Source organism: Mercenaria mercenaria, unplaced genomic scaffold, assembly GCF_021730395.1.
Source record: "Mercenaria mercenaria strain notata unplaced genomic scaffold, MADL_Memer_1 contig_3247, whole genome shotgun sequence".
NCBI lineage: Eukaryota > Metazoa > Mollusca > Bivalvia > Venerida > Veneridae > Mercenaria > Mercenaria mercenaria.
Window position 1 is genome coordinate 1 of NW_026461369.1, and position 72,089 is coordinate 72,089.

Sequence of the window (72,089 nt, forward strand, 5' to 3'; positions counted from 1 at the left end):
CACATTCCTTTAATGCTTCATGACTATAGGTTAGGTATGTATGCAACACAATCTTTAAGACTCTTTATGTACAATGTATTAGTCAAGGGGCATAACACTGGTTTGGCTGAGCGAAACCCTCGCGCATCACTGCTTATGCTATATAACAATCCTTAAATATTTGATGAATCTAGGTCAAATACGATTGGACATACTTACTACAAAACCGTACTTACCGTTTATGCATATTTTGACCAACGAGGGCCGGTACTCTGAGTAAAACACAGGGTGCATAATTTTAGATACTGAAAAATACTTCTGTTAGATTTCATGATTCAGTGTCGAATAGTTTTAAGATATATGCAACAAAAATGTATATTTTTGACAAAGTGCCATAACTTTTGTCTTCCTGAGTAAAACCTCAGATCAAAGCTCAGCCGATGAAAACAAATCCTGTAATGTAAACTTTTAAACGCTTCATATAAATTATTGATTTCAACGGTCATATCTCTGCTTTTACTGAGTGAAATCTCAAACAAACTCTACAAGCACAACTTTATATGCTGAATACCATTTCTATGATGTCTGATAGCTCCATGTCAAATACCGTTTGAGATATGCATGATACAAAATTGGGCGAACAGATATAGACGTACACACAACAGTACCACCCGTCAAAAATATCTGTAAGTACTTAAAGCTCCCGCAAAAGATAAAGAATTTGCTCTTTAAACGGATATTCTGGTTGAAATCAGCGTGAAATATCAAAATTGAGTATACCTGAAAATATATTTATCAATTTATAAAATAAAATTAAAAAATTTCTAAAACAATACTCACAAAATTGTAAAATTTCACTATAAAAATTTCAATCAAACAGTTTGACCACCTTTAGTGAAACGACTACTGCACTTGTAGTGACATATACATGCATTCACAAATAATTGTACACTTGATTTGAACAACAGTTTACACAGATGAATATTTTTCCATTTCCAGTTGTAAATAATATAAAAAATATAAACAAGAGGGCCAAAATGGCCCTAGGTCGATCACCTCAGAAATACACCATAACAGTGTAAACATGTTTGACCTACTGATTTCATGGAAATAAATATTCTGGCTAATTTTCATTAAGACAGAAACAAAAATGTTATCTCTTGAGTTTAAACAAGTATTTTCTTAGATATGACCTAGTGACCTAGATGGCCCATATTCAATCTTGACCTAGATATTATCAAGGCAATCATTCTGTTCTGACCAAATTTCATGAGAATGAGAATATAAGAAATGAGAAAATGATACCACAAATTCAAAGACTAATTGTTATCACCTAGTTTCTTGTCTAAATATGCAGACAACTGCGTGAATAAAGTGGTTTTAAAATTGTCCAGATTCCTTTGAATATTAACGTGAACATCTTTTAGTCTGTTGTCTATGTTATCGAGCTTTTGCTCGATTTTCTCCTTTTCGAAGCTTTTTAAACTATGCACCCCAATCTTCTGTAGGATAGGTTTTATTGGTGTTACTACTGTTGCGTCATACGATGTTCCACCTTCCACTATTCCTACGCTCACAAACTCACCACGTGAGTCTTTAATAAATACAAGAGAGCCTGAATCCCCTTCAGCAGCAAAAGACTTGGGCTGTCCATTTGAGTCAGCTGATTTGACACATAACTGATTGTTTAGTGTTATTCTAAAATTGCCATGATCCCAATGTTCACTAATAGTTTTGACACAAGTTGTATTTGTTTGTAGTTCAAACTTGCCAGTGGTTTTATCAGTCACTGGACCGAATTTAATTGCTTCATTATCTCCTATGTGAGAGAAGCCACATGATTTTCCCGAGTCAAAAACTATCTCTTCACCTCCTGGAAAGAAACACAATGCGCATGCAAGTTAAATGTTACGCTATAAAATCAAATATATACCCTTACAGCACAGAAAAATGAAATGGAAAATGATAGAACAAGTCCCTTTCCTCCTTTCTTACGACTTATTCCAGTTGATAAGCATAATGCTACCTATTATTATACTAAATCAAGTTGCTACAACTAACATAGTTGGCAAACTGACATAAGTATATCACATGACCAAAATTCAAACTTTGCCTAAAGATCATCAAGATAAACATTCTGACCAAGTTACATGAAGATAAGGTCATAAATGTGGTTTCTGGAATGTAAACAAACATTTCCTTTGATTTGATCAGGTGACTTGATATCTGACCCCAAATAACTCAGATTTAACTTTGAACTAGATGCCATCAATACATAAATTCTGACAAATTTTCATGAGTTTCAAACTTAAACTCTAATGTGATATCAAGATTTTCCTTTGACCTAGCCTACTGACCTTGTTTGTGACCCCACATGACTCAGTTTCAAACCTGACCTAGAAATAATCAAGGCAAATATCCTGACAAAGTTTCTTAAAGAACAGGTCACAACTGTGGTCTCTAAAGTATTAACAATGTAGGAATAGGCCCCTCGGACAAAACTTATCTATCAAAATAGAACAGTTTTGAAATGGCAGAAATTCGTTGCAAGTTATGGTATCTCTTGTCGATTTACAGTTGCAAAGCTTACAAAGCTTTGCATTAAATGTACCAGACTCAGACTCCGTGGGCCTATAATAGAAGAACTAAACTACTTTAGAATTTTGAGAAATTAAACGAATATGGGAAGAAGTCTCTGTTAGTCAATAAGAATGACATCTATGATTTTGCATGTTCTTTAAACAAGTATTTCGACCTACCTGCAAGTCTCATTGTTGGAAAGCGGCCTGAAATTGGGTGCCGTTGATCTATTTGAAATAGAGCAACTTCCATACCGCAAGTTGTGTTTCCACCTTCCTGGTAAATTACCTGTACAATTTGTCCGATAGCTTCATTTGATTCCGCCGGCTGATAAACTTTATCATGGGGCCTGAAAGACGGCCATCGCAATGTTCCATTATCGTCTCTTTTAACTTCTTCCAGTGCCCATGGAAACAGCAGGACATGCGCGCATGTAAGTCCGCACAAATTGTATTCGGGGTGATCTATAAAACACCCTAGACTTCCGAAAAGTCTATTGCGCTCATTTGGAGAACGATCTGGTGAACTTCCGATCTGACAGCTATATTTTAGTGTGTCATGGCGGTCTGTAGCAAACACGTACGGAAAAAACTCACCCTCTCTAACATCAACTGGAACACCATCATAAAATTCCTTGAAAGGTTCTTCGTCAATTGGAATAAAGTGTTTTGTATGAACATACAATACAATACAAGGTTGTGCAACTAAATCGACAGCCTTGGCTCGATCATTTCCATAGTTTCGTGACCTAACAGAACTCCCAGAAATAATCGACAGGTACTTGTGTCTTCTCATTAGTTCGGTTGCATGATTGTTTATGCTTATTTCCAGTCTTTGCAAATCCTGTTGATCTATGGATACCTTTTCTTTGCTGCACATTACCTGATCTGCCTCTAAGCTGTATTCATTTACCACACGTTTTAAGAAAGAATACGTTATTTTTTTTTCAAGTCGGACGTTTTCTTTGACAACTACCACAAACGTAATTTTATTCCTGTCTTTCATTGTGTATGCAGCCCAAACATGCAATATGTTTTCATCCAGTGCCTTGATATGTTCACTTATGTTGTGACATAAGTGTACTAGGAATTTCGATTTTCTGCCGAATTCTAAGCATTCTCACTAAAAATAAACAATGACATTATTGTCTATCTTTACTAACACTTCAATATGAGCATTACAGTACAGTACAAGTCAGTATCAGTAAGTCTTATGGTACTCTGTCAAAGTATATATTTGCACCGTTGAATATTATATAGTAAAGTCTTGGAATCTTTGTTCTTGCTTTAGACTTGTTCTGTCTCGTACTTTCGTACATTTCGTGTTTAGTAGTCTTAATATAAGATATACAACGGCTGTAAATTATACCAATTTAAAAACTGAGTCAGTCATGTAATTGTCGGCGTTACTTGTGTTTTCCTTAGTAACAATTTGTTAATCTAAAACTGTCCGCTAAGATGTTCATTTATATTTTACAGTAACTGTTGTATATTAAGTATGATAAATATGAGTTTTGTATATGTTGTCTAAATGCCTCCAGAATATTTTCTAACGATTATGTTATGAATATCGTTTAATATCTAATATCATTATATCCTTCAAAAGTCGTTTTCATATATCTTATAGTTGATCAATTTAGTATTACGTGGAATAATTATGCAAAACATATGGATTTAGAATCTTATATTCTTTCACTGGTTGTAGGTGCAGATGGGAATATCCGGCTCGAGGGTATCTGTATCCGAGAGCCGGATATTTCTGTCTGCACCTACAGCCAATGCTATATTCACGAAACATTAGTAAAAATAAAATCATACGGATGACATTCTTTAAAGCATTTATTTTTCGTAGAGTAGCGTATTTCAACAAAGCGCGGGAAATCAACGTCCCTCAACTGAAAGACGTAATGTCGTTTAAAAAAACAAGTAACGATGTTTACGTCCGGTTTTGCTTGAACGTTTGCGGCGAAACGTTATGTATCTATTTTTTTATACAATAACGGGATTTTAATCGAGAAATATACTTTAAGGAAAAAAGAAACACTATCAAGGTATTTGATTTTTATCTCGTTTTATGTAAAAATATAAATTACTGCATAAATTGTTTACATAGATGTAGTACTTTATACTTCATTTAAATCACGAGAGTCATCTAACACCCCGGGGTGTAAGATGGAATTTTCAGCACTGGAGAAATCACCGGAAATCCCACTCTGGTATGCAAGAAGTTCAGTTCTATACCCCGGAGAATATCGTAGAGTAAAAGGTTCTTGCTATAGACCATTTCGCTCTCTTTATTCTCTGACTTTAAAAATGACCATATTAATGTTGAGTAGTAAAATGTTTGTTACAATCGATATACTAATCTTTTTCAGGTAAGACAATAATCATACCATATTCTGTCCGACCTTCAGTCTGGTCGACATAACTTTTTTCATCAGAAGGCGTGTCCTGCGAATTCTGTTCATCTACTACATCTGAAATGACCCAAATAATCTTTCATAATTGATAGAATTAAACAAATCTGATATATTTCCCTGCGATTACAAGATGCTTAAGCTTTAAAACAATATAAAGACAAAGGAAATAAGAAAGAGAGACTTTACAGTAATAAAACTAAGATAGATCGAGTCCATAAAACACTGGTGTCCCCACTTACTTTCACTATACCGTATATTGTCATATCACAATACAAATCTAAGTTATTATCATATTACCTTTGGGAGGGGACGGTTGCATAGGGATTCCGGAACACAACTCCACATGTTTAACATCATTTCTATAAAGTTTGATGTCTCTATGTGAAATACTTCATACACCTTTATTTTACATATGATTTGTGAAATTGTAGATGTTTGTATACATGTATACTATTGTTGTTGTTAGCTGAAGGCCATGTACGTTTTGTTTTTATGTTTTGTACACTTTGCATGCTATCTATATTAAATAACGATGAAAGTTGAAAGTTACTGTGTAACAGTTCCTTTAAGTCGTTGCCAGGGTAAGGGGATGGGAAGGGGTGTTACACATTCCATTAACTTTCATGAACGGACTCAGTCAACCGGGTATAAGTTTGTAATGTTTGCTGCGTGGGGTTGGAGTTGAGTAATAAACAATACTCAGAAACATAAAGAGTGGAAAATATGCTAAATTATAAAAATAAAAGCTGGAAGATGGATGCATGTTTACTATATCAAAAAACTTAAGTAACAGAAACTTAAAAATAAAAATATATATAAAAAAAAACAGAAAGTGTAACGTGTATGTACGTATGGGTGTGTATAGAGGTTGTAATATGAAACACAAAACTATATCAGGAAAATAAATCGGATTGGGGAGGGTGGAGGCGGGGTAATGTGTGAGTGTGAGAGGGGAATTAGGGAGGGACTGAATTGAAACAACGAGTAATATTTACAGTATAAAGATGTTACCAAGCAAAATTCGTAGTAAGAATAAATGTAAACAAGTTTAGAATATAGGTAGAAAGGAACCAAAGTAATAAAATGATAAATAGTCCAGCATTCAATTTAAGGGAGTAATAAATATAAGATATAAATCAAAGATCGACTATAATGAAAACATGGTCCGTTCATTATTTCATAATGGATTTCTAAGTAATACAGCAGAGGTTTACATGTAGAAATCTATTTGCACTGTACCTAAAATTCCTCAAACATGATCATTCAACTAAAAGTTGGAAAAGTTGGTCACAAGTAATAGTTAAAAATATTGTAAATAAATATTTTGTATTGCTGAGCATTTGAAAATTCAAACATTTTAAAGAGATTTTATCAAAGAAATTTGGACTTTTAGATGAGTACTTCAGGTAATATTTTTTCTATAAATTATTTGCGACAAACTGAAGATTGAATTCTGGAAGAAAATGAAATTCAGTCTAATATGAAAATATTACTGTATATTTAAGAAATTGTAAGAATAAAATTGGAAAAGAAACTTTCAATTTATTTGAACAATGTATTGCAACATTTTGACGCAGTACGCCTGACGCTAGACGCCATACCATCCACTTATACTAATAGCTCACCATAGCTCACCATGAACAAAGCTCATGTCAGTTAAAAAGAGACATAAACTTCCCTTACAAGTTTTAGTTTTCACACGAGACCATATTAATTAGAAATATTAATTGAACACGCTTCATTTTTGTCGCTCTCACTTACAAATCTTAAAATAACTTTTTTTCTATAAATGTATGCAACTCAATCATTTCTGGCTAAAGAAAACTATTTAAGAAAACATTCTGACAATTAAATTGCGATTCGTCAGAGATGTCCGTCAATAGGCACGTTTGAGGGTTTGCAGAGAAAAAAAGGATCCAGAAATATCAAACATATCAAATATATATTGAAGCGGACATATGCTAAATTTGATATTTGGATAAATTTTATAGCTTCAAATTAGGCGCATCCCCAGCTTAATCCAATATTAATTAAAAATACAGGTCTACATACTGTATACTTTTAGGTGGAAAAGATCTTGACACAATGTCTTTATCAAATCGTGACATGAAAGTATTTTCGTTTGCTTTTGTGCAATAAACGAAGTTTTACCCTTAGGTTTTAATGTTATTTATGTCTAACTATTACAGTATAGTATTAGTACAAATAAATCTTGACCGCCTCGGTAGCCTAGTGGTAGAGCGCCTGCTTCGAGTGCGGGAGGTCGTGAGTTCGATCCCAGGCCGCGTCATACCAAAGACGTAAAACTGGTACTAGTAGCTTCCTCGCTTGGCGCTCAGCATTAAGAGGATAGTGCTAGGACTGGTCAGCCCGGTGTCAGTATAATGTGACTGGGTGGGATATCATGCCACGTGTCTACGGCGTGATATTCCAGTGAGGCAGCCCTATAAAATTGGGCATTGTGCTCACTGCTACAAGTAGACACCGTCGTTTATATGACTGAAAAATGTTGAAAAAGACGTTATACCCGAACACATACATATACATACAAATAAGTCTTATAATAGTCATACCGTTTCTATCCATCTCTCCAGTCTGATCGGTGTAACTTGCTTTTACTTTGGGTACATTCTGAAAGTTTATGTCGTCTACCACATCTATAAATAGATAATACAGTTTCACTTACATTGAACCGTACTGTACAAGCAAATACTTTTTTGCATTACATAAATTGTTCAAACACTTTACTGTACAAGCAAAAGCTTTTGTATCACAATGCTATTTCAAAACACCAAAAGCAGACGTTTCGTGTGCAGAAATCTTTGCAAATACTTTTATAAATGGGATAAATGTATTGAATAAATAGGTAGTATTTTGGTTTTTGAGTTATCTAGTGATAACCCGTTTATTTTCCATTTTCTTAGCATATACTGCTTATGGAAGGTTTTGTTAAAGATATTGATATCTAAAAGAGTTACATAGTGAATGAAGTGAATGAGGGTTATGTTTAAAAGGTTTCTTCAATCAATTTGCAATCAAACCGACATGTACTCTCACAGCTCTATATGAGCACATTTCATGTTACGTGAAGAAAGTTTTCCTTTTAGTGTTGCAATGTGTTTTTGTAACTCTTTTCTTTCTTGAAGGAATATCAAAAAGTTCTCAAATCTAAGGACAGTATACATTAATTTATTTTTCAAATTAAAGTATTTTGCTAAAATTATCATGGTGTAAATGTTATTAATCCCTATTCATTATTACAGTATAGTTTCAGTCAGAATAAGTCTTATAATATTCATACCTTTTCTATCCATCTCTCCAATCTGGTCGGTGTAACTTGCCTTTGCTCTGGGTACATTCTGAATGTTTTCTCCGTCTACCACATCTGTAAATAGATATTACAGTTTCACTTACATTGAACCGTACTGTACAAGCATATATGTTTTGCATCACATAATTATTTCATACACGAAAAGCAGACGTTTTTTATAATGCAGAAATGTTTGCAAATATTTATATAAATGGGATAAATGGTAAAAATAAAATAAAACAGTATTACTTTATTTTGCTGTATATTATCATTACCATTTCTTACTGATGAAGCAATTAATGTGTGTAGAACATATTGCAATGTGAATGACCGCAAAAGTAGTTTTTGGTGCAAGCACAAATAATATTTCCAGTTTGTAATAATCGCGTGTCTACGTCTTAAAATTAGCAACCTAGACAGTACATGTATATCAGGTTGAATATGAGAATATGTATTTGTCTTTTCATTTACTGGCATTTAAGCTAATGGAAAAAGTATGCCAATCGTTTGATAAGGCCAAAACAAACTGAGCTCCGGTTCATCGGATTATCGGACTATAAAAATATGCATGTGTTTCTTATGGCTGGCACGGATCAATTTCGTATGGTCTAAATCAGTTCAGTTCTATAAACAGAAGATTATTATCCAGTAAAAAACTTTTGATATTACTTTGTTTCTTTATTCTGAGACTTTAACAGTTAACGTATTAATGTTTGAGTTGTAACATATTTTGAAAACTAATGAAACAAAATATATCTCTTATTACCATTTCCGACCCCATCTCTAATCTGGTAAGCGTGACTTGTTTCATCAGAAGAAGCATTTTGTAAATTCTGTTCATCTTCTTTATTTGAAATTACCCGTATAATCTTTCATTTATGTTTGACGATGTTTAAGATTTACGAAATGTAGTAGTTTGCTGCTATTACACAATTATTAAGCAAAGTAAAAAAGCAAGCAAAACACGACAGACTTTCAGTATTATGTTTACTAAAGTTAAAAACGAAAAATTCTATTCAAATACTAGAACGCTAGTCTCCTATCCCTCAATTTTTTTATGTTTATTTTATCTTTTTCATGTGATGTTGTATTAATTATACATTAAAACATAAAGACCTTATAGAAGCACAGAACCTAACCAAAAAAAAAAAAAACAAAAACAAAAAAAAAAACTGACTCGGTTTCAAAATGCTTTGCATACTTCGTAAGAAGTGACAGTAAAACAAGCAAGAGAGTCATGGTGGTCCTATATCTCTCTTCTGAAACGAATGGGTACATGTTGCTTTTATCCAATAGTTGGATTTAACACAATGATATATAAATGTCAGACAGTCGTAATTTTACGCATTCTAGGGTATAACAGTATGCAACATATGATCATATATATCTGCATTATCAATGCAGGCTGCACATTTTACAATACGGTTGAAAATGAGAAAAACAAAAATTTTACAGCCGAAACGTAACGACCAGAAACTGTTTCTCTATTTTAGCTATAATGATTTTATTATTGTAATACTGACATTGAGACTAAAATGCATGATTATACTTTTACATTAGGCATTTGGTGTCGATCTTTTCACATGTCTAACAAATGGTCACAGGATGTGGCCAATATTGTAAACGTCCTTGTAAAATAATTCATCCCAGGACAGGGGCGATTTTGACTCCAGGGGCATGTTTTCAACAAATAAGGTACGGGGACCACTACACAATGCTGCATGGCAAATATTTAAGATCTTTGCTTTGAGGTTTAGACAAGAAGATGTTTAAATTTTTTTTATATAAGTCTATGTAAAACAAGTGACTGCATGAATGGGGCAACTTTTGATCGGTAAAAGACCATTACAGAAAGCTACATGCCAAATGTCTAAGCTCAGAGCATTACGTTTTTATGCAAAAAGAATTTTAAAGTTTTTCTTATATAAGTCTATGGAAACCAGCGACCCAAGGGCGGAGCCAATTTCGACCCCAGGGTCAAGATTTGAACATACCATCACACTATGCTACACACAAAATATCTAAGCTCAGGGAATTACGCTTTTAGACAAGACGAGTTTTGATATTTCGTATATAAACAAGTCAACCCCTGCCGCGGCCATTTTGACCCAGAGGCATGATTGATTTAACTTGGTTTAGTACCACTACAGAAAGCCGAGTGTCAAATATCTAAAGACAACGCATTGGGGATAAAGCCGGAAGTTTTTCCTATATAAGTCTACGTAAAACAAGTGAACCTCGGAACACAGGTGTATGATTTGAATTAATTTGATGGAGGCCTATCTGGCAATACTAAATGCCCAAATATCAGAGCTCAGGGCATTACGCCTTTAGACAAGAAGATTTAGAAAAATCCATATAAAATTCTGGCGAAATCCTGGATAAGTTTAAAATTAATAATTACAAGGTATCTTATGTCAGTACATCCGATTTTTCTACTTTGTATACCACTTTCACGGTGTATGATCAATCCTATATTGTTGGTACAAAACTTGCGGTGCCTCCACTTTTTGGTATAAGCACCGAACTTTTAAGTACAAAAAATGTAAACACGCTATGGAGCAGGAGGCGAGTACGTGGAAAAATACGACTTTAGAGACGTAAGTTGATTTTACTGATGTTATCACGGAACATAAGTAACTTCTAAGCTTCCACCTGCATGAAAACAAAATGAGAAGCTTCAGCAGTTTTCGCCAAATAATCGTTACAGTTTGAGTACTGCTGTACAAATGCAGCAAATGTAAATCGTTTATTGCAATTTTTTAAAGATTTGTGATGTTTCGAGCATAGGTTTTACAAATATATTAAATTTTTATCCGTAGAAACTGTAGAAGAAAAAAACAATAATCTTTAAAAATCAATTTCTACTCTTAAAAACACGATTTCATAAAAATATAAAGCACCTATATTTTACGTATAACACTGAACTGAGGCACCTCCGTTATTTTCCAAACCTTTAATGTAATATTTAGCAACTATATTATGTTTTTCAGCGCCAATGCTCGGAAGTGACGTTCATCGCTACTTTAGCTCCATAAGCCAAAACGAAAAAGATCAATGACAGACCGTGTAGATGTGGTAACCTCAAAGAAACGCAGCTACACACTCTCTTGCACCGCTGCTCACAACACTATTTACAGAGTTACTATGTGAAACAAAAATGTAGTCCGTACATTTAGAATATTAGTAAATGATTTCTTTTATGGATACTTTGTGTTGAAGTAACTGATTGTGCAGTATTGTTAAACCTTGTGAAAAATGACGTTTTAAAGTTACGTCAAAAATCTTGACGAGGAGAATGTGATTGTAAGGAAGGACATATCTGCGTGGCGATTGCGCGATATACGCTGTGGAAGGCAAAAGACGACAATATAATTTAAATGTCACGCAACAGGATTACGTAAATAATTCTGTAAATTAGATGTTTCAGTCGAGGCAGTCATTGCTTTACTGTAATATGTACCACATACGCTTGTGTTCAAGCGAGAGATTCGGCCGGAAAATGTATCTTGTATTATGTTAAGCATCCATACACTATATGAACCCAGTATACATACAAGGAAATTCATTGATGAAAGCATCAAAGACGCCGCCAAGTGTTGTGTCTGAAGTACGTTTATTGCAATATGAGAAATCACCTAATCATTACTTTATTAGTTTGACCGGCTACAAATTATCAACATTAGCACATGAAACAATATATGTTATAAACTGTTTAAAACATGAAGAATAAACATGATAGAAAAGTATTACCATGCAATACAAATCCTCTGCTTGCAATGACATTGACATTTCGAGTAGGTGGTCCCTTACAAAATTAAAGTTATTATTTCACTAAGGCCAGCACCTATGAAATCTTATATGCAGGAGCGTGTGTATGAAGTTTCACAGAAATGCAGTTTGTTGGAAAATGAGGTTATGTTAAAAGATAATTATTTCAAAGTTGTGGTTCACAGAAACCATTATTTTTATTATCATGTAATGTAATGAGTGTTTTCTATTCATTGATGAAGTTTCATAGACCTTAGTCACCTACATTATAGATTTCAGAATGCAGATTATACACAGCATTTTACTGTTTCCGTTGCCAAAACAACCAAAAATTTTGTCCATGTAACATGAGTAATCTCTATATTGCCCCTATTCACAAAGCATGAATCTTTCTTGTATACTTTTGGAATATTATAGAATTCATTTTTTTTTTCGGACGAACGATTAACTTGAAGTCCTCGTTGAACCGTAAATAAGACAAAAGGTTAAAAATAAGTTAACAGCGGCACTTCCTTCGTTCATTTCAACATATATATGCTTATTGATTCCTTTATTTAATTTGTTAATACGTTTTACAATTAATTTTATGCAGGCAAAATTTTTTTCCGTATTTTTATTTTTTAATATTCTCTTCGAAGTTACTGAAATGGTATTGTAAAATACATGAATGCTCACTTGTCCGCAATTCACACGTTGCGGTATATCTGCGGTGTGTTCTATTAATAGAAAATGAGATAGGTAAGTAGGTCATGCTAAGATCAGAAATAGGAAAACTTGACTTACAGAGTAACCTCCCATATCAATAAATCGGATCAACATTTTGACGAAATTGTAAATAAAAAAAATCTTTTCTGCTCTACAAATAAGGAGATGAAAGACAGATAACATTGTTTTATAATACATAATAAGTTGCATTACATACATTTTTTATGTTTTCTTTTTGCCATTTTTTGTTTATTCACTAAAATCTATTGTGCATTATCGTTGGTCATTTTAAAAACTATTCACTGTGTTCAGTTTATCACTCCGAAACTATTCATTACCATCTTTACAGGGTCCGAAATAAAAGTGTATCCCATATACTCGACGCCGCCTCCTGGGCGGCGTCGAATAACAAACAGGCTGCGTCACCAAAGGGCGAGTTTGAAAAATAGCCTATTTTGCAATATGAGAAGTTTACATTTATTTTAAGGCAGTGGCTAGGATTACGGTACCGATTCTAGGATTACCGAAGTTCCGTATCTCTAGATAACCATATTGGGACAGGCTACGATTACGGAAGTATTTATGAGACATGAAATGTATACGTAAATATATACATTTATGTTGTTGTAATCTTACTTATTTTACCTAAAATAGCGGGTTACAGGTCTGTAGGACCACATTCGTAACAGATCGCATTTGTAACAGATGTTACAAATGCGATCGCATATGTAACAGGTGTTACGAATGAGATCGCATATGTAACAGAAATCAAGCACATTTGTAACAATTTTTGAGACAAATGTGATCGATGCCGATTTTTGATGTGACATCTGATCACATTTGTCACATGTCATTTTCAATCGGAAAAATGAACAAAAAAGTGCATTTTTACATCTGAAACACATTTGTAACATGTTTAGCTCACTTGTACGAAGTGACAAAGTAAGCTGTTGTGATCATCTTTTGTACGTCGTCCGTCGTCGACCGTCCGTCCGTTCACATTTTTCTTGTGAATACGATAGAGACAACATTTATTATTTGATTTTGACAAAACTTGCACAAACTTATATATACCTATGATATCTCGGTTCCTTTCAAAAACAAACCATATCACCTTATTCGTCTTAGAGTTATAGTCCCAGAGATGGCAATAATTACTGATTTTAGCCTTGTGAACGCGATAGAGACCATATTTTTTGTTTATTTTGACTAAACTTGCACACAACTTATATATCTATAAGATCTCGGTTCCTTTCAAAAACAACCGCATTGCATCATTTGACTTGGAAATACGGCCCCTGAATTGGCAAAACAATACTGTTTTTATCCTTGTCAACACAAAGGAGACTACATTTGTTATTTAATTTTTATTAAACTTATGAACGATCTCACTTCCTTTAATAACGGCTATATCGCGCCATTCGTCTCGGAGTTATGGCTGAAATGGCAAAATTTGCTTATTTTAGTCTTGAGAAGACAATAGAGATAGACCATATTTATTATTTCATTTTGACCAAACTTGTATAGAAGATATATCTATAACATCTCGGTTCCTTGCGAAAACCAGCTATATAGCACCATTTGTCCTGGAGTTATGGCCCTTAAAATGACAAAATTTGCTGACTTTAGCATTGATAACATGACAGAGATCACATTTGTTATTTGATTTTGACCAAACTTGCATTGAAATATTATATCATTAAAATCTTGCTTTTTTCCCTCGAAGAGTAGCCACATCACACCATTTGTCTTAGAGTTAGGGCCCCTGAAATGGCAAATATCGCAGGTTTAATAACATGTATAATGTAGTATTACTCATGTGAGCGATAGTGGGTCATGACGACCCTCTTGTTGATTAGAGGGATATTTCCGGTCAGGTTAATATCTTGGTACAGGTTTGTTATCTGGCAATTAAACTTGGCAAGAATACAGTTATCATGACTGGTCTGTTCATAGTACCATGGTACTACATGTACATATCACTTATAAATTTCCCATATCGGTTTTGGTTTGTAAGATTTCAGTTTTACTAAATGCATATGAATATGTATGATTAAAGGGGAAGATGCACACCACATGCAACCCCTGTTCAACTTTTATAATCGGTAAATCGCTGGTTGTATCGCTTCAACAACAAATAAAATGCACTAAAATCAAGATCAAGGCATTCTCAGCTAACATAGAAGTCTTGTAAAAGCTTGTTTCCGTAGAACACCGGGTATATATACATTTATGTATACTTTAAAATAGTGACTAGCTTGACTATTCTTAGACTGCTCAAGCTATTGTTCTGATCCTGATGTCGTCGGCGTCCGCGGGTTCGCTGCAAGATAGGTTTTTCGTTTTCGTTTTGTTTTGTTTATCTTTGTCAATTCACATTGCTTTAAACATAAAAAAAACAAAAAAACTTAAACTGACGACAATTGATACATCAAATGAAATATATCCCATTTAAAACCCTGACGTGAACTCTATTGGATTATATTTAATAAGAGAGTTTTCTTGCCAGGCCTGGTGTCTGCATTCGGGCCGGAATTTCCAGAGATATTGTGTTTCTCATCCACCCAGTTAAGACTTTACGTGTATCGGTGCGTTTTACCAGACCCGTAAACGAATGTAGAGTGTAAACTCGTATATGAGCCAGGGTATAATTTCAATTGAAATTAATGGGAAGAACTAACCATCGGCTAGAGTGTCAAGGGACGAACGTTCGAGAGCGGGTGAATGCTACTCGTATCTGTTGCGATTTTCGCCTGTCGGTGCTGTTTCAAGCTGGGAAGTTGTCTGTTACTAACAAAGATACTGTTGTACTGATTTAATATTATTGACATTTTTATTATCATTATCATTATCATTATCATTATCATTATCATCATCATCATCTTCATAATCATCATCATCATCTTGGACTGGTCCGTTGTAGGATCAATGGTAAGATTATAACTGCCCTAAACTGTATTACCTAAATACTGTTGAAAACAGGCGCTCTGAATCCAACAAACAAACATAATATTCATCAAAACCATTCTACAGGGTGCCAAACTTTGAGACGTTTGCAGTAATAAGTTTAATATGATCACTACAGATTGTCACTAAATGGTGGTTATTTGTACCAAAGTATTTGGAAATCTGACTAAAGCGAGTTATGATCTGGGCACAACGTATATATTACAACAAAATAACAAAACAAATCTTAGTTCAAAGCTGTGACCTTGATCTTGGATATAGCAACATGGATCATGATCGCAACAAACCTTCTATCCATGCTGATCATTTGTACCAAATAATTTGAAATCTAATTATGCATGGGCAAGTTATACCAAGGACAAGAACCTATATATAACTGTACGAACGCACAAACTCCGCTATTACACGGCGGGATTATAATAAAAGAAGGCCTATTACCTCTGAGGCGGGCTCAGTGGGGTGAGGGTAATAAAAAATAAAGTGTAATTTCTTAAAATCTCATAGACATTAGTCCGCAGCACAAGATCGGCCCCTAGACTTAAGGCTAACGACTCCGTCCATGACAAGTTATATATAATTTGTCCCACGACATAGCAACTTCCTGTTTGTCGGGTTCGAACCAGTGACCTGAGCCTGTAGGTCTACATTTCAGCTAGTCGAGGTAACCGTAGAAGTAGCTGAAGTTGTAATCATATTATAGTGGTAGTGGCAGTGGATGCAGAAATGATAATAAGAATTGAGCCACGTCACGGGAAAAATTGGCATTCGGACATTTTCGTGAATTTCCGGAAAGTCTATATTCAGGCTGACCTGAATATTTGTGACATAATATAGGTGCCTTTATACAAAAAATATAGTTGACTAAATAAAAACTAAATATTGCAAGATGTTTGCATTTGCGAGAAGTTATTTTCGCTATTTTTAAGTGTAAACAGTATTCTAATATTAAACTCCATATAATTAAACATCCGAACAATACCAAAATACCAGGATTCGTATATTAAATGCATTTTCAACACGCATGTCACCTTCCTCTGCTATGACATAAAACTGAAAACACATTTTATTTAATACATCGGATACAACATTTGGCAAAATACTGTGTCGATTACATTTTTACATCTTCGATTTGTTCCGTAAAATCATCCAAGTTATGAAATTAAGACGCATATAAGAATAAAGGGATGATAAATAAGGTCACTACACTTCCAACTTACCTTGTTTATCCAAGACTAATAGGAAAAGTTAGGTGCCTGTACGCACCAGTGAGTTGAAGACGCGACTTTTGTACCAACAATATAGGATTGATCATACACCGTGACTTTACCACATAACTTAATAAATGACAAACTAACTGCCCTAATTGAAAATACTTTTGCCAGGGAGAATGCAACATTTCTCGCTTGCAATTACGATAAAGCTTTTCTTACTAGCTACATTATTAAACATAAAACAATGTGGATCTGTGACGAAGTTTGTAAAGCCGTTTCCTTTTGATTGAACAGCATTTACGTCAGATTTGAGAATGCAGTTTTCAGACAAGTAATTGGTATTCCCATGGGAACAAATTGTGCATCCCTTATTGCAGATTTGTTTTTATATTGTTATGAAAGGGTTTTTATGTTGAGCCCTTCTCCAGATACGCAGGCAGACGTTATTACTGCATTTAATGATACTTCACGCTATCTGGATGATAGTCTTCATATGGATAATCCGTTTTTTGGTCAATTGGTTGATACTTTTTGTCCCCGGGAGCTTCAGTTAAATAAAACTAATAATTCGGATACTGTTGCTTCATTTTTAGATTTACATCTTTCTATTTATGACAATATTATACATACCAAACGTTATGAGAAGAGAGACGATTTTAATTTTAGTATTGTAAATTTCCCACATTTGGATGGGGATGTACCTCAGGTTACATCTTATGGGATATATATTTCTCAGTTAATTCGGTTTGCCAGAGCGTGTAGTCATGCTGAAGATTTCAATGAACGTAATCAATATATTGTAAAGAAACCTCTTCAGCAGGGCTACCGTTATTACAATTTGCTAAATTTCACTATCGTTATTCTGATTTGGTTTTAAAATTCAGTAGTAATTTAAAGACACTTCTGCGAGAAGGGATTTCAAATCCCGATTTTTATGAGAATGTGGTTTACAAACTTCGTAAGATTTTGGGTCATGGTTATTTTCCAACTGTATAATCATAAAACGTTTTATGAAAAGAAGTTACGACCCAGCTGTTTTGAGACATACCGCATGTTTAGTGTTCAACCCGTTTACAGTTTCTACGCTTCCCTCTTTGATTGTGTCTGACGGAAGAGGGGAAAGACTGTGTGATAAGCAGTTTTTAAATCCCACCAGGACTGAACTGTTTTGATTTCTGTCTTCTGACCCGTTTCGTTTGGCCGTTAAGGGTGTTTCTGTTGATGCTCTGTCTTCTGCAAAGACAATGAGTACATACGTTTTTGCTTCTTAAGGTTTCCTTTTTTTATATAATTATACAGGAACATTTTTGTGTTTTACATGCCTGACCTTTTATTTCCATTTCGTTTGATAGAGATTCACTTGGCAGGGGTTGCTTTTATTTACACTGTCCCGTGACTTTGGAACATGGTGGGGTTAAGAGTGAGGTTGGGTGCGCATCAAAATTTGGTTTAAGCTCCCAAGTGGTGTTTTTGCCACTGACCGTTCCAAGGCGGTGCGCCAGTGTTCCTTTGTCTTCGTGTGTTTGCTTTGTATGTATGGGTGTGTGTTAGTAGTGTGCATTTCTGCGTACTGTGAGTTTTCTTTTGGGGAGGCTGTGTTTTTGGAACGTGTCATTCCCTGTTTGATATTTATCCTTGTTTATTAGAAAGAACAGGTTTAATTTATTCCCTAAATATTTCTTTGTAAAACAAGTGAACCCCAGGGCTTTGCCAATTCTGATCCCAGGGGCATGATTTGAAGACATGTGGTAGAAGACCAATACAAGAGCAGTACGGTTTTAGACAGCGAGTCTTCTAAGGTCTGTCCTTTATAAGTCTATGTTAAACAAGTGAACCCACGGGCGGGATTAGTTTTGATCAAAGAGCCTTTGATGCGTGGCTCTGAGGGTGTGTTTTTGGTGTTCTGTGTTTCCGAGAAATCTACCCTTTCCTATTCTTTTTGTTTAAACAGATTTTGTAGAGGACCTTTTAATAACAGATGAAATATCTTAGCTCTGGGCTTTGTGGCTTTAGGGAAGAAGATTCGTTTACTATTTTCAGCTCTGGTGGCCTTGTTTAGTCGACCGAATTAATTTGAATTAGATGGAATTGTGTCAAGCGGTTCATGAAAAGAAGTTATTTGAAACAAATAGTGGACGGTGGACGGACGGCGTTTCAATATAGGAAAACCTCCTGTCTTTGTTTCGAATGTGCTGTGCATGTATATTGCTGATCTTCATTTAAAAGAAAAAAGGTAGATTTTCCTGAAGCACAAAGCAATCCAAATACAGCCATAGAGCCATGCATCGCAAGGTAGGTCCGCAACAAAAAGAATCTGTAACGGAAAATAAAGTAGACAGGTTGCTTAATAAATAACAACAAGAAGTACATCTTAAGTTTATGCAAGACACAAAAAGGGGGGTTAATGTATAAAACCTGATTAGAAGAAACGTCTGCTTCCATATTTGATACTTAATTACGAATTAAAATGCCATTCTGTTTTGTTTTGATAAATCTATCTTAGAAACCCTGCAATAGTAGCTTTACAAAAGGGGTCCAGTGTTATCAAATCGTACAGTTTTCCATTGTTACGTTCATTATTATACACTTTAAATTGTCATCTATTCAAATCATTGAATAAAACGTTTCTACTTTTATATTTGTTCCATCTCGTACGTCTGTGAAGTGTGTGTGTTCTATTCATAGTAAGAAATATTTATATTAGTATTCTATTGATCGTACCATTTCCTCTGTTTCGCAGCCGATGTTGGTCTTAGAAAGTTTACAAACTATGTTCATCTAAAATTGCCGGCATACATGTTCATTCATGTTTTACAATATATGACATTTACAAACATTAGTTAAGTTTCTGTTATTCAAATACCCTTTGAAATTTTTTAAACACTTCGAAAGACATTCAAATGAAAGAGTACAAATCTGATGTTATCAATATTGTTGGACATCTAATATTCCCTCAGGAACCATTTCATTAATTTTGGAGTCGATCAATTTTCCGTATATGGAATAATTATGCAAAACATGTGGATTAAAAAGTTCAATTATGACACCAATGACTTCCCGTCAAAGCGTTGAGTATTTTTTGTTCACACACACGCACACACGCACACACACAAACACACACACACACACACACACTTTAATACTTATCATCACAATCTTAATATCAGACCCAGTTTTATTGTCTGTTCATGAGAGGTAGTGAAATGTGCAACACCTCTCACGCCCCCTAGCAACGGCTTAAGCAGAATTCTGTTACATATAAATTGAATGGACTCCATGTTCCCAAAGGACCAGAAAATATAACAAGAGGGTCATAATGATCCTGGATCGCTCACCTGAGTAATATGAGCTACATGTATCAAATGTCACACTGATGCTAAAATATTAACAAAGTAGGTCAGTAGGTCACATTCATGGTCACTAAAAGTCAGTTTTAAGATCAGTGTGCAAAACTGTACATGTCATCTAAATTTCAAGGCTATATCTTAAAATAAGCAAGGGAGTAGGCCAGTAGGTCGCACTCATGGTCACTGAAAGTCAGTTTTAAGATTGGCGTGCAAAACTGTATATGTCATCCAAATTTCAAAGCTGTATCTTTAAAAACAAGAAAGTATGTCAGTAGGTCACATTCATGGTCACTGAAAGACAGTTTTAAGATCAGTGTGCAAAACTGTACATGTCATCTAAATTTCAAGGCTATATCTTAAAATAAGCAAGGGAGTAGGCCAGTAGGTCACACTCATGGTCACTGAAAGTCAGTTTTAAGATTGGCGTGCAAAACTGTATATGTCATCCAAATTTCAAGGCTGTATCTTAAAAAACAAGAAAGTAGGTCAGTAGTCACAATCAAGTGACCCATAATTACTTGGGATCATCAGGTAATTATAATTAAACAGTCTAGGAAATATGATCTGATAATTTTTGAAGTATTGTTTCCTATATAACTCATATAACAAGTGAACCCCGGGGCGGGGCCTCTTTTCACCCCAGGGGCATAATTCGAACTATCTCGTTAGAAATCAACTAGGCAATGATACATACCTAATATCAAAGGCCTAGGCCTTGAACTTCCAGACAAGAAGATTTTTTAATTTTTTTCCTATATAAGTCTATGTAAAACTTGCTGGGGCCTCTTTTCAACTAAGGGGAATAATTTGAATAATCTTGGTAGAGGGCCACTAGGCAATGCAACATACCAAATATCAAAAGCCTATGCTTTTCAGTTTCAGACAAGAAGATTTTTAAAGTTTTTCCTATATAAGTATTTGTAAAACTATGAAACCCTAGAGCAGGGCCTCTTTTCACCCAGGGTAATAATTTAAACAATCCTGTAGAGGACCATAAGGCAATGCTTCATACAAAATATCAAAGGCCTAGGTCTTGAGTTTTCAGACAAGAAGATTTTTAAAGTTTTTTTCTTATACAAGTCTATATAAACCATGTGACCTGGGCCTGGGCGGGGCCATATTTAACCCTAGGATGATAATTTGAACAATCGTAGTAGAGGACCACTAGATGATGTTACATACAAAATATCAAAGCCCTAAGCCCTATGGTTTTGGACAAGAAGATTTTCAAAGTCTTCCTCTATAAGTCTATGGAAACCATATGACCACCAGGGCGGGGCCATATTTGACCCTAGGGGAATAATTTGAACTAACTTGGTAGAACACTATTAGATGATGCTACATATCAAATATCAAAGCCCTAGCTACTGTGGGTTTGGACAAGAAGATTTTTAAAGTTTTTCATTTCGGTTCTGCATGGATTTTAATTCTTTGGGCTTTTTTGATAGGAAGCCACCCAAAGATAATTTATGTGAAGTTTATTGAAATCTGCCCAGTGGTTTTGAAGAAGAAGATTTTGAAAATTTACAATATAATTTAAGTCTTTGGGCAATTTTGAAAGGGGACCACCCAAGGACGTTTTGGTGCAAATCTGCCCAGTGGTTTTGAAAAAGAAGATTTTTTTTAGAAATTGTTGACACACGACGTACAACGTACGACGGACGACGGACATCGAGTGGTTACAAAAGCTCACCTTAAACCTTTGGCTCAGGTGACCTAACGACACTGAATCTAAGTATGGGGAGACGTTTTACAGCCGCCAGAATTATCAGCAAATAACGAAGCTTTCCGCTAAATATAATAGTTTAACAAGATCACATTCTGAAAGGGGTGGAGGGACGGTATTAATCTTGAGTTTGTAATATTCGCTAGTCGGGGTTGAGGTTGAGTAAGAAACAAAACTGAGAAACATAAAAGGTTAAAAACAATATACCAAATAATAAAAACAAGAGGGTCATGATGACCCTGGATCGCTCCCCTGAGTAATATGAGCTACATGTTTCAAATGTCAAACTGATGCTAAAATATTAAGAAAGTAGGTCAGTAGGTCACATTCATGGTCACTGAAAGTCAGTGTTTGAGTATTGTATAATCACCCCTTGGATATGGTGCCTGCTTTTTAACTTTGTCTTTTGTCTTGTGATATGCAGGCTCCATAACCTCAGATCCCCTTTCTAAATTCCAGTTTGTTTAGTTCTGTCCATTGTTTTCTCGTTTAGGGCAAACCCATTATTTTAACTGGGAACATTACGCCGATTTTCATGGAATTACACACTAGTGTAGCATTGAAGGTTCCATGTGCACCGCCATATGAATACATCTGCGGATGTCTCTAAATTATTATTTTTTGTACTTTTAGCATGTGCAAATGTTGAGTTCAGTCAACCCGGGGCTAGAGGGCGTGGACTGTAGCAGGCATTTCCACTACCGTCCATGAACAGGCTCAATCAAACCGAGCCTGCAACATTTTCGTTTTTGTTGTGTTGAGCGACCTGTGTAGTTTCCACTTTTTCTATTTTAAGATCGGCGTGCAAAACTGTATATGTCATCCAAATTTCAAGGCTGTATCTTAAAAAACAAGAAGGTAGGTCAGTAGGTCAAGGTCACAGTCAAGTGACCCCTAATTACTTGAGGTCATCAGGTAATTATAATTAAACAGTCTAGGAAATATGATCAGATAATTTTTGAAGTATTTTTTCCTAAATAACTCATATTATTCTGACCAAATTTCAGGGACCCCATTGGAAATAAGCTTTCTAGCTTTCATGGGCCATCCTAGGTTACTACACACTGCTATAATATGTACATGTTGCTTCCAATTAGAACTATCTTAGTCTAATTAACATTTGTTTCTATAATATAAAGGTACACATAGTATTAATAAGCCTAGCTGTGATACAAATTACATTGTTATCTTAGTTTACTAGTTAATATGTGTTTTACTTATGTAAAACTATAACTTTTTAGTTACCCAACTACTGGATATTTTAGTTTAAATTTGTGTAAATTGTTTAATGTGTGATAAATGTCATTTGTAACTTGTATATGTATATGTGTGTTTTAACCTGAATAAACATCTGTCTATCTATCTATCTATCTAAAGATCACTTTAAAAATACAGCTTCTATCGAATACACAAGCTAAATGTTGACAGACGACAGACGACGGACGCCGGACATCGAGCGTACACAATAACTCACCTGAGCATTGCTCAGGTTAGCTAAAATGGAAATAATGCCGCTAAAACTTTATTGTAGGAGTTGGTGAACTATGTAGCTAGTATCTCCTACAAACGATGCACTTTGACCTCTAAGCATGAAAAAGTATGCATAATTACCACAATTGTCAGTAATATGAAAAAAGACACATGTGTTAAGATCAAATCAAGAAATGCCCTTGGGAAAGTGTGACATCTTTTATAGTGATATTTGTCAGTAAACAGACGATTCCATTTTTCAATTTAAAACCCAAAGAATATCACAAGGTAAAATATCTTTAGAAAGCAAATGCTAGAAAGTGAACAATTTTTGCTATCTACATATGTACGTCAAAGTACGGGAAAATATCTGAAAATAAGAGAAAATTAAAGAAAACAAGTTCAGGACTGTTAAGTGTTAAGTCAGTCTTTCTGTTATATGTAAAGAGCGGTCTCTAAAGTATTGGTTAAATATAATGAAAACTCCCCAGTCACTTGTACACAAATTTTTTATAGAACAGTGTGATTTGTTAAATAACAATATTGAATCTACTTGGGCTTCAGCTGTTAAAAGACAACTGGATATCTTAGGATACAGTTATTTGTGGAATAATCAGAACTATGATATTAAGTATATGCCAATGTTAAAACAAAGATTACGTGATCAGTATGTACAAGACTGGAATGATGTGATAAGTAACCAGTCCAAATTGTTTTATTATAGAAAGTTTAAAACGGTGTACAAATTTGAAAAATATTTAGATGTAGTAGATAATGATTTACATAGAAAAGAAATGTCTCGTTTTAGGCTTTGTTCTCATTATCTTGAAATTGAAAGTGGAAGATTTTCTGGAGTTGAAAGAAACTTACGTGTTTGTAAACTTTGTACACAAAATGTAGAATCAGAATATCATTTTCTGTTATGCTGTCCAATTTATAGAAATCTTCGTCAAAAGTATGGTATTGATCAGTCATTTGCATGTATAAATAAATTTACAAGGACATTATCTTCAAGTAATAATAAAAATATTAGAAATACAGCCAAATATGTATATTATGCTATGCAATTAAGAAAGGAAAAACTTACAGATATTGCTGCTTCTTAATGATTAATATATATATATTTAGAACCTATAGTTATTTTTACTGTATATTTTGTGATATCTTGGCCATCCATTTTATTTCTGTAAATGGTCAAAGGTATATTGTATATGCCGATATGCCAATAAATCTGAAACTGAAAACTGAAACTGTTTTCCTGTATAGCAGGCAACACCGATAAACTGCTTTTCCATTGCATTGATATAACATGGACAGATTAGGACTGACAAATGGTGATCAACAATTATACTCTATAAACAAAGTTTCCCTTGTGAAAAGAGAGTTTGGGGAAAGTCTGTGATACTACATATGTAAATCATTTAATATACTATTAAGGATCAGATAAGATATACTACATTATTCTTTTCGCCTAAAGCTCGAAATATCATTTTAACATTTGTAGCTGCCAGAAATAGGTTTTTAACTCGCTTTAGTTTTGAGGTAAAACGAATATAATTATTTTACAGTGGCTTCTTTGGGAGAAATATGAAGTGAAATTTAAAATTTTAACTCAATTTTAGAATCTGTGTTTCTACAGATTGGGATTGGTCATTCCTTTGTTATCTTACAGTATCTGATGTATATTGCTATTAATTAATATCTTGCGAATATTATGTTATTACATACACTGTGAAATATGAGAATTGGTAGAATAAATTATAAAAAAAATATTATTTTACAGTACTTGATGTCACTTTAAAAGAACATTTGATTACAATTACTTAAATATACTTATACGAAAACGGATGTTTGGCTATTCACAATTTTAAGGAGACTTCTTTAACCGAGGGTTAAAGCCGCTCACTGCAAATCATGTGCCTCTCACCTCTTTGGTGTCGAAACGTCTCTCGAGTTTTGAATATTTTTTTGTGAAAGACATTCATCTAGCTTGCGGAAGATAATGAACTCTGATAGAAAACCTTACATCTTTTTAGATACAAAACGTATTACGTAAAATTGCTGTTCACTTTTAATCATAGCTTTTAAAGAATACGATAGCGAAAAATACGCCAGACAATCAGAAAACATTACAGAGCAAAGTTACCTTTATCAGCTGATTTGCTCTGATAAATTTTAGGAGGACCAGTGTCGTCTTCAACCGCTACATGTGACTTTTCTGCTGATTTTTTACCTAAATTTGAGAAGAGAAAACGTAAGAAAAAGAGCCAGAATTACTAACTGTAACAAGTTTAAACTCCTTAGTAAATATCACATTTTGCCACAACCTAAAGAATATTTGGAGCGAATTAGTCATTATTTTCCGTATCCGTTCTCTGGATCAAGGCAATATTTCCTTTTATATAACCTGTTGAAATAGATTAATAACTTATCAAGCGAGAAGCTTATCCAGCAAATAAAGTTGTTGGAAAGTAATACTGAAATCTAATGAAAACAGTATTCAAACCCCAGGTATTTGTTTTAAAAACAAACTCAATTAGTCAAAACTCACCTACAGTAACATTTAAAGACCTTGCTTAAAAAGACAGTCAGAAATACTAAAGTTCAACGTTATACATTACCTTGATCTGCTAATTTGCTCTGTTGTCTTCCAGGAGGATAAACATCGCCTTCAACCGCTTCCTGTGACCCTTCCGTTGATTTTTCAGCTAAAAGAGATAGAATTATAAATGTAAGACAATTTTCAAATTGTGCTTTTATAGTTCAATAATATTATCCGGTCCACAAATAAGCAAGTTCTATATAACAGTGCTATAACTATATATGAAACATTGGTGACTGGTAAGCTCATATAATTTTGGTATCATTTGAAAGTGCATTATATACTGAAAAAGAAAATACACATTACATGACAAAACTATGTTATAGAATTTCTGTTTTTAACTTCAAAGTTTTCAATGATATTTCAAAAGAAATCCAGTTATTACAGTGCAAGATTTATCATTTTGCAGTCAAAAAAAAATGACTGTAGTGATTCGTGCATATTATTATGGTCATCCTACCGTATTTACTAATTCTTGTTCAGCAGACACCACTCTTTCAAATGATACCAAAAAAACATGGGGTAACCAGCCATCGAAATGTTACCAATTTGTGGATCGGATACCTTAAGCAAAACATTAAAGTAGCATGAAGATAAAACCATTGCTTTTCGTGTGCGTTCTTTCTATATTGTATTAAAATCAGGACACTCACTATCGACCATTTTTTCTTCACTACATAAATTATGATCTTTATCAACTAGCAGCAGTTAAGGTTATTGGCAAATAGTGTTGATGTCGATTGAGTATCATATATTAAAAGTTAAAGTATTGATCAATATCACCGCCTAACTTCAGTAACATTTAAAAATATAAAAGATATTGCTGAAATAAAATCATAGCTTAGAATACGTTCCGCGGTCAGAAAAAAAGCAAAGTTACCTTTATCAACTGATCTGCTCCAATGTCTATGAGGAGAACTAATATTGTCTTCAACAGCTGCCTGTGGCATTTCTACTGATTTTTCATCTATTAATGAAAAAGATAGTATATATGACACTTTCAAACTGTATTTTAAAATTCATCAGCTCAAATTATATCTGTTTTCCCGTAAACTCGACATATGTTTGAAATCATGACAATTTCTGTAATATATCTTCTGATATCCACCTTTAGAGTATAGTCACCTCCGTCGTCAATCAAACTATCAAAACCTTTAGCTTGGTTGCCAGGGAGTAAATCACCTCCGCCGTCAATCGAACACTCACAGCCTATAGATTGGTTGTCAGGGATTATAGGCAACTCTCTTGTTAATCAAACACTCACAAAATTAAGACTTTTTGCCAGGAAGTATAGTCACCTCCCATGTCAATCAAACACTCACAACTTATTGATTAGTTGTCATTGAGTATCTAGTCATTTCCCCTATTTCATCAATAGGACACTCACAAGCTTCAGATTGACAATGATTATTGTCACCTCCCTTGTCATTAAAAACCGTTAGAATGGCAGTCTTAGACTCTACAGTTAGCAAACGGGATTGTCATAAAACTTCATATACATGCACGCTATTTATAATTTATGGTAACGATTTATATACCTGCTTCCTTAATTGCTGCCTGTACCTGCTCTAAATTCACAGAAGGTGTAACTGTTATTTTTGTTCCCAACTCATAGAATACAGCTTCCGATAATTCTTCCAATCTTTTTGTAGCTCCGCCAGTTTCAAATAGCGACCATATGTGTATTATACCTTGTACTGATATAACCTTCATCGGTACTCGTATGGTTCGTAAATACCTCGTAGTTTCCTTTACTTTCGCTCCTGCAAAATATATATGTTGTAAACACAGTATGAGTCTAAATTCCATTATAAATCAACGGGTTTTGATTTCAATTTTATTATTACGTAAAACGAGCTGATTTAAAACCCATCTCCACGCCTAATTATGTGTGATTGAAAATATGTGCTTCTTCTTTAAAATTGCACATTATGAGAAAAGAAACTGCCGAGGGCGATCTCTTAATAACTGAGTGGTCGCAAGCACGTTCATGACAGAAAAAAAGATAAATTATAACAACACACTTAGTTCATCTAGCAGGTCCTTCATACATTGTGGTGTAATTGTCACATCAAGTCTAAATTGACCGCTCACATTAGGAGTGGAACTCAGTGCAAGGGCAAGATCATTTAGAGAATCCTGGATGTTTCTGCTCTCCAAATACATCAGCAGGTTGAATACACCTATATAAGTTGTACATCTAAATTTAAGAAGGATGCACTTGTGTTCTGCTGATAGTATTTCCACATCAGGCATGTTTTCAATGTCTTTTATAATCTTGTCAACAGCGCTGCGAATTCTCGGAAAGTCATATTCGTTTCCGACTTTCTTTATTGCTTTATTAACAACCTTTGTGATGATTCCTTCAATAAAGTCTATGTCCCTGCTTTCATTTACAGCTGTACCCAACGTTAGCTCAGTATCTATCACTGAAAGAAAAATTCTGATATTCCATCAACCTTAAAAAGTGTACTAAACATTGCTTTGTTATCTGTTGTCAATGTGTTTGTTTTAACTAAAACACTGTTGTAAAAAGAATATCATTTCGCGTTATCCAGATAATTATTGCAGAAATGTTGTGGTAACAATATATCAATCACGTTAAATAAGTGAAATCAGAAATATGCACCCGTAGATATTAAATGTATTAACATATTTTCATTTTCTTAAGTTTTTTACATTTTTCTACGAATACCTTTTATAATCTTTTCACTTCGGTCTTCAGTCACACTCATTTTGTTTAGTTTGTCCATTATTTCTGTGGAAAAAAATGTGCTGTGAAATATTAGCTTATTTAAGATTAAATAAATATACTGAATATTTACTGAAGTTTATAACAGCATACATACATCAATAGTCAAGGCAAAACGTAGTTAAGACGGTTCTTGGGTCAGTGATGACTTTTTTGTTAAAACACAAATATCAAACAAAGATGCCTACTTTTCCGCTACGAAATATTCTTAATTCAAAATATACTGACAAGGGTAATAAAAACACAGATACCTTTTTTCATTCCGCAAAGAAATTCGTTTGGTCTGAGTTTGTCCATTATAGCCTGAAACAAATCCTCTGTATCTTCCAGCTGTTTCGTAAGTTCCGCTTTTAATGATGGACTGATAGCTTCTTTTGTGCATTTATGAATAATAGCGGTGCAGTCGTCTTTCAGATTGTCACTTAACCCATTCGACAGTGAATTAAGTGCATTTTCTATCTTTTCCCGGATTTCGTCATATTCATCGACACGTAGGGACGAAGAACGAGTATGGGCATAAACCTCATCTCTCATATACTTTAAAGATTTCAAGGCATTTGTTTCATCGTCCGTAAGCGATTGCTTAAACACTGTCAGTGTCACTGTTAAAAGCATAGCTAAATCCCATGTTTCTACGTTCGTTCCTCCAGCGACTGGAAACAACTTCTGATTTTGTTTTTTTACAAATTTGTGCCTGAGTTTTCTTTCGTGATTTTTAAGAATTGTATCAAGATTTTCCCCGGCATTTTGCAAGTCTCTGTTCAAAATTTCTTTTGACATTAATCGTCCTCCCTTAAGCAGCAATATGGAGGCTCTTAGAAAATGTTCGTCTTCTTTGGTCATATCCATGCCTGTTTTATCACCCTGAAACGAAACATGGAAGTCATGGCGACTCTGCGGCATTGACTGGACCACCTTATATTCCATGAGAATATATAGTTGCATATGTAACTGTTGCATATGTTGTCCATGCATGTGGTCAAAATTTGAAAGCTGTAGCTTAAAAAATGTGAAAGAAGGTCACTAGATCAATTTCAAGGTCAAAGTTCATTTTGGCACATACTACTATGCATGTGTTTCAAATCTGAAGGCTGTAGCTTGAGAAATGTGAAAGTAGGTACTAGGTAAAAATCAAGGTCAAATTTCAATTCAGAACACAAAACTATCCAAGTGGTCCAAATTTGAAGCATGCAGCTTCAGAAATGAGAAAGAAGGTCACTAGGTCAATCTCAAGATCAAAGTCCATTTCAGTACACAAAACTATGCATGTGGTCAAGATTTGAAGGCTGTAGCTTGAGAAATGTAAAAGTAGGTCACTAGGTCAAAATCAATGTCAAATTTCATTTCGGAACACAAAAATATGCATGTGGTCCAAATTTGAAGCCTGTACCTTCAAAAATGTGAAAGTAGGTCACTAGGTCAATGTCAAGGTCAAAGTTTGTTTCGGTACACAAACCTATTCAGGTGGTCAAACTTTGAAGGCTGTAGCTACAGAAATGTGAAAGTAGGTGACTAGGTCAAGATCAAGGTAAACTCATGTCAAGGTTCATCTTGCCACTCAAAACTATACATGTGGTCCAAATTTGAATGTTGTAGGTTATGGACAAGAAGATTTTAGAAGTTTTTATCCCTATATAAGTCTATATGAACCATGTGACACCCCGGGCGGGGCCATATTTGATCCTAGGGGAATAAGGACCTCGGACATTTTCCTATTCAGATTGCCTATCCAGTTATGTAAAAACTGACCAAGGGCTAGACGTCTGAAATAGCATAATACAGATAGTTAAAGACCATTTCTTGATATATTCGACTAAATTTTACAAGTTTGTTAACAAAAAAGATGACTTTGTGGACATTTCTCATTCTCATTTCTGTTGAAATATGAACATTAATCATTTTTACGTTTTAAACATCTTTCCCCCCAGTGACGCAACAAAATATTTCACATGCCTTAATAAATAGTTATTATATATGTATGCTGCAAAAATGGTACTTGGTCACAGGGGGGAAAGTGATAAAAATGGAAAAAAACTACATACAGGGTGTCAGCAAATTAATTTTGCATAAAATATTTTGACACTTATTGCTTGTGTCTCGTAAACCTTGCATATCTACATATTTATTCGTTTTTGTAAATATTTCAAACATAGAAAACACTATAATAAATAAATAATGGACATAGAAAGTCATGCTTGAGAGCAGACTGATCCTGATAAGTATATCTTATGAATTTTTCAATCTGGTCTGCTGCCTTTTGACAATCTAAGTCCGTCAATTGAGTGCCAACAGGATTGAGACAACTGTGTCTGTCGCAAGTCATGGACCAAGCAAGGTGCTTAGATATATGCAACTAGATGTATGTGTCTGCAACCTAAACATGACAATGAGATATAGACGAACTTCTATGGGAATAGTGCCACTGTGGTGCAAATGCCTTTTTACCCTTTGTAAGACACAATACTGGCACACCTTTAATGCATTTTAAGAACAACCTTTGCTTTAGTTCGAACCAAAGAACCACTGGATCCAACATCCTCACCTTTAACAGAACTACACTAGACACCAACACATGAACTGACCCTGGTGCCTTCAGAACTAACACTGATACTCCAGAACTAACACTGACGCCTTAAGAACTAACACTGACACGACCAGAATTAACACCAATTCACTTACACATCTGAAACTGCTTCCGAAGCCGCCCAAAATACTAGTAACGACCTTCAAGGAACTAACACTGACACCCCAAGAATATCTAAATAGATGTTGATACTATCTAGTTAAGTTCTGTTCCATTTGACCAGTCGGAATTTTATCACTACATTGTATCATTATGTTGTTTTATTCTTTTTTTGCATTGTGTAACAGAAAGTACATATAAATGTTTGCTAGACATTAAAAAGTATAGGCTAAATGTGAATGACTCTGTGGTGTAGCCGTTATTATTAAGCAGAGCAGGACTGTGCCGACACATGATTTCGAAAACTGAACAACCAAACGCACCAAAAATAATATGTAGGGACCTTGAAAAGAGCAAACGATACATAAAGAATGTGCCCAAATGTGTCATAAAATGCTAAAACGCAGGCACCCCTGAACCTACAGTCGCCTAGGTAGTCCCCTATACCCCTCCGGTACAACTGAAAAAGGCCAGGTACTCAAATGTATGTAACACATTTTAAGGCCAGCTTCACCATTGCATGTATTCAATATATAACCCTCCCTATAATGCCCGGTCACTTTTGTACATGTGTATTGCATGCGTCAATACAGTATAGTAATAGATGTATAGAAAACTAACAATAGGCTATGATCAATGCATCAGTTATCATGGGCGCTCAGGTGGAAAGAACTAAAAGTACAGTTGTGTCACCAAATGTTTGGTCCCACTTTAAGTTTCCGCTTTTAAGTTATTTTTTAAAATGTTAATAAAACATATAATCTGCATGATAAGAGTTTATTTATTGTTTTAAACACTTTATAATAGGCAAACCTTAAATGCATATGCTTATTTCACTAAAAATATACATTTTACATTTTTCATAAAATATTACCCTCAGTCACAATCTGTTCGAATTTCAAGACAATAAATATGAAATAAACTTATTTTTTGTGACAGTTTGATAGGTACATAAATTATCTATGAGTATTTGAAGCCATTATATAAAATTGTCAGATACTATAGTCATGAAATGGCATTAAAATTTGGGAAAAATCCATAGCATAATGTCCGATGTCCTTTGAACAAACTTGGTAGAGAACCACTAGATGATGCTACATTACAAATATCAAAGCTCTAAGCTTTGTGGTTTGGACAAGAAGATTTGCAAAGTTTTTCCCTATATAAGTCTAGGTAAACCATGTGACCCCCAGGGCGGGGTCATATTTGACCCTAGGGGAATAATTTAAACAATCATATAGAGGTCCACTAGATGATGTCACAGACAAAATATCAAAGGTCTAGGCTCTGTGGTTTTGGACAATTAGTGTTTCAAAGTTGTTCCCTATATAAATCTAAATAAATTATAAAATAAACGAAGGGCCATAACTCACTCAAAAATAGTTGAATCAGTCTGATTTTCAGAGGAACACAACTAGGGTACCAATACATCATTCTGACAAAGTTTGGTCAAAATCCCCTCAGTAGTTTCTGAGGAGATGCGATAACGAGAAATTGTTAACGGATAGACGGACCACGCTCGCAGAGTGATTTGAATAGCCACCATGATGGTGGGCTAACAACTCAAGCAAAAATTTCAGGTAAATAGCAGAACAATTCCATCAGGTCGAGTGAATATATCTAAAGATGGATGGATGGATGGATGGATGAAAAAACTCACACGGTTCTTGCATGTAAGGAGTAAGAACACAGATCATTGGATTTAGATTTAACGTTCACTTCATATAAACAACAGTAGAGCAATTACTATAAAGGCGATTCTTTCAGCATGCTGATTTTATTCACACACAAAAATCACTGACAAAACGTTTGAAACAGGTTATGTATATAGCAAAATAAACCTAATGCCATTTTGCCTCTTAAATATCACTGTCTTCATGACGAACCATTTTTCCATTACAAGTATTTCTTTCTACAGTATAACAGATTTATAAGTTAAAACATTGGTAACTTCGACATTTCCTTTAATGAAAACTCGTCTATGATACATTAGCCAGACATTCTATGTATCAGTAAGGTATCATCACATTTATCACATTTTCTTTCAGTTTCAGTTAAAGTTGGTGATATTTCTTACCAGCTGTTATGTTACTAAATCCTATTAAAATCTTTTATCATTGGTACATTCTCAATCGCTTGGATGTATAACTGAATAATACAATGATTAATGTCAACCTTTCTCTTCAAGCAAGCACTTTATATCTGGGCGTTCAAGGTTGTCAGGTTATGTTTCTTGATGCTTGTTTACAGGTTTGAAACAAGAAACAGAATCTGTCAACTGTCCAGAGGCAAACCGTTTGCGAGGAGAGAGATGGATATGAAAACTGTCATCATACCCAATCCTGATAAAAACGCAGAAGCATGCAGAATCTAGTAGACAATTTCATATGATAAGGAGAGGAAGAACTGAATGTGCATATTTCTAAGTAAGTTTTTTTTTGTTTTGCACGGGAATATAATTATTATAAATAGATGTTTAAGCACTTTAAGCGGCAATTATAGATTGAAACTGTTATTTCTAGAAATGATGGGTTGTTTTGGCGAAATAGCTCAGATATCTGTATGCAGTTTGTTATTCATTTACCCATCATTTAATGCACTTTTACTTCATGTTATGAATGCATATTAAAGCACACCAAGCTTTATTCAGCTAATAACCAGATTACTTTTTGTATATTTTAAATAAAAATTGAACTATGGTTGTACGTTTATCAGGTGGCGCGTTCATAATTGAGTATACGGTTGTACATGTATATGCCGACAACGTGCTTATGTTAGCTTTTATATATATCTTACAATATGCCCTTAAATAGCTAAAACATTTATATGTGTTAGAAACAGGACGGGGTACGCCTAATGAGTCAGTGTTTATGTCAGGGTTACGGTAGTACATTATTATTTGTATTATTATTATTATTATTAACCAGATTTTTATTATAGCGCTATTTCAATCTATAAAATAAACGTTCAAAAGCGCTGTACAAACTTCATATCACAGAATGATATGGACACACAATACAACACAAAAATATATAAACATTGAAAGGTAGTTTAGCCTGAATCAGGTTTGACTACATATTAATTGTACTAGATATTTTAAAGACCAATAAACAACGTTAAATAACTTCTATTGCAAAGTCTTACAACAACTTGTGTTCCAGTGCAAAATTAGTTTCAATAGACCTTGACGAAAAAGTGTGTTTTAATGATCTTTTGAAAGCATCCACACCTTTAGCGTCTCTAATGATAGCCGGAAGAGTATTAGTAGTTATATATATATATAGCGTTTTTAAGCCACACTGACCCCATTTGACCTGTAGCCTTTGGTTCAAAGCGACTACTGCTGACCAATTTAAAAAACACAGGTTTTGAACCCAACGAAAACCTCTGGTTTAATAAAGTACTGAAAAAATATATTTAACTTTCAAAATATCTTAAAACTCTTAACAAAAACTTTTCACCTGGACTGAAAAACAATTTACAGAATAGTTTTAGCCTTAGCGTGTACACAATATTGGTTTTCCATTAGAGTATTTCGCTGCCAGGGGGTTATTGGATTCTAGAACATTCGCGACGTGTAAGTTGACAAGATTTAGTGTTTTATACAAGGAAATGACATTATTATGACTAACTTATTTCACATAAAGAAGCAGAATTAAAATGGATAACATTACAGCAAAAGATAAATATTGGAACTTTAATTAAAAAAGGAAACTGATTGAGGAAATATGTATAGAATTGAATTGGTAACTTCCGTGTACAATGTTCACGTTTCTGAATACACAGCAGTCTAACAATAGACTGGATTATGTAACAACAATACACAGCACTGTAACAATAGACGGAACATTGTTTGCATTAATAAGCAAGCTACGACTTCTTTGTACAACGGAAAAGGGAGAATTTAAACATATGAAATGTAAGTTTTATTTATTTTGTTTTTTTCACTAACTTCAGAAATGTTATTTTGTGTTTTTAGAGATAAATTTTACTTTTACCTGCTTATGCTAATGCGATGGGTTTTTTTTATTTCAGGGATAACATTACAACAACAGAACTTTTAGGAGATTTGATAGAGTTGACCTCCCATCTCGGGGATAATTACCAACAAGATCAAATATGTGCAAAATGAACTGAAACATTTTATACAAAACATTACTCCAAACTAGCAGATGCAATTAAACCTAAGCCTAAGCGACATACAAGAAGTGATTTGGCGAAAAAAATAAAAGAAGAAATTACGAAATCATTTGGACAAGGAGAAGTTCCAGAAAATTTTGATGTGGACACTTCAAATATTGATAAATGTGTCGAAACTATTCAAAATTTAGATCAACAAATATCCAGGAACAAACGACATATAGTTTTTTGTACACATCAGATTGGATTTATTATTAAAAAATTAAAATCAACTTGACCAAAGGATTGTGCCATAGGACTTTATCTTCATAGCAAAGGTGTACCTTACACAGATTCCTACTATCGAATCCTGGTTTTAGTTTATGAATTAATTGAGAAACATAAAAATTTATTGAAATGTGCTTTAAATTTTAAATTCCGCATACTATGTACATGTTTATTTTTAGTAACGTTTACAGTGTAAACGCTTATTTTTAGATTGTGTACTATGTACATGTTTGGAGCCTCCGCGGCCGAGTGGTTAAGGTTGTTGACTGTCGGTGCGATGTTAAACTCAACAAATCAAATGTACATGTTTATTTTTAGTAACGTTTACAGTGTAAATGCTTATTTTTAGATTACTTGTTGTATTGAGATGTGAAATATGAAATAATTATTTGTTCATTTGCTCTTTGATTGTTAACTTTTAGTATTTTATACAATAAATCATAAATGTTTATACCATCTTGTAACATTTTAATGAAAAATAAACAATAACAACCGCACAATACACTTGTTTTGTCTCGATATTGTAGGTTGTTATACTTTACTCCAGGTATATATTTAACTATTTCCTTTGGTGGAGGAAGTCCGAATGGGTCAAAGTATATTTTATTTACATAACATATCCAGTGTGTTCCAGATCCGTTTTTAAATTCTAAGTTAAAATGAACAAATCCGAACAAACTTTGAAAATTTGATCTATTTAAGAGACTTCCAGTAGTTTTATTAATTTGTTTATAAGAATAATTAAGAACATCATCCTAAATTCTTGATATACTCCGTTTCGGGATAAAAAAAACAACACCATTACCAACTTCAAGACGACAAGATTCCAGCCTACAATCATTATCTGCTGCATTAAGTCTAAATGTATCTAATAAATGTGGATTATGCACTTGTGAATTACTTTTATCAGGTCGTTGTAAATAAACAAACACATGTTCAGGTTTTGTTACACCAGCTGTTATTCTAAAAGACATATTAATCTGCTGGGTGTGGGTGTCTGCAGAAAGTGCCATCATTTCACGCAAATATTTCCACCTTGCTTTTGTACATCTTTCAGAAATTTAATTAATTCCATAATCATTAAAAATTAAACGAGGAACCCACAAAATTAATTTAGTTACAATTACTCTACCTGGATCAGCAGTATTAGCTCTAAAAATTAATTCATCGTCATTTGTTAATTGAAGCGTTATTTGTATTTGACTTGGAGGCAACATATTCTTTTCCAAACCCTGAAAAAATGAATAATTATTTAACGGAATTTTAACATTAACATTATTACCACCCTGGATTAATAACTTCCTAGCAGCAAAACATGGACAATAGTTATCTTGGCCAACCCTACTTTCAGCACCAAGAGAAGTATCTAAATAAATAAATTCATTTGTTCCAGTTGATTCTGCATAATCCTTAGATAGTTCAACTAAATTTTTTACATTTATTACCTTATATTAATTATAACAATCATACGCAATTTTTCCATTTTGTTAACTATTAATTGATCAATTATTGAAGCTGAATTATTAATTAAAGCAATTTGATCATCATTACCATAATTATTACCATTAGCAAGTTTATTAATTTTAAAACTTACTTCAAAATAACCATTAAACTAATCAAAATATGAACTTCTATCATTAATTGTAAAATGATACCCACTTTTTTCTTGTTTAACATTATTTTCCAAGATAGAAATTAAAGGTGTATCTAATTGAATAGGAGTTAGTTCACATCTTTCAAAATACTGTTTTGTTCTAAACATGTATATTATAATTATATTATTTTATTTTTTATAAATTAATCTGTTAATACGTTAACGTTGAGGTGAAGTCCCAGATCCTGACAATATTTTATTTATTCTTATATTAATATCCTCTTCATTATTATTTTTACTATTATTTGTTTTTTTTTTCTGTAATTCCTTAGCAATTAAATTACCAACAGCAGGTGTTACAGGTTTTTTAAAACTTTTGATTTTCTCTGTAATTTTATTAGTAGCTAAATTTCCAACTTCTGTTCCAATCCTTTTTGTTCCACTTTCAAATGCAGCTTTTTCTGCAGTTTCCAGAGCTTTTTTTTCCAGCAGTGCTAATTGAGGATGCAACAGAAGATTGAATTAATTTTGTTAAAGTGTCAAAGATACCTGAACCTTGTATAATTTCTTCTCCTGATCAAGGATTAACATAAATAAATATTCCTTTATTTTTGTCATAAACTTGTTTGTACATTATATAAAACTAAATTTTATAATTTCCTAATTTATATTTCTTTTAAAATTAATGTAAAATTTGTTTCAACTCCGTTAAAATTAATTATTCTACCAAATACATCTGTAATATATATTCTTATTGAATCTATAACATTTTTATATTGAATCTATAACATTTTTATTAATTTCAGAATATCCGACTCTGTTTGGTCCTTTTGTAAATGGATAAGCTCTTGTTAAATCTGCAGTACTTAAAGCATAGATAATATCACTAAAATTACCGTCAACAAGTGAATTATCAATAAGATCACAATGAATGTAAATTGTATCCAGAGAGTTAGTTATATTTGGTGTTGTAGTTCCCCATTCAATATTTCTCAAAGCTTTTTTCTCAAATCCAATCAATGTATGATTTGACATTCTTAAATCCAATATAAAATTATCATGAATTGAAATTAATATCTTAAAACTACTTAAATCAAATTCCAAACTTAAAGGGGTAATGTTTGATTTATCAAATTCAAAATCACCATTGCTAATTAATGTTTCCCTGATATAATTATTAATGTCTGTATAACTGTAAGAACCATTTTGAAATATAATATCTTTCCAATCCCTACCATTATTATAACGAATTCTTTTATTATCATATTCATCACTAATATTATGCCAAGAGTAAGTCATAGTGTTAATACTATCCAAACCAACAACATAAATTTTATTTTTATCTAAAATTAAAGAACGACTAAATCTAAATCAAATCAATTAAATCATTATCTACCTTAACGTTAATTACTTCTTTTCCGGTGTTTTTATTTTTAGCAATCAATTTGTTTTGACCATAAAGTTTATTAAGATCAATCAATAAATTACCATATTGTCCATTTGGTAAAACTTTATATGGATTGTGATATCTTATTCCTTTTCCAAATATATCTGATTCTTTAATCATATTTGATAAGCGTTTACCGTACTTTCTAAGATTTTTTCTGTCTAATTCTAACTCCGAAACATACTCGTCTGCAACCGTAGGTTCTGCATCTGAAAATTCTTTTTTTTTTCATCTGGTTCTTCTTTACTATATTTATTTATATTACGAGTACACTTCTTTTAATGCTTGGTAACCTCTTTTCTTGTTTTTATCCAATAGTCTTTATCTTTGCTTATTGCTAACTCTGATAATGTGGGTAATTTATATTCTGATAATACATCTTTATCGATATTTATATCTAAATTTGCCTCCAATTCTTTTTCTGATTCATCAGTTGTTTCGTCTGAGTATGACGGGTCAGATTCTTTTATTATATCAATTGTTGGAACCGGTTTTTCGGTTATTTCCATCTTTTCTCTTCCATAATCTTATAATTCTTTTAACTTCTCTGTATGTGTTAGTTATAGCAGTTAGATACAGACAAGTACATAGACATCATAGTGTTATGTATCATACAACATAGTTGTCCATTTAACTGAATTCTCATATAAAGAAGAGAGCTGAATTTAAAGTACTTTTCTTTATGTTGACTCTATTTAAAGAGGCCAATATTCAATTTTCAAAACGTTAATGAATTAATTTTCTATATTTTAAATCAGTTGCTACAAATGTTTGGACAATTATATCTAATAAATGAAAAGTAACATTGACATATTCGTATAATTTTACATTTATTTTTATTTCAAACTTGCCACTTTATATGAGAATGAGTGTTAAACAAACACAATGTCAGGAAGTATACAAAAAGGTTATGGCTTGAGTATATACACGAGATATGCTGGACGTTCATGCTGGCTGCGGTTAGGCCCAGAGTTTCCTGCCATCTAGGCCTGTGACCTAGCTGAGGTAGTTACCTTTTTCTCAGTGTCACGCTCCATAATCTCTTTGAATTTTAGGTTATCTTCATAATCCTCGCATTGTTTCTTGTATTGTAAAACCTGAAAAATTAATCACGCTGTAAATGATGAAACAGGAGGTAAAACACTAGGAATGGGAAACACATATATTACGGAGTCAAAGAAATTTTAAATGTATGAAAATATACAAGTAAAATTATAGTTCTGGCCATTTCACAGAGGGTAAGTTACTTCCCCTTGACCGATACAAACACGTGGTTGATGATTAAGTGTAAAATTCTCTTCACAAGTTAACAAACATTAATGTTTACCCATTTTACAAATGACTGTAAATATACTAAGGGAAGTAACTATTGTAAACTCTGGATTGGTATATTCCTTATGAAATTACTTATACAGTCTGAATTTTTTTTATTGTTAACTCAGCCATTTTCTATCAATTTCAACTATGACTGCACTTACAACTTAAAATCGTCTAAACTAATAACTTGCGAAATAATAATCCAAGAAAATTATAAAATGGTGCATACATTGTGTAGGTTTAAACTACAATAACCATGGCACAGTAAAAACCATTCGGCGTAAAGTAAAAGGTTATGATTGAGCATTATTTTTTTCAAATTTTGTTGAAAAAGGGGGGAAAAATTAAACGATGCTCAGTGACAATCAAGAGCATGCAAAACCAAAAGTCAGATTTATGATTTTCTTGATGCCATTCCATTGCTAGGCAGAACAGAAAGTTCATATTAGAGCCCTGTGGAAATCATTACCATGCTCATTCTTTGTGGTATATGAAGTAATGGTTGCTGAAAAACTTATTTCTGAGACATGATGCATGATTTTGTGACTATGAGAGACTGTGTACAATTAATAATGATCGATGATGTAAATTTTGTTGTGTGACGTCAAATAAATTCTTTACCTGTCACATAGCAAGGCGAGCAAAAAACTAAACACCATTAATATAATTTTTATAGTTTCTGAAAATAAAGTTCAGCAAAATTTTGAAACAAGAACCTTATTGCTACCTTTCAGCTAAGGTTTGAAAATCACAATTGGAAGTTCAACAAATTGAAATTTTTTGTGAACTATTCTACTCATGTACTCATGCTTAATTCTGAAAATTATTATTATCAGTTCTATTACATTAAATAAGGTTTAGCAGTAAAATTCTTAAAGAGTTTGTCTCTATGGCATGGCAAGATTCTGAAGGCCTCAAATAAACATCAGCCAAGTTGTGAGTGGGGGAGGGTGGGGGTGAGCGAATACATAGAAACATAAATTTCAGGTTGTCACTTAGATGTTCCACCACCTTAAAAGATGTATTATAATAAAATAAATAACTTTTATCAAATATATACTAGAAATAATATCATCTAAAACAGGGATTTGTCATTGAATAAAATCATTGTTTGGAGTTAAGATGCGAAGGAATTATATCACGAGGGTGCAGCCGGAGTGATAAAATTTCACGCATCTAAACAACACACAATGATTTTATTCACGCACAAATCACTGTTTGTGAAATATTTTTTGATTCTAACACGTTATTAACAGGATTATTATGTACGTTCTTGCCGATATCCATCAAATGTTTGCCTGATTTCTGTTGATTTCTTTTCCAGCGCGCCGCTATGCCATCTAAAGCCATGACGTAATAAGTGCGATGTCAGAAAGATGAATTGTTGAATAATAATACACAGTTTTCAGCCTTCTTTGTTTAATAGGGAAACAAATCGGGTCGTGTTAGAATTCACAATAACTTTAAAAAAAATGCATACATGATGTAACATAATATTCTATTGGCATTCTATACAAACTTTATAAACTTTTATGGAATCGAAAGTTGTTTTGGATCCGATGTCGATATATACATAACTTAAACCTAAGCTCATTTCATTTTTATGCATGATTTCTTTACAAGACTAGACATTTAATTCATTGTTTTGTTCTAAAAATTGAATTTCGATTATATTACAGAAAGAGTTAAACAATAGTGCACAATTACAATGTACATGAATATTTCATGTTTAAAAGAAGATTCTTAAATATTACAATAGTTTTATTGCTTGAAAGTAAGAATTAAACTAATAGACTTATAACCCCGTGACTAATATATGAAACTTGATATTGTATAACAATATCATTATAACCAAATCAATTTTTATGAGTAAAGGGACATAACTCTCAGCATTAAAAAAGCTGTAAACAAGAGCAAAATCCTACATTACCTTTTACCACGGTATGCAGATTTGTTCTGCTTCTTAAAGGGACTGACCTCCAGATTTGGGCTATGTGTTTCCGTAACATATATATAGTCTGCCAGTAATTAAGTTTCAAAGCATTCATAAGAAATACAGCATTAATTTCCAGATATCTAAAAAAATCTTCTTTTTTTTTGTTTTGGAACGATCTGGAGGGCAGTGCCTTTAAACTTTAAAATCTATTTTAATACTTTAAAAATAGCTATGAAACAAGCAGTAGATAATTTATGTAATTTAAAAGGGCAATATGGCTGTGTTCTAAATTCAGACAATAAAGTTTTTCCAATGTCATATTCTATTTTTTAAGCATTATTTAAAATAATTCTACTTATAGACTATAATGCAGTTTCTTACCTTTGCCTGTAATTTCTGGACTAGTTGTGCCTGACGAGCCTGCCCGTCCTGGTATGCCTGCAATTTGCGCTTGTTACTGGCGTGTTCTTCTTCAAGTTTCCGACGTAGGTCTATATTCTGCTGAAGGAGGGGTTTAGACGTCGAGTCGCCTGCCTCAAGACTATCGCCTTTCAAAGATTGCTCGAGCTGAAATTGATAAGGGAGGTTTTATTCATTTGTTCATAGCAACAACTTTGTCCATCAACAAGGGACTTAAAAGTCAGTTTTACTTACTATGTAACAGCCTTTTGCATGCAATAACTTTCTTATTAACTCTAACAGTGTTTATAGTATGCTAAAGCTAGTCTATGAGTGTTAAAACAATTGCTCAGAGTTTTCTACAAAGCAAATTTAATCCATTAGAAGGTAAAAGCATACACACACATAAATAAAATTATTACATGAACGAAAAAAATAATATAACAATTTCTCAGTAACTGGAAATCATTAAACAATTATAATGTAAGACTGCATTGTGATGAATTATGTACAAAAGATGGTAACATAATGAATTAAATGATTCTTATTCATTATGACAATATTATAATATTATTTCCTTTGGAAATTTCGAAAAATTGTAACTTCTTATACAAATTGAAGAATAAGCTATAATACAAGATAAAATTTTCATAATTCGTTTCTATTTATTCGCTAAAGCGCAAAATACCTTTCCTTACATTTATATCCTGTGGAATAAAGCACTAACTATACACTAATTTAGAATCTATGTATACATTTTAAATTTCAAAGCAACATACATATTGCTAAATCCTTGCTAATTGGGTTGAATAACCCCTCAAGAAATGATCTAAATAAATTTTCACATTACATTCATGTTCATTGTTCTGCAAGTCTTTCACAAGTCTGGCTACTTTTCTTAAGTCTTTATTTACTACACATGTTATGTCAATGCTTTTTCTATTAGTAATAAAAAAAATCAATTTATTGGATATAAATTTATTAAATTTCTTTTCCCTAATGTTATGCAAGATCTTAACACAAACATGGAAAAAGTAATAAAAGTCCTTAAACCTTAATTGAAGAATATTTAATAGATGTCTACATAATTATAGACAGCAAAATGTTCCTTTAATCATAGATGTTCATTTCAAAATTTAAAATCAATAGAAAACGCATCTTTTCCAAGTTTTACTTTCATTAAAATTCATTAAAATTATTTCCGACATCATTTAAATGGTTCATTACATTTTTTGTACAAAGTCCGATATTTCAAATTCTGCATTAAAACATAAAAATTTTATCAAACTGTGTGTTAAGTGCAAGTAATGAAATCTTGATGTTTCCCAATAATTGAAACTGGATTCATTCAAGGAGGAAAAAGCTGCAAGTTTTCAATACATTAATTTCTTTAAAAAGGGAATTTCAAATAACAAATTCTAAATTGCCAGGGGAAAAAATGTGCATCAAAACTCATGTCTGTGATATAAGTTCAGAGCTGTAAAATTATTTTATTTAAATTAGACAGTTTGACTTCAATCCAAAAACTGTTTACCTGCAGTGTCCTAGTCTAAAATTACATATCGCAAAGAAATCTTTTATAGTGCTAACACATGTCAAACTGCGACTATATACATTTTATTTGCCATCCTAAAGACTTTAAATCTATTGGGGGATTGTTTATGATCGGTTATTCGGGCATTGTGTACTCTGACAAACAACTGATCAGATATCAACCTCGTTATTTTTCAGCTTTATCAATCACAATACGCTATTAACATAACCTCGTACTGATAGGTGCTCCTCTCCAAAAACATTTAAACACTAAGTAAGTGTTTACAAAAACTAAAACAAATTGTCCAGCCTTTATTAAGTCCCTTTATTAATACTTCAGAACTACATGCCTGTAAATATTACCTCCCCTTATTTATATCTTAAAAGATTAGAACACATTGTATTTCTACATAACCCATTCATCCCAACAAAAACTCACCCCAGCTTTAATGGAACAGGTTATAAAATTCCATATTCCCATTTTGCTCTTAAAAATACATCAAACCATAATTCTGACTTACCTCTCTCCATCAATATATTTAATGAAATATATTTATCTCCTTTTATATAATATTTCCGAAAACTATTCCAATCTAAAAGTCAACTGTCCTTAAAAATATATAAATGAAAAAGCATTAAATAACTCTACAAAGCAAACTTAAAATGCAAATTCATTCACAATTCATGCAATGCCAAATCTAAATATAATATACAAAACTTTCCAAACAGTTTTACCCTGTATATTATTCTTATCTAACAGTACCAGCTTTGATGAAATGAGTTTAAGCTAACATTTATTTTAAGGTCTATTGAGTTCCAGCAATATTTGATATCCTGTATAACGTATGGAACATTTTAGCACTCTATTATTGGAGTTCTAGGGGTAAACATCTATAGTTGACCAATGGAAAAAGTGTCAACTCAGCAGTTTTAAACAAACTGTGAATAAAATCAATGGTGGTAGCGCTTTCAAAGTTTCATAACGGTATATTTTATATAAATTATGTTTGTAAATAAAAATGATATTCGAATATAAAGGCATTTTCATACTGGTAACATAAGATTGCTTCATTTTTCACAAGACTGTTTAAGCCTCTTGTCACTAATATTTTGTAATGAAGAGAAATTATTTTATTTGGCTTACATGCTTTAAAGCTGTTATAAGCAAGTCAGTGTCCTAAATGCTTTTTTTCTTTTTTTTTAATAAAAGTGTACTTCACACAAAGCAAGCCTATATAGGTAGTGGTGGGAAATGACAACTAGCAATTCCTGTACGATAACATATTCTTGTCTGCAATAATGTATTCTTGTCTCTTTTTTCAGCAATATTCTACTACTAACTTGGCTCACACAAGTACATGGCTTTCTGTTACTTGCAGGCAATGCCAAAAATCACAAACAGTGAATTACGTCATCAAACAGAAATTTCCAATTGTCATTACACGTCCACTGCCTTAAATATAATTACTACTGTCAAACAGTGATTCAAACATTTCAATGTAATGATATAACATGCAATTTGTTAGTAGTCACTACTTCAATGATATCATTCATGCTGATAAACATAACTAGTCGCTGTATTTGGAATATATTTTCGGCGTCTTGTTCTACGACTCACTCTACTTTCACTCGTAACGTCCTTCTCGCCATTCTTGTTATAAGACCATCTTGCCTGAAGCTGGTAGGTACGAGAGGTGATTGACAACCGACTAATTGATGAGTTACTTAGTTGATTCTCCATGTACTATTAAAAAGTGATCATCATTTTTTTATAAAAAAGCAAACTACACAATAATTATTATTTTCAGAAAATGAAGTGGCAGAACATTATTTTATCGTTTTGGCAAACATTCAAAGTTTGTTTAATTCATGTGCTTACAAAAAGACTTTTGTGTATACAACAATGACTAATGTAAACTCACAGACATTTATTAATTGACAAGTACATTTTTTAATCTTCTGAACAGGTGAAACTACGTATAATTACTCTGCTTAAATAACCAAGACAATTAATTTTATTTACTATCACTGATCATATCACCAGTAACAGTTAATTTCATCTTAGTATAATCATATCATTAGTGCTACTATCCAGGACTATACATTTTATCAATTATCAAAAATCATGATCATATCATTAACAACAGTCAATTTTTCTTGTTAAACTGCCAATTAAAGTTATATAAAACATTATTCTATCATTACTCTTTAACTAAAGTGACTATTTAGTTAACCAATCATCATATCATTAAACTGCAACTTAAAGTTGATATAAAAAAATCATTCTATCACTACAACAGGCTGCCAAAATTTCTCACAAATTTTATCTATCATATCATTACTCTGTCACTGGAAAAAAAAATCACTTTGCTACTGAATGTGCCTATATCCCTATGGAACCAAAGTGTTTACATTATTATTTCAAAATTGATACTCTATAAATGTTTGAACTAGAGAATTAGTAGCTCTTATTGTTAAATAATTACTCCAAAGTAAGCAAAATGAACCCAAAGGTACACAAAACTTAGCTAACGTCCAGTGGTTTATCACAGCTTAACTAAACATTTGTGTAATAATTTGATAACCAACCTTTTGCTACCTGGGAAAATTGTTTAATTTAATGAAATTCAATTGAAATCAATCAATATTACATAAACAATTCAGTATCCAATAAAATTACCAACAAATATTTGAAAAAGCTAAACAAAATTCCTTGCACTGTAACCAGTACTATCACTACTGACAAAAATTATCACAACAGAATACCAGTAATAGCTTTTGAATTGTTGCAAGACAAAAAAAATGTTGGCAAAAATCATCTGTGAAACCAAATTCCTCACAAAAATTTCTGATTTTTCAGTAACACATTAATTTATGACATGACCACACGCATGTAAATTAATTAAGATACACAACACGTCCAAAAACATTAAAAAAATCTTTACCTTTAATAGGCACACAAAATCTTGATAGGAAAATCTCCCCGAAAAATAATGTAAACTTTGAACTTATTTACAGCTCAACTTCCTCGAAAAAAAGGGCTGCGTTTGCAATTTAAAATTTCTATTAATGAGATATAGATCTGACAAACAGCCAGATTTGTCAACTTGACGTAACTAACTCAAAAAGAATGCCAAGCTTTACAAATCAATAATCAAAATCAATACAGTAATCTTTAAATCACAATACAAAATGAAAACTGCATTAAAATTGCTGAATGTATCCAAAATCCTACCAACAGACAAGAGGGCTGTTCATCGGACAAGAGACCTCTTTAAGCATACTTGGCTACTTAAAGGGGGAAAAAGGCATATAAATCTAAATGTTTTGATTTATGGCATCGTAAATCTTTTGGCTGTCGATTTTCAATTAAGGATTGTCCTGAACTTTTTTAACAAATGAAATAAAATAGTCTCTTAGAATTACTTTAATTATGTAAATACTATAATATTACGCTAAGTTTACCTTAACCCTGCGTAATGTCACTTAATAGTATGCCAACTTAAGATTCAAAGCTCCATACGCTCCAAGAGCACCACTTTACTAAGAAGGAAGGAACTATCATTCTTGAGCAAAGGGAAATAATTTTATGGCAAAGCTATAGGTATGATATGAAGGAAATTTTCTATGGGGAAGGTTAGAAGGAAAAATGTTTATGTTGGATTTTACGTCGCACCGACACATGATAGGTCATATGGCGACTTTCCAGCTTTAATGGTGGAGGAAGAACCCAGGTGTCCCATCATGCATTATGTCAAGAATCACTCGGCCATGGAGGCCCCCGTAGAAGGAAAAAGGCCCAGCATCTGAACCTTTTATGACTATAGAAAGTAAGATTAAATTTTTCAGGTCCTTGGTAAATCAACCTATTCAATATGCATATGTTTCACAGATTGTACATTGTATTCATTGAAACATAAGTTTATATGACTCAAGTGTTTAAAAGCAGCAATCAAATTAAAGCAAAGGTCTAGTCAGGCTCTCCTGACAAAACACAACTGCTTCAACAACATCATCTGCACCATCTGAATATGCTGTTTAACAACATTGTATATCTGCTTCCAATACAACATCAACAGAACAGACTGCTACAAAACACTGTTACAAAAAAAAAGAAACAGAAAAAAAAAAAAAAAGCGGACACTAACACTGTCAACTCTCTGTCTCACCAGTCCAGGTGGGGGTCGGTCATCCTCCGGATCTGCTACACCTATGCTATTTCCTGACCTCGGCGAAAGCAGATCGCTGTCTTTCAACTCTATTGCCGAGTCAGCTAGACCATCAGTTACATACTTGTCCATATTTTATCTTTTTTTCTTTACGATTTTATATGTTAATTTACTACTACTCTACAACAAGTTACATATAGCAGGGTAACAGTGCAGAGCAATCCTGAACTATTCCATCAAAATGGACTCTTTCCAGGTGAAATTGCCTAAGTCAATTGTCACGATTTAATTATCAAGTTATAAAACAGATTTGAAACAACTTGTAATTTATTTGCCCAATTAAGTTTTCTATTAGGTCAAAGAAAGGGAAAATTGAATCTGACCTAAAGTAAGCTGAAAGTCCGCAAAGTTGTTTCACCGACTAATCTGTCTCTATTTTCCTTTTTAATACCACACTTATTAACACTCTGATATTAATCCATAACTTAAGTCCACAGTCACTGGTTGCACTAGATGTTTTTCTGAAGTTCAAAATTTCAAGTTCCAAAAACAATCACTAAAAATCGCCTACTTCTTCCAAGTGTTCAGAAATGCTTACATATAATTTTTTAATTTCTTTTCCTGAAAGGCATAGTTTGATAAGAGACCACCTGTTTCACATAGATAAAACCTTATCACAGTTATATAACAATTTGATTGCAATTTCTAAAAAATGTCCTCAAATTTGCTGCTCAATGTCCCCCACCCGACCTACAAAAACAATCGGCAATGTGATCAAGCAAACCTATCTCGGTGTCGAGCAAACAATCCTACCTCCGCTCAATACAATACAATTCAATCATCAAACTCAATCTCTAAAACAGAAGATTCCATTGAAATGATATTGAAAAACCTTCAAATAAAGCCTGGTTGAACATTATTTTGTAGCAGATGGATGAATATCCTATTATAACGGCTTCTACATAAAAGATACCGTTTTCTTGCTCCAAACTGGCAATAAATTATTCAAACCAAGAGCAAGTACTTATACGAATGTATTCAGCTTTTGTCTTTGATATTTCTACATGTTATACTAAAAAATTTCTATCTTCTGTAAAACAATGATAACCCTGGATTGAGCTAAATGAACATTTTTATAAGTTAAACATTATCAGTTGCATTTTAAATATGAAGTTACGTTCATAATGCACTTAACTGGGGATCGAGATAGGGGGTGACAAGCCAAACTTTCTTATCAGTGCAAAAATGAAGTATAAAATCAATCGGGGGGACCCTTCGGGTCAACTCATCAAAGTTGTACTTAAGATAACAAATGGTTGCAGTTCAACCGTATTTGCTATAAATCGCATTTATAAATGTATACTTCACAGAGTAGCTATTCTCATAACAAACATTATCGAGAATGATATAAATTGGCCTGTCAAACAATAAGGACCTAGTGCAAACACTCGACGATGGGTAGAATTTCAGCTACCGTGTCCTCTGTACTAAACGTATATACATTTATATCTAATGTCAAAGCTAAATCAATAATAAATTCAAATATTTGTCTCATAAGGTAAACATTCCTTCATAGTAAAAATTGGAAAGCTGTGAAGTGAACATCAATTAACATGATCGATTAAAGCTTTAAGTTTACGCCTTTTTTTCTCTTATATTGGTAATATTTCTAGAAACTTGTCAAACAATACAAACAAGTGCCGGTCTTACTAGTTAAATGTCACATAATGTCTAAGTTTACAAGTTAATGATGTACATTACATCAAGATAAAAACTTCCAACCTTTAAACTGTAAAAAATATTTTCAGTGGAACCCTCCAAACCAAAACTTCTGCAAAATACAAACCCCTCTTATCCAAACTATTGTTCAGTCATTCCCTCACATAATCGCTAAAGTCTGAAACCCTCTTACTATTGTTCTGTCCTCTAAAATAATCCATCTAAATCTGAAAACCCTCTAAACCGAATGTTTCTTTTAGTCCCCAAATCTGCTGTGTAAAAGAGGTTCACAGTATACAACATTTCAGCAGATCGTCAACTTCCTGTAACTATCAAAATCTAATTCTAAATATTCAAAATTATAATTTTCTGATTATTAATTTTTCACTGTGTTAGTCTAAAAATTCCACAAAATACCCTGACTAGAAAAACCACAGCCAGTTTTAACAGATTTTCAGCTTGGTGACCATATTAACAATATACATGACTACTGACAAAAAAAGTAATGCCACATAATATTACTGTAACCATCAGTTTTCAATACATTGTGTGTAAGTAAATTAATTAAATAACAGGGTAAACAATGGATATAACAAAACAGATAATCATATAATCATTACATCACAGTATCTGATTATAACTTGTGAAAAAAAATGCACAAAATTCACACTGTTGGGAATATGTCAGTTTGACTGTCTTTGGATGCCATGTTAATATATCATACCTCATGAAAATGCTCAATGCAAATTTTCCCATCATATTCCCTAATAATTTCATATCACCCTCTCCAGATTGTATAATATACTAACATCATGCATATCTAACATAAAAGACACAAACAGCTAAGATTTTCTCTGTAATTATGTAATAATTTTGTCTTATAAATATAATTTCACACTTTTTAAAGGGAGGTAATCAGAAAAATAAAATCCAAACTAGCTGATTAAATATATATAAAAATCAGTAGTATGAGCAAACTATTACTTGAGACATGCAAAGTTAATAATGTAATGTATAATGCTCACAGCCTTATCTGGAAACGTAAGTTTTGCATCAGCTTTTTGAATTGGGGACGGCAAAACATAATTACGGTGCAGGAATCAAACTGAACAAATACTGTTGAAAACAAGAGCTGTCCGTAAGACAGCCAAGCTCGACTATTCGAAATATTGTCCCAGAAGCAGGAAAATATTACCCAAAAAGGTTAAATGTCAAAAGAGTTTTAAGTTCAAAAGGGGAAAAAGTTTGACCAAAATGCATATCAGTTATGGGACTTGCTGCTATCAACTAGTTTTATAACCCCGAAGGCACATGTGAAGTTTCAATCCAATATCTGCATTAGTTTTGGAAATAATAACTTGCATGTAAAACTTTAACCAGAATTTTCAAAGTCTAAAATTTGCCCAAAATACATGCCAGAGTTATGGGACTTAATCCAGTGAGGTTAGTAATTGATCTAGAAAAAGAAAAAATAAGTTTCAAATCTATATGCATTTTAGTAATAGCTGTATGTACTTGCATGCAAAACTTTAACCAGAATTTGCTAAGTCCAAAAGGAGGCATAATTTGGCCAAAATGAAGGTCAGAGTTATGGGACTTGCTGCTATCAACTAATTTTATAACCCCAAAGACACATGTGAAGTTTCAAATCAATATCTGCATTAGTTTTGGAGATAATAACTTGCATGTAAAACTTTAACCAAAATTTTCTAAGTCTAAAAGGGGGCATAATTTGCTCAAAAACATGTCAGAGTTATGGGACTTGACCCAGTGAGGTTGGTAATTGATCTAGAAAAAGAAAAAATAAGTTTCAAATCTATATGCCTTTTAGAAATAGCTGTATGTACTTGCACGCAAAACTTTAACCAGAATTTTCTAAGTCCAAAAGGGGGCATAATTTGGCCAAAATGAAGGTCAGAGTTATGGGACTTGCAGCTATCAACTAGTTTTATAACCCCGAAGAAACATGTGAAGTTTCAAATCAATATCTGCATCAGTTTTGGAGATAGTAACTTGCATGTAAAACTTTAACCAAAATTTTCTAAGTCCAAAAGGGGGCATAATTTGCTCAAAATACATGTCAGAGTTATGGGACTTGACCCAGAGAGGTTGGTAATTGACCTAGAAAAAGAAAAAATAAGTTTCAAAGCTATATGCCTTTAATTGATGGCTGTATGTACTTGCATGCAAAAACTTAACCAAGGTGTGACGCCGACGCCGACGCCGACGTCAGGGTGAGTAGAATAGCTAGACTATTCTTCGAATAGTCGAGCTAAAAAGCAATTCATTATTATAATAAGCCTTTAAGAAACTGGAGCAATACGGTCAAGATTCTATCTCATGTAAAAAAGGTGTCAAAATACCATTAAAGTCTATTCTAACATTTAAACAGATAATCTTATACCTTTAATAACAAAGTCCCCTGCATGTATGTTTTGGAATTTAAATACAATGAATGAAAGAATACATATGAGCCTCGTCATGGGAAAAACAACATAGTGGCTTAGCGACCAGCATGGATCCATGCTGTTCGCTAATGAATTCTCTAACTACAATAGGCTTTGAAAGCGAACAGCATGGATCCTGATCAGACTGCGCGGATGTTGGTTTTCTCATGGCACGACTCATATATAACTTTGATACAGTGCCATCTTTCCTGTTGAAAATCACACATGAGTGTATTAAAACCTGGATTTTACAAAAGATTATTCAATTACAGTTTTACGTCAGTCTTGTTATCAAATAATTTATTCTGAATTCAAATACCAGACATATTATAAACAAAAATGACCAAAATCATATATAATAGAGACAAATAGCAAATGCAAATTTACCAAAACTGGTAGTGAAAAGTTTAAAAGTACACTATAATTATAATGCTTTTAATTTCATGATAACTTAAACAGTCATAGCAATAAAGGGAGGTAATATAAACAATGCAGCAATAATAGTATGTTAATGAAACATACGCACATAATGACTAATATAACTGAGACAACAATTGATGAAAACGGTAAGTAACAAAAAAAATTAATTTACTTTATATTCGTAACAAAAAAATGAGAAAAGACAGAACAGAACAGAATTTTATTAAAGACTTGGTACATGGTACATGGTCATGAGCAAAGACATTATGACCCTTTAAGGTGTTAGCGACCACAAATGGAGATCACAGGTTCAATCACACCATAATCTTGCCTAATTATCAGTGATAAATACAGTTTATGTTGTAAATCTGAGTTTAGAAACCAGCCTCTGAATGCAACAATGCTATTGGTCAATTTCAAATTTGTGCTCGGAAACAGCCAATCAGATGTTGTAGTCACAAGACTGGTCCCAAAAATCAGCTTTATCTTGTACCCTTGTTTTCTGCAACAGGGATTGACAAATCCGGAATGACTTCTTTGTTTCTTGCATTTTTCTTTTCTGTAAAAAGAGAGTGGGGGTGGGCAGGGAGGAGGGTACTGCGGGGGTGTCAAATATGGGGACATATAATATACTGTTAAATGTTTTACTTATAATAAAATCAAAGTGCTGTATCTTATTTTCTCAACAAGGCTGTTTACTTGCAAGACGGTACATTTTTAATGTGACAGCATTCAATTACTGTTTCTGTGTGGTCAGAAAATTCAATTAAATCATGATTTATAATCAATTCTAGGTTTTTATTGATCTCAAATGAGAATTATTATACAAAGAAGCTATTTATTATTAATACAACTAATTTTCCTATATATTAACCACAATAATAAAATGACATTGATCATCAAGAGTAAGTATGAAGGGTTGTAATGTAGTTTCTAACAAAACATTAACTACATTAACTTAAAAACAATGTCTTCTAAACAAAAAAAAAACAGTAAGGTAAAAAAAATCTTTAAAGTGTTTTCACTATCTATGAAAAGCTTAAAGATGTTCCTCTATCTCAACTCAGGCATCATACTGAGAAGCTATTGATTAGGACTAAATATTTTGACAAATGTCTACAACATAGATGACATGAGCACCAAGCGGCTCACTCTGGCCATTAGTGTGGTCCGCAGCTGTTTGGCTGTTTTTTGTATATACTAAAATTCTATATTTGAATTGTACAGAACTGTTTGTAACCCAAGTATTGCAAACTTAAGCCATTAGTATTTAACTGTACTTAAAGGGTTGTAATGCTGTTATTTAAAATGTGGTTATGACAGAAACTGAGCAAGTTCAAGTGCTATATTGAAAGTAGGTAACTTTTCTTAACTATTATTATTCTCTAGTTGGATTATAAGTTGCTTTACCAACTTTTTATTACATAAAATTCAAATTATGGATCTATAAGAAATGTACCACGAAGGAACAACACTCAATACAATGTCTGGCTTCATTAACCTTTAGCCTGCTAAATTTCTAAAATGGACTGGTCCATCATTCAGTTTTGCCAGTACCATTTATTATTTGAAAGGGTGTTTACTGAAAATTTACTGATTGGAATAGCAAACAGTGCAGACCATGATCAGCCTACATGGATGTGCAGACTGATCTTGGTCTGCGCTGGTTGCAAAGGCAGAAGCACTTGCCGCCAGCAGGCTTAAGATTTAATAATACAATAAACATACAGGGTAGCTTATTTTTTTCTGAAGAGTTAATCAATATCTCCTACAATAATAGTGGTTTTCATTTTGACAGTTTAATTCTCAACTAATAAGTTTTTAATAGGTTAATAACATGTAAAGTATTGACCATACAACAGTTAATCATGTCAACCCTTTGTTAATATCATTCATGTTTTGTATGAACTCAATGGACGAAAAGAATAATTTCTGAAAGCTGAAGGGTTAAACATATAGTCATCCCTGTAAAACAGAGTTGGCTCGTTAATTTTCGATTTGAAATATTAAATAATAAATCGTCATTTTGCCAAAAAAATAAATATATACATACATAAATTGGTATTGAATTCTGCTTTTTTTCACTCTGAAATTTTATTCAGATGTCATTTTTTTACTGGCTTAATTTTCAATAAGTTCTTAAATGCACTATTAAATCAATGCCATTTGCTACCAAAAATCATCTTTCTTTTTAATTCTGCAAATATCTCAGTCAAGAAATCATTATCTCCCTTAATCTATAGTAAATAAAAGAGCAAAATTTTTTTTGAAAGTAAATTTTAACTAAGAACATTTCTTTTCCCTTTAACCAAAATTTATCTAAAGACAAGAGCTGTCAGTGGACAGTGCGTTCGACTATTCTCAGTGCTTGATAGCATAATATAAGCAATGAGTAAAACTTTAACATTACTATAAGCATATTCTAAGTCGAAAAGGGGCCATAATTCAATCAAAATGCTTGATAAAGTTGCCTCCCCCTTTTTACAGACTGGGTTCATGATGGTAAACAAGTATGCAAAATATGAAAGCAATATCTCAATGGACTTTGAAAATATTTGGTGTGGTACGCAAACTTTAACATTATTCTAAGTCGAAAAGGGGCCATACTACAATCAAAATGCTTGACAGAATTGCCTCCTCCTTTTTACAGACTGGGGTCATGATGGTAAATAAGTGTGCAAAATATGAAAGCAATATCACAATGGACTTTGAAAATATTTGGGGTGGTACACAAACTTTAACATTATTCTAAGTCGAAAGGGGGCCATAATTGAGTCAAAATGCTTGATAGAGTTGCCTTCTCCTTTTTACAGACTGGGGTCATGATGGTAAACAAGTATGCAAAATATGAAAGCAATATCTCAATGGACTTTGGACATATTTGGGGTGGTACGCAAACTTTAACATTTATGTGACGTTCATGCTTACGCTAACGCTAACGCTCACGCCGGGGCAAGTAGGATAGCCCCCCTATTCTTCGATAGTCGAGCCAAAAAACAAAACATAGAAAAACAGAACTCCTGGAAAATCTACAATATCCTCGTGACTAAATTTTGTCCGGGACTTATTTCAATACTCTATTTCTGAATCAGTTAATCTTTAGTCAGTGCTGGCGGCAAATGATTCTGCCTTTGTGACCAGTGCATTCAGTCAGTAAATTTTTAATGAAGACCCCTTTGAATAATAAGTGGTACTGCCCAGATTGAATGATGGACCAGTCCATAATAGAAATTTAGCAGGGTAAGGGCTAATATGCCATGTTTTAGCTTTTCCCTCAAGTAAATGACAATTTTCCCAATAAAAATCAAATTGAAAGCTACGTTTGTTAAAATATTCTCATATTTTCGCTTACTTAACAGAAATAATAGAATATCGTCAATGAATTTCACTGTGAGTGTCATTTCCATTCCATATCTTCCGAAGACGTTTACAAAGTCATGTTCAGGGACAGTAATTCTTTTAATCCAAAAGTTTTGTCTTATCTTTTAAGCATTTCATTGTAGACCATGAATGAATACCATTATTCAAAGAGTCAAGGTTCAAAATTCAAAGAACCTTATATTTATGAAATGCAATTTATCCAACAAAACATATTTTTAGTAATCCATATCTCATTTCTTGCATAAAAAAATCATGCTTTCAAAAATGCAAAATATTCATATTTCCTAATTAAAATGCAGCAAAATAAATTGAATTATATGCTAAGATTCGAGACTAGATCTATATATAAAAAAAAAAAGATACCTGGACACATTTTGGCACTTGAATAAAAGAATAATTCACAATTTTTTAATTTTTAACACTCATAATACATGTAGTTCTTAAAATTGTTTAAGTTACCTAAAATAATACGTTAAAGTCTCAAACACTGCCAAAATGAATTCAGATGACACATACCTCTGATAGGGGAACCCTTCTCTGAAAGCGCCTGACCTTTGGGAAGCTGTGTCTGTAATTCATTTTGAGAACACTTCAAAAACTTCCTAAGAATGCACCTGATTTAAATATTTCGAAAAATAATCCCAAAATTCCTGGATCAGCCCGCCCCAAAGCGACCGAAAGTCAAGAGCAAAACTATATAGTAATTCAACAAGGCACTGCTTAAAAAGAACAATAGGCTTAAAAAATAATTTAAAATACAAAACGATTAAATTGAATCATTGAAGCGTACGGCTTGAAAACAATAGACTGACAAGAGAACTTTTCGTGTCCTTTTAATCCGTACAATTTACTGCAGTGTATCTTTTTACACGCAAATATATTCCATTAATTTTTTATGGCAATACCACAAACATTTTTTCTGCTGATTCACAATATAATATATAAAGCCAGAATACAGAAGATAATTTATTCAATATTTTGTGCATAATTGGCTCTACATGATTTATGTTTTTTAACATAAATATTATATATTTTTACCTTTTCTTATGCTTCATAACAGAACACTTACTTCACAAAAAAAAGCTGAAAAAGTCTCTAGAGAGGTTGGGTTTTGCTGAGTCATCAAAATTTAGTACCTTGTAATTACTAGTCCTTCTTTTAATTGAATGAAAAAAAAAACACGTACTGGGTGAAATCATGTTAAATTACATAAGCAATAACACTATTTACTGAATTTATTCTAGAAAAATAATTTTATGCCTTTGGTTCAAAATTACATAAAAACAGTTTGGACACCAGTCTACTATCAGAAGCAGCTGACTGGCTGATTTTTTAAAATACAGTTTTCAAACTGACCAATGGCTACGTTCAGAGACTGGTCAACATGTTTTGACCCTTATCCTGCTAAATTACTATAATGAACTTCTCCATCTTTTAATTCGGACAGTACAATTAACTGTCAATAGGGGTGCTTACCCAAAGAGGGCACCGACTGAATGGCAAACAGCTGTGCAGATCATGATCATTGTCACAAAGGCAAAATCAATTCTGTCCAGCATGATAAGGGTTAATAACCTTGGAGTTAAGTAAACTTAACACAGAGTGTTCCAGTGGTAGCACTATCTGAACACGAAACCAGCAGTCAAAGTTTGAGCTCCTGCTTCTCCAACTAAAAATTACTAAAATTTGGGATCAGAGTACCGCAAATGGGTGCTTTACACCTGGCATGCTGGACAGTCTTTTGTATCTTGCACTGTCCTTCCACTAACATTTCTAACAATTTTCATACCGACTACCAATGATGACTATAAATTAGCTTATGAACTTAACATCCTAAATAATGGAATAGGAATGGCTGTGTAACTGGAATGACAAATTCTAGTGCAATGTGAAATCCTTTAATTTCGTGGGCTAGAAATTTCGTGGATTTGCTAAAATGACTATTTCATGGCAACATGAATTTGTAATTTCAAATTTTGAACATAAAATTAATGGGAATTTTACTTATTGGTTGGGATTTTATATTGTGGACTGACTCAACTACAAAAATGAACCCCCCACCTTGCCATGAAAATGAATGATCTCAACATTATTTAAAAAATCCAGGATTCAATGAAACAGCATATAAAATAAAATAAAAACTTTTCATAAAAACTGCTGTACCTTTGAATTCTGGAAAAGGGACTGAAAATGGCGAGTTTGAGTTTTTAAAGGCACTAAACTGAAAAAGAACCAAAAAAGTTAAGTTTTTAAAGGCAGTGACTCATCTAGAAGTGTGGCACCTTCATGTTAACCTTTTTCCAGAATTCAAGCATACATCAGCTAACTGACAATCATTTTTAAGAATAATGTACATGTTTTATAAGCTGTTCAATGTTCATGTAAGTCAACTTTTTCTTTCTATGATTTGATGATGTGTCAAGTTTTAAAATGTGAAATATCCATCAAATCCTTAACATGACTCTTCTTTCAAACAGTTGAAAACTATATTTCTATCTGATAAAAATGTTTATTTCTAATGTAAATTTACTTCAAATATGCGTAAAATTACCATTCTAAACGTTTCAAGTGAAAATATTTACTATTGTTATATACATGTCTTGTATCAAGGGTCCTAATTAAAAACCTTTCAATATGAATTAAATAAATATGATCCATTCCTTAAAGACCTTTCAATTCGTTTTCTATAGTTTATTGTTTAAACACAAGAGTGCTACAGTCATGATCGGACCTGTATTGAATCTACCGCTTAAATTTTCATTGATTACTTCGTATTATTGTACCTAGGCCTATTCGTCACAAATATGTTGTACTCCCAGTCCCTAACAAAATCATTAAAGCTTGTCTTGTATGCTCCACTGCCAAATAAATATTTATTTATATCAATGTTGATTTATGACATCGTACACTTTAAACTTGACAACATTGAAGTGCATTGCACTCTCTTTGAGAGTTCCAAAATTTCCCTTCTTAATATCGAGAACTACAATATACTCGACTAAGTCAATAAAACTACCACTGTACCAGGAAATTAATTACAGGAACCAAATTTAGACAAATCCTTCTAAATCTGCAAGTTACAAAAAAAATCACACAGCAACTACCTTAAGAATAAACTATTCCACAAAATCATTAGAATTACAATCAATTGAGCTTGTACCCGAAAAAATGAACATTCATTTAACCAAAAAAAAAAAAGATCTTAAGACCCTTCGATAAATGGAGCAGGGAGCGGAATTGTATTCCCGCATCTTAATTCACCACAGCATTTCCAAATTTTAATTTCTGTTTCTTAATTTGAAAATACTGAAAAACAGAGAACTGAAAAATATAACTTAGAATCTATTATGACTAATTTAAGCATGCTTTACAATAATATAAATTAAATTTACTGAACTTATAGTGAAAAGTTTTCTAATACATTATCCTTCGATCATCTGTTTTGACGCTCATGAGTTTTGACGCCCTTATTTATTTTCACTGAAAGTACCAAAGTTAGAGCTGTTAGAAAGGGTTATATATTTTTGTGTTCTCACTGTTTTGATAATGAATGACTGCTATTAACACTGTGTAAAGTGAATAAAAAAGATCACATTTTACAAAGAAATAGTAAAGAATTCACTTAAAAAGATTAATATTAATTTGTTTATTGTCCTTTTAAGTTTCTGGTCTCGACTTCATTCACATAGAATTATACCAGCCAAATATGATTTTGGCCATATAGGCTCCAGAGAGCCAGCCAATCAAAAGGCGTCATTTCTCATGAGCCTTAAAAATATGGATGCCTCTATGGTCAGTCAGCAATAATACAAATATTGACACCTTTTTGCCCACAAAATTCACAAAACAGGAATAAAATAAAGGGATACATGCCATAGTTTATAACAACACTATTTATTTGTTTAATTTATCTATATTACTAATGAAATACATGTTAAACTGCTTAAGGGCGTCAAAACTAATGACTCTAGGATAATATTGTACTGATTCTTACAATGCTTACAAAACTATTAACATAGTCATACAAACATGTATATTAATACACAATTTTCAATCAAGTTTTGCAATTTCTGGAAATGTTTTAGTATTCTACATAGTTTTTCAATTACAGTAATCAATTTAACAAGTAGTACAATATAAAGTCATGACAAGGGAATTAACTCTTGAAGTCTTAATTTACATGATTTCTATATATGTATAATTATCTATAAATACCCGTAACATAATTAATATTTATAAAATTCAAAAACATAATTAAGTTATCATTAATATATAAAAGATTTTCAGTCTCTGACATTTTGACAGCAGCCTAAATACACTAAAATACATATGAATTATTATTAATGGTTAACTTTTCACAAAATTACTAAAATAATCTTTCTAAGCTCCTGTGAAAATCAAATCTGCAACGGAACTTCCACAGTTTAATATCTAAACATGTATAAAAAATCAAATCGAATAGAGAAAAAATCAATTCGTATCGCAGAAAAAAGAGACAAACATCCCCTTGTCTATGCAACTTATCAATTTTATTCTACCTTCAACAAACAAATCTATCTCCTTTGTCAAACTAAAATACAATTGACACATCAGTTGTGTCCTGCGACTTCGAACAAATTACTCTTGTAACTCGGTCCTGCCGAAGTATTAACCAACATTGATTATGCATTAATATGATTATGGGGTTACTTTGTTTTTGGTATCTTAGCTGGGACAATTGTCAATCTAAAATATGATCGGACAGATCTTTGTGTCCGCAATAAAAAAACAAATCCATTTTCTGCACCAGGACGTCCAAAAGTATCAAACCCAACTTTGATTATGCATTAATATGATTACAGGAGATTATGGTGTTACTTTATTTTCGGTCTCTGCCAGCTAGCAAAACTTGACAATACCTGTCAATATACAGAGGACGTTTTGTCTGTTTAAGCATAGGATCAACATATATTTCACTGAGTGAACACCATATTTTGCAATATTTTCCGGAGTGGTGAACTAGGGTGTGGAAAATGTAAATTATGGTTTCACAAGTGAAATATTTTTCGATTTTTCCATATAAAACAAATTATTTTTATTTACAATTCAAGGTCTGACTAAATTTACATATTTTTCACTTTTTAACTTTCTTACCATTAACCAATGAAAAACATATTTTGATATTTTTCATTCTGAAAACACCAGATGTATCTAATGCTATAATTCTGATACTTCGTTGAAATTTTAGCATGTAACAAACCTTGATCTGAAAGTTTTATATTTTATCAGGAAAATGCAGTGTCTATAAAAAATTTTATTAATGCACTTGTTTTAAAGTACTTCATAATACTGGAGCTTTGAAATTCAAGAGTTTATCTGTTTTATCTTGAAAAAAATGGAAAATTTCGGTGTCCCATGACGTTTCCCCTTTTTGCTAGTTGTAAACTTGACACTTATCTTCTTTCTTTTTTTAAAAAAAAATGTCTGGATCATTATACACTTTTAAAAAGACCAAAACTATTCAACAAATGGATCAATTCAAGAACATTGCCCTTTTTAAGATGCCACCTGTATTTAATATATATTGCTTTTATTTACCATATATATATATAAAACAGAAATCAGAATTAATAAAATACAACTTAACCATGACCCTGACTAAATTTCTATAATGGACTTTCAATTTGGACAGTACCATTTACTATTAAAAGGGGTGCTTTACCAGAAAAATAATGACTGAAACTTCTGTTCATATGCCTCTATAATTGCAAGCATCCCATTGCTGCTCTTTGAAACTAGATTAATATTTTTTATTTCATGCTTTTCAGTGGTTTACTGAAAAATAATGGTAGATTATATCACCAGCTGGAAGTTAGCAGTAGAGCAGTAACAGCAGTAACAGCAGTATTACTGCTATTACTGCTATAACGTTTTAGCAGTAATAGCAGTAATACTGCTGTTACTGCCGGAACGTTATAGCAGTAACAGCAGTACACTGTATTACTGCTACTGCTGCTGGAAGTTATAGCAGTAGCAGCAGTATTACTGCTATTACTGGTGTAAAGCTATAGCAGTAACAACAGTATTACTGCTGTTACTGTTGGCAGTTTTAGCAACAACAACAATATTACTGATGCTACCATTGGAAGTTATAGCAGTAACAACAGTAGTTGGAATTTTGCGCAAAATACAATATGAAATCAATTTTATCAATTTATGATTATTGGCCATCGAAAAGTTGTCAAAGTTGTTTCTTTTTACAAATGTATAATGTTAAAATTGTCTTTTTATGCTTCAGGAAACGGGCTTCAAGCCCTCTTGCTGCTGTTATTCACAACTTTTATGTAGGTTTTAGGATGCATGTCACGATATCGATATATTGTTGGTATGTTACTTCAAAAAGTACTACATATTACATTGTCGGCGGGTGTTCAGGAGACCAATGGCATCCTATTTTTTTAAGATTTTTGATTCCAAAATGTGCTCAAATCTTTATTACTGCTGTAATTCACAGCGCCCAGTGCGACTCTGGGATGAAATAAAACATGTGGATATATTGTTGGTATATATGTAAAAATAATAGTACATATAACATAGCCGACGGATATTCAGGATGCAGAAGGCATACGTCCAAAGGTCTCATCGCGAAATTAGAACATGTTTTCATACTCAGTTAATGCTTTATTCTGCACCGAAACGATGCCCTTAAGCCAATATTTAGTCATCTTAGGTCATTGTTGGGGTCTTTATAAGATACGAAATGAAATTAGTTTCAGCACTTTATGCATAATGTTTCGACAAAGAACGCTGAAATGTCCGAAAATCCGAATTTAAAGCATTTTATAGGTGTACGGAAATGGGCTCGAATCCTTGTTACTGCTGTTATTCTCAGCGTCCAGGAGGACTTGAGGATGAATCAAACCAGGTGGATATATTGCTGGTATTTATGTACAAATAAAAATATATATTTCATTGCCGACGGATATTAATTATACCGACGGCATACGTCCAAAGAATTTCCACATCACGAATTGGAGCATGCTTTGGTGGTCAGTTACTGCTGTTTTTTTGCACCGAAACGATGCTCTTAAGACAATATTTGGTCATCCTAAGTTTATCATTAGAGCCTTTATGAGATATAAAATGATTTTTTTTTTTGCAATTTATGCATAATGTGCCGAGTCGACAGTGAAATGTGTTGAAAAATCGTAATTTAAAGCATTTTTCAGTTGTCCAAAAATGCGCTCGAATCCTTATTACTGCTGTAAATCACAGCGCCAAGGTGGACTAGAGGATTTATAAAAACAATGTGGATATATTGCTCCTATGTTTCCAAATGATAATATATATTGCAATGCCGACGGTGTTTAGGATGCCGACGGCATACGTGCAAAGAAGAACCCCTCACGAATCGAAAACACGTTTTGGTGCTCAGTTACTGCTGTATTCTGCGTCGATACGATGCCCTTAAGCCAATATTTGGGCAAATTTGGTCTCGTTGAGACTTTCTAATATATGAAGTGAATTTAGTTACAGCAATTTATGCAAATGTGCCGACGAAGAACAGTATTAAAAAAATCTTAATTTTAACCAATGTTAGGTGTCCGAAATGGGCTCGAATTTTTGTTAACTGCTGTAATTCACAGCGTCCATAGGACTTTTTAAAGGGTGAATCAAACTATGTGGATACATTGTTGGTATTGTAAAGTCCAAATAAAGTACATATTGCATTGCCGACGGATTTTCAGGATGCCGACGGCATACGTCGAAAAAAAGCCTCATCACAAAAATTTAAACATATTTGGTGCTTAGATGCTGCTGTATCTGCGCCGAAACGACGCACATGAGACACATTTGGTCTCATCAGGACATTGATGAAATCTCTATTATATACAAAATAAAAATTGGGTTTTTGCAGTTTATGCTTTTTAAAATTTCTGCGAATAACGGTAAAATTTTGTTGAAAATCGTAATTTTTAAGCATTTTTCAGATGTCCAAAAATGGGCTCGAATCCTTGTTACTGGTTGTAATTCACAGCGGTCCTTTAAGGACTTGAGGATGAAAAACCATGTGGATATATTGCTTGTGGGATATGTTCCCAAATGATAGTATATACAACATTGCCGCGGATTTGAAGGATGCCGACGGCATACGTCTAAAGAAGACCCCATCTGTCATCTGGAACATGTTTTGGTGGTCAGTTACTGCTGTATTTTGCTCCAAGACGATCCCCTCAAACCATTATTTAGTCATCTAATGTCATTGTTGAGGCCTTTATGAGATATAAAATGAATTTTTTTTAGCAATTGATGCAATATGTGCCGACGAAGATTAATGAAATGTGTTGAAAATCGTAATTTCAAGCATTTTTCAGGTGTCCGAAAATGGGCTCGAATCCTTGTTACTGCTGTAATTAACAGCTTCCATGAGAACTTGAGGATAATTCAAACTATGTGGACTTATTGTTGGTATGTATGTCCAAATAAAGTACATATTGCTTGCCGGCGGATTTTCAGGATGCCGACGGCTACGTCGAAATACGCCTCATCACAAAATTGAAACATATTTTGGTGATTAGATGCTGCTGTATTCTGCGCCCCAAACGTTACACTTTAGACACGATTTGGTCTCCTAAAGTTATTGAAAGAAGTCTCTATTATATACAAAAAAAAATTAGTTTTAGCAGTTTATGCTTATTATTACTGCGAAGAACGGCAAAATCCGTTGAAAATCGTAATATAAAGCATTTTTCAGACGTCCAAAAATGGGCTCGAATCCTTGTTACTGCTGTAATCCACAGCGTCTTGGAGGACTTGAGGATAAATAAAACCCTGTGGATTATTTGCTTGTGTATATGTTCAAATGATAGTATATACAACATTGCCGGCGGATTTGAAGAATGCAGGACGGCATACTCTAAAGAAGACCTCTCTGTAATCTGGAACTGTTTTGGTGGTCAAATTTCTGCTGTATTTTGCGCCGAAACGGGTCCCCTCAAACCATTATATAGTCATCTAATGTCATTGTTGAGGCCTTTATAAGATATAAAAAGAATTTATTTTTAGCAACTTATGCAATATGTGCCGACGAAGAACAATTAAATGTGTTGAAAATCGTATTTCAAGCATTTTTCAGGTGTCCGAAAATGGGCTCGAATCCTTGTTACTGCTGTAATCCACAGCGTCCAGGAGGACAGGAGGATGAATCAAACTATGTAGATATATTGCTAATATATATGTCCAAATAAAAGTACATATTGCATTGCCGGCGGATTTTCAGGATGCCGACGGCATACGTCGAAAAAACGCCTCATCGCAAAATTGAAACATATTTTAGTACTTAGAGGCTGCTGTATTGCCCGAAAACGATGCACATGAGACATGATTTGGTCTCCTAAGGTCATTGAATAAGCCTCTATTATTTTACAAAATAAAAGTAGTTTTAGCAGTTTATGCTTTATATAAATTTCTGCGAAACGGTAAAATTCTGTTGAAAAAATCGTAATTTTAAGCATTTTTCAGACGTCCCAAAAATGGGCACGAACCCTTGTTACTGCTGTAATTCACAGCGTCCGAAGGACTTGAAATAAAAAAAACCATGTGGATATATTGCTTGTGTATATGTTCAAATGATAGTATATACAAAAAAATTGCCGGCGGATTTGAAAATGCCGACGGCAAAAACGTCCCAAAGAAGACCCATCTGTAATCTGGAACATGTTTTTGTGGTCAATTACTGCTGTATTTTGCGTCGAAACGATCCCCTCAAACCATTATTTAGTCATCTAACGTCATTGTTGAGGCCTTTATGAGATATTAAATGAATTCAGTTTTAGCAATTTATGCAATATGTGCCGACGAAGAACAATGAAATGTGTTGAAAATCGTAATTTCAAGCATTTTTCAGATGTCCGAAAATGGGCTCGAATCCTTGTTACTGCTGTAATCCACAGCGTCCAGGAGGACATGAGGATGAATCAAACTATGTGGATACATTGCTGGTATGTATGTCCAAATAAAAGTACATATTGAAATGCCTGCGTATTTTCAGGATGCCGACGGCATACGTCGAAAAAACGCCTCATCACAAAATTGAAACATATTTTGGTGCTTAGATGCTGCTGTATTCCTCGCCGAAAGAATGCACATGAGACACGATTTGGTCTCCTAAGGTCATTGATGAAGTCTCTATTATAAAGAAAATAAAATTAGTTTTAGCAGTTTATGACTGATATTACTGCGAATATCGGTTAAATCTGTTGAAAGTCGTAATTTTAAGCATTTTTTAGACGTCCAAATATGTGCTCGAATCCTTGTTGCTGCTGTAATTCACAGCGTCCTGAAGGACTTGAGGATAAATAAAACCATGTAAAAATATTGCTTGTGCATATGTTCAAATGATAGTATATACAACATTGCCGGCGGATTTGAAGAATGCCGAAATCATGCGTCTAAAGAAGACCTTATCTGTAATCTGGAACATGTTTTGGTGGTCAGTTACTGCTGTTTATTTGCGCCGAAACGATCCCCTCAAACCATTATTTAGTCATCTAATGTCATTGTTTAGGCCTTTATGAGATATAAAATAAATTTAGTTTCAGCAATTTATGCAATATGTGCCGAGGAAGAACAATGAAATGTGTTGAATATCGTCATTTCAAACTTTTTCGGCTGTCCGAAAATGGGCTCGAATCCTTGTTACTGCTGTAATTCACAGCGTCCACGAGGACTTGAGGATGAATCAAACGGTGTGGATATATTGCTGGTATGTATATCCAAACAAATGTACATATTGCATTGCCGGCGGATTTTCATTATTCCGACGGCATACATCTAAAGAATACCTCATCACGAAAATGGAACATGTTTTGTTGCTCAGTTACTGCTGTTTTCTGCGCCGAAGCGTTGCTCTTGAGCCAATACTTGGTCATTTTAGGTCATTGTTGGGGTCTTTATAACATACGCATATGTCAACAATACGACACGCACATTTGTCTCCTTTTTCATCAATTTTAAGGTAGTAGAATTTAATTAATTGATAAATTCGGATGTTTTAACCACACCCGAGTTAAAACGAAATGGAACCCGAAAATTACGGCATGGAACGGATTTTACTGTTTTCCGCTGTTCTGTCCTTTTTACGCGATTAAATATAAATTGAAATATGGGCTGATTTTCAGGTTAAATGCTTGAATTTCATCTATGTATTGTACTCAATATGATTGACTGATACAAATATTATAATCTTATACGCAAACACACTTTCTCAAAAAGATGCATTGAACGAGAATGCCTTTATAAAAATATCGTACTAGACCGCCGTTATATAAAGGCAGTGGCTAGCGGTCCGGTAACCGGACCCGGACTCCGGTAACCGATATACGTCATGTGTTATGTACTGTGTTATTAATGTATAAGATTATTGCCAGGGAAAGATATAATTTGTTGCCATGACGTTGCCTTTAAGTATTTTTTGTAAATATTTTTGTAAACAGCTCTCATTCGGACATATATTGAATATTAAATTAAAAAAATTTTTTTGGCGATTTCCATAGGTTACTGTTACTTACTTTAGCAGTACAACGAATTCAGCATTTTATGAGCACAAAACAGTCTAAGTATTAAAGTAAAAGCATAAGTTTATTATTTTAATCCTTTGATCCTGTAAAACACACAAAATTGATAAAAGATTAGCTAGGCCTACATTACTACGCACAGTAGCTAATTACTATTAATAATCAATTAAATTAGCGATAGTGTTTTTATAGTCATGAACGGTTTATCATACCATTTTGTTTCTGGTCAGTTGCAATGTACAATTGTATTTAGAACAAGAAAAATAAAGCGAAATCTGTTTTTGATGAATAAACGATCTTTGCAAATAACATCTTCAGAAGTATTCATTATTCATCCTAATTATTACTGGAGCTCTAGCTAGACGTTGTCAAATTTATAGGTTAGCAATTCATAATGTGATATGAATTATCATTATATATCTTATTATTATTTATCCTCCTTCAGGATGCTGTGAATTACAGCAATAACGAGGATTCGAGCCTATTTTTGAAAATGTGAAAAAATGCTTAAAATTACGATTTTCAACACATTTAACCCTTCTTCGCCGGAGTACAAAGCATAAACTGCTAAAATTAATTTTATTTTGTATATAATAAAGACTTCAACGATGGCTTAAAAAGACCAAATCGTGACTCATGTGCATCGTTTCGGCGCAATTCTAATACACGAAATCTAAGCACCAAAATATGTTTCAATTTTCTGATGAGGCGTATTTTCGACGTATGCAGTCGGCCTCCTGAAAATCCATCGGTAATGAAATACATGTATGTAATATTTTTTGAACATACATACCAGCAATATATATATATATCCACATAGTTTGATTCATCCTCATGTCCTCCTGGACGCTGTGAATTACAGCAGTAACATGGATTAGAGCCCATTTTCGGACTCCTGAAAAATGCTTGAAAATTACGATTTTCAATACATTTCATTGTTCTTTGTCGGCACATATTGCATCAATTGCTAAAACAAAATTCATTTTATATCTCATAAAGGCCTCAACAATGACATTAGATGACAAAATAATGGTTTGAAGGCATCGTTTCGGCGCATAATACAGCAATAACTGACCATCAAAACATGTTCAAAATTACAGATGAGGTCTTCTTTAGACGTATGCCGTCGGCATTCTTCAAATCCGCCGGCAATGTTGTATGTACTATCATTTGAACATATACACAAGCAATATATGTACATGGTTTTATTTATCCTCAAGTCCTTCAGGACGCTGTGAATTACAGCAGTAACAAGGATTCGAGCCCATTTTTGAACATCTTAAAAATGCTTAAAATTACGATTTTCAACAGATTTTATCGTTATTCGCAGGAATATAAAGCATAAACTGCTAAAACTAATTTTATTTTGAATATAATAGAGATTTCATCAATGATCTTAGGAGACCAAATCGTGGCTCATGTGTGACGTTTCGGCGCAGAATACAGCAGCATCTAAGTACCAAAATATGTTTCAATTTTGTGATGAGGCGTTTTTTCGACGTATGACGTCGGTATCCTGAAAATCCGCCGGCAATGCAATATGTACTTTTATTTGGACATACATACTAGCAATATATCCACATAGTTTGATTCATCCTCATGTCCTCCTGGACGCTGTGGATTACAGCAGTAACAAGGATTCGAGCCCAGTTTCGGACACCGGTAAAATGCTTGAAATTACGATTTTCAACACATTTCATTGTTCTTCGTCTGCACATACTGCATAAATTGCTAAAACTAAATTCATCTTATATCTCATAAAGGTCTCACCAATGACATTAGATGACTAAATAATGGTTTGAGGGGATCGTTTCGGAGCAAAATATCCTTAGGACGGCCAGCACATATTTATGCAATCTCGCCAGGCATACGTATGTTTTTGACAACACAGAAAATGACGTCACTCGACCTTCAGCTATTTCCGGAAGTAAATAAAATGAAAGTAGAATGCTAAACTTGAAACGAAGCCGCATTTTGATTCGTAGATAGTCAGGGGTCACGCGCAGGAGTCACCCCGTCTAAATGTATGCGCGTGGACTTTTTTTTTTTTTTTTTGCTATTGGGGAGCCAATTTCCAGCACTTTATTACGAATTGAAATTACCTGGGCTTTAGTATGGCATGTCAGCTTTTAATCTATGAAAAAATATATGAGCTCTGGATAAACAGAAATCCCACAGGGGTCCGTAACGGACCAAGGGTACATTGATAATTTTGGAACTTCATCAAATCGCTCAAAATGTCATTTTTGATGTTGTCTGAGAGTGTCAGTATATGCCTCAGATGTAAGATATAACCGTATTTGAGAGCTGCAGACCTAGACATTTCAGAAATATTTTCAAAATAAGTTTCGTGTCATAAATGTTGTTTCTACGGAAGCATGAAAGGGCCATCAGACGCTAATACGTTTTAGTACGTTAAGGCTGCGGAAAGGATATAGCAGTAATTGACCACCAAAACATGTTCCAGATTACAAATGAGGTCTTCTTTAGACGTATGCCGTCGGTATTCTACATCCGCCGGCAATTTGTATATACTATCATATGAACATATACACAAGCAATATATCCACATGGTTTTATTTATCCTCAAGTCCTTCAGGACGCTGTGAAATACAGCAGTAACAAGGGTTCGAGCCCATTTTTTGAACGTCTGAAAAATGCTTAATATTACGATTTTCAACAGATTTTACCGTTATTCGCAGTAATATAAAGCATAAACTGCTAAAAACTAATTTTATTTTGTATATAACAGAGACTTCATCAATGACCTTAGGAGACCAAATCGTGTCTCATGTGTATCGTTTCGGCGCATAATACAGCAGCATCTAAGCACAAAAATATGTTTCAGTTTTGTGATGAGGCGTTCTTTTGACGTATGCCGTCCTCATCCTGAAAATCCGCCGGCAATACAATATGTACTTTTATTTGGACATATATACTAGCAATATATCTACATAGTTTGATTCATCCTCCTGTCCTCCTGGACGCTGTGGATTACAGCAGTAACAAGGATTCGAGCCCATTTTCGAACACTGCTAAAACTAATTTTATTTTGTATATAATAGAGACTTCATCAATGTCCTGAGGAGACCAAATCGTGTCTCATGTGCATCGTTTCGGCGCAGAATACAGCAGCATCTAAGCACCAAAATATGTTTCAATTCTGGGATGAGGCGTTTTTTCGACGTATGCCGTCGGCATCCTGAAAATCCGTCGGCTATGCAATATGTACTTTTATTTGGACATACATACCAACAATGTATCCACATAGTTTGATTCATCCTCAATGCCTCATGGACGCTGTGAATTACAGCAGTAACAAAAATTCGAGCCCATTTTCGGACACCTAAACATTGGTTAAAATTAAGATTTTTTAATACTGTTCTTCGTCGGCACATTTTGCATAAATTGCTGTAACTAAATTCACTTCATATATTATGAAAGTCTCAACGATGACCTATGTTGCCCAAATATTGGCTTAATGGCATCGTTTCGACGCAGAATACAGCAGTAACTGAGCACCAAAACGTGTTTCGATTTCGTGATGAGGTCTTCTTTGCACGTATGCCGTCGGCATCCTGAAACACCGTCGGCATTGCAATATATATTATCATTTGGAAATACATAGGAGCAATATATCCACATGTATTTATTGATCCTCTAGTCCACCTTGGCGCTGTGATTTACAGCAGTAATAAGGATTCGAGCGCATTTTTGGACAACTGAAAAATGCTTTAAATTACGATTTTCAGCACATTTCACTGTTCGACGTCGGCACATTATGCATAAATTGCTAAAACAAAAATCATTTTATATCTCATAAAGGCTCTAATGATGACTTAGGATGACCAAATATTGTCTTAAGAGCATTGTTTCGGTGCAGAAAACAGCAGTAACTGACCACCAAAACATGCTCCAATTTCGTGATGTGGTATTCTTTGGACGTATGCCCTCGGTATAATTAATATCCGTCGGCAATGGAATATATACTTTTATTTGGACATACATACCAGCAATATATCCACCTGGTTTGATTCATCCTCAAGTCCTCCTGGACGCTGAGAATAACAGCAGTAACAAGGATTCGAGCCCATTTCCGTACACCTATAAAATGCTTTAAATTCGGATTTTCCGGACATTTCAGCGTTCTTTGTCGAAACATTATGCATAAAGTGCTGAAACTAATTTCATTTCGTATCTTATAAAGACCCCAACAATGACCTAAGATGACTAAATATTGGCT

General features: G+C 33.4%; 2 protein-coding genes and 1 long non-coding RNA gene across 3 annotated transcripts; all 3 read right to left on the minus strand.

The window, feature by feature from the left end:
* Positions 1 to 26: 26 nt before the first annotated feature.
* Positions 27 to 3,661, minus strand: LOC128552872 (uncharacterized). The gene is made up of 2 exons (XM_053533942.1): positions 2,739 to 3,661; positions 27 to 1,852 (listed from the first exon to the last, which is right to left on the minus strand). The coding sequence occupies exons 1-2, from the start codon at positions 3,562 to 3,564 to the stop codon at positions 1,299 to 1,301; spliced, it is 1,380 nt and encodes a 459-aa protein (XP_053389917.1). The 5' UTR covers positions 3,565 to 3,661; the 3' UTR covers positions 27 to 1,298.
* Positions 3,662 to 4,951: 1,290 nt separating this feature from the next.
* On the minus strand, positions 4,952 to 25,720 carry LOC128552871 (uncharacterized). The gene is made up of 4 exons (XR_008369193.1): positions 25,632 to 25,720; positions 8,280 to 8,363; positions 7,552 to 7,635; positions 4,952 to 5,035 (listed from the first exon to the last, which is right to left on the minus strand). It is a non-coding gene; the product is annotated as an uncharacterized LOC128552871 (long non-coding RNA).
* Positions 25,721 to 39,663: 13,943 nt separating this feature from the next.
* LOC128552870 (rootletin-like) lies at positions 39,664 to 57,059 on the minus strand. The gene is made up of 3 exons (XM_053533941.1): positions 56,808 to 57,059; positions 42,605 to 42,790; positions 39,664 to 40,067 (listed from the first exon to the last, which is right to left on the minus strand). Exons 1-3 carry the CDS (start codon positions 56,868 to 56,870, stop codon positions 39,954 to 39,956), a joined length of 363 nt encoding a protein of 120 aa, XP_053389916.1. The 5' UTR covers positions 56,871 to 57,059; the 3' UTR covers positions 39,664 to 39,953.
* Between the last annotated feature and the right edge of the window lie 15,030 nt (positions 57,060 to 72,089).

What these genes read in the sequence shown, in the direction of transcription:
- LOC128552872 (XM_053533942.1), bottom strand. Translation starts at nt 3,564, where the DNA reads ATGAAAGACAGGAATAAAATTACGTTTGTGGTAGTTGTCAAAGAAAAC. An exon ending in TCCAACAATGAGACTTGCAG is followed by an intron (nt 1,853 to 2,738) that starts GTAGGTCGAAAT and finishes GTTTCTTTCCAG; the next exon opens with GAGGTGAAGAGATAGTTTTT.
- LOC128552870 (XM_053533941.1), bottom strand. Translation starts at nt 56,870, where the DNA reads ATGAATTACAGACACAGCTTCCCAAAGGTCAGGCGCTTTCAGAGAAGG. An exon ending in GAAGGGTTCCCCTATCAGAG is followed by an intron (nt 42,791 to 56,807) that starts GTATGTGTCATC and finishes TATCAATTTCAG; the next exon opens with CTCGAGCAATCTTTGAAAGG. An exon ending in TCCAGAAATTACAGGCAAAG is followed by an intron (nt 40,068 to 42,604) that starts GTAAGAAACTGC and finishes TTAATTTTTCAG; the next exon opens with GTTTTACAATACAAGAAACA.